At 44.9% G+C, this 72,089-nt stretch overlaps 1 protein-coding gene across 1 annotated transcript; it reads left to right on the top strand.

Annotated features, from left to right (window-relative positions):
- The first annotated feature begins 23,947 nt into the window (after positions 1–23,947).
- On the top strand, positions 23,948–40,714 carry LOC133414940 (alpha-2Db adrenergic receptor-like). Its single transcript, XM_061700683.1, has 2 exons — positions 23,948–24,259; positions 39,566–40,714. The coding sequence occupies exons 1-2, from the start codon at positions 23,948–23,950 to the stop codon at positions 40,712–40,714; spliced, it is 1,461 nt and encodes a 486-aa protein (XP_061556667.1).
- The last annotated feature ends 31,375 nt before the right edge of the window (positions 40,715–72,089 follow it).

Here is a 72,089-nt window from a genome sequence, read left to right as displayed (position 1 = left end):
TGAATGACTAATATTACAATAGTCCGGTGCAATGACCATTGTGCAAAGGACGCCGAGTAGTAGTACGTCCGATAGTCTGGGACAATATTGATTGTGCAAATGTTGCAGATACTCCTCAGTCAGTGTGCAAATGGAGAAGATGCTTCACTGGCACGAGTGGCCAGTATTGGTCGACAACAGATATGCAAATAGTGCAGCGTGGCGAGACTACTACAGTGAGTGCACAAGTAATATATAATTGGCCCCAAATGTGACAACAAACTCAAGACAAAAAGACAAAAAATTGCAACATGCAATCAACTTCTAGGTGTTTAAGAAGTTGATTGCAAGAGGGAAGAAGCTGTTGAAATGTCTGCTAGTTCCAGTTTGCATTGATCGGTAGCGCCTACCTGATGGAAGGAGCTGGAAGAGCCAGTGACCGGGATGTGGAGCGTCTGAGAGGATTTTGCACGCTCTTGTCTTAGTTCTGGCAGCGTGCAAGTCCTCAAGGGTGGGTAGGGGGGTACCGACAATCCTTTCAGCAGTTTTGATTGTCCGTTGCAGTCGGAGTTTGTCCTTTTTTGTAGCAGCACCAAACCAGACTGTGATGGAAGAACACATGACTGATTCGATGACCGCTGTGTAGAACCGCCTCAGCAGCTCCTGTGGCAGGCCGTGGTTGCTCAGAAGGCGCAGGAAGTACATCCTCTGCTGGGCCTTTTTGAGGGTTGAGTTGATGTTGATCGCCCACTTCAGGTCCTGAGAGACTGTAATTCCCAGGAACTTGAAGGTATCGACGGTTGACACAAGGCACCTGTACAGCGTGAGGGGCAACTGTGGCGAAGGATGCCTCCTGAAGTCCACGATCATCTCTACAGTCTTGAGCGTGTTCAGCTCCAGGTTGTGTGCGATGTGAAAGTGTCCTTTTCAAATCTGCAGTAGAAGGTGTTCAAGTCGTTGGCTAGTGTGCTATTGTTCTCAGCTTGTGGGGATCGTTGCTTGTAATTTGTCAGCAATTGGAATGCATGACAGACTGATTTAGAGTCGTTAGCGCTAAACTGTTTTTCAAACTTTGATATGCGTCCTCCTTAGCTTGGTGAAGTTGCTTAAGTTTGGCAGTGAATCACGGCTTGTTGTTGTTGAATGTGCGAAATGATTTTGTTGGTACACACACATCTTCACAGAAACTGATATAAGATGTGACAGTGTCCGTTTATTCATCCAGGCTGCCAGCTGAATTTTCAAAGACACTCCAGTCTGTGCAGTCTAAACAGCTTTGAAGTTCCATCTTTGCTTCATTGGTCCACTTTTTCACTGTTTTCACTGTAGGCTTCGCGCATTTAAGTTCTTGCCTGTACGTCGGTATTAAGTGAATTAAGCAGTGATCAGACGAGCCCAGTGCTGCACGATATGGCACGGTATGCGTTATTTAGCGTAGTATAGCAGTGGTCGAAAATGTTATTTTCCCTGGTAGGACAGTCGAAGTGCTGCTTGTATTAGCTTTGTTAAAGTCCCAGAGAATAATGAGGGGTGAGTCCGGGTGTTTTCTTCAATTTCGTTGACTTGTTCGGCGAGCATTAGCGGTGCGGTGTTCGTGTTAGCTTCAGGCGGAATGTAGGCGCCAGTGAGAATGAATGATGGGAACTCACGCGGCGAGTAGAATGGCTTACAGTTCAAAAACAGCGACTCCAAATGCAGGCTGCAGTTTGTGCTGAGCTCCGTGACGTCCGTACATCATTTTTCGTTGATATAGAAGCATATCCCACCGTCTTTTGTTTCCCCCGATAACTCTGTGATGCGGTCTGACGGTGAAGATGGAAGCCGGGAAGCATGACGGCGCCATCGGGTACAGCCTCACAAAGCCAAGTCTCCATAAAGCACATGGCGGCGGAACGTCCGAAGTCTTTACTGGTCTTCATCAGAAGATGAAGCTCGTCCATTTTGTTGGGTTGGGAGCGTACATTTGCGAGGTGGATCGACGGGAACGTCAATCTGTATCCTCTCTTGCGGAGTTTCACCTGGATGCCGGCTCGCTTCCCTCTGTGGCACCGCCTCCCCCTCCCTCCGAGCCTCTGGCCGAAGCCCCGCCCCTCATCAGTGTGCAGCAGCTCTCTTTCACCAGTACACAAAAAAAAAAAAAAAAATAGATGTCAGACTGAATATAATTGGCAAATTATGTCGTGGCATTATAAAAAGTTATCAGCATGTATGTTACATTTAAATAATTATTTCGCAACAACTAGCTTTGATAAAAGCTATCAATATCAATACTCCACATTGTAGTACATGAAATTTCAGGTGAATTTATGACATCCTTTGTTGTTCAGAGTTCCCAAGAGGAGAACACGGCTGTTGTTGACCCCGGCTGACTGCAATCCCTGTCTGAGTACATCTCTGGGTAGCAGACGAGGAGGTACGCTATGCACTGTATAATAGTCACATGATTTGGACACACACATTTACACACTAACACATTTATAGAAACTGTAAACCACAGCTGAAAGCAAATTGTGTCAACTCCCATGATTCTTGCGAAAAATTGTTCCAAAACGTCCAAACTCCATCCATCCATTCATTTTCCATACGGCTTCTCCTCACCAGGGTCGCGGCCATGCTGGAGCCTATCCCAGCTGACTCTGGGCAAGAGGCAAGGTACACCCTGAACTGGTTCCCAGCCAATCGCAGGTCACACATAGAAAAACAACCATTCACACTCACATTCACACCAACGGGCAATTTAGAGTCTTCAATTAACCTACCATGCGTCTTTTGGGGATGTGGGAGGAGACCGGACAACCCGGATAAAACCCACACAGGCACGGGCAGAAGATGCAAACTCCACACAGAGGAGGCCGGAATTTAACTCAGAACTGTGAGGCAGTCGTCCACCATGCCGCTCAACTTCCAGATTGTCATACAGTATGTAAAAAATGTTGCACTGTCGCAAAAGCTTTTTTTGTTGAGGTGAATTTCCAGATCCGAGAAAGCGTTCACGTCGAGTGGAAGCAAAGAATAGGCAGTTGGGCTAAATCAGGTTTATTGAACAAGCCTTTGTGTCTTAACGGCTGTTTTCATGGTCAGATTTGCAATGAGCCCCTCAATAATCTCAGTCACACGCTTATAAATCTCGCATCTGTGGGCATACTCTTAAGTACTGCCCCCAAGCCTGATTGGTTCACTGAGATTTGAAATAAAAGACTACTTCCTCTTACCTATAGTTTGTGACACTTTCGTCCACCGGATGGCTCTCTTGTCATTGAATCAACTGTCTTCTTTTCCTTTCGGCTTGTCCCGTTAGGGGTCGCCACAGCCCATCATCCTTTTCCATGTAAGCCTATCTCCTTCATCCTCCTCTCGAACACCAAATGCCATCATGTCTTCCCTCACAACATCCATCAACCTTCTCTTTGGTCTTCCTCTCGCTCTCTTATCTGGCAGCTCCATCCTCATCATCCTTCTACCAATATACTCACTATTTCTCCTCTGGACGTGTCCAAACCATTGAAGTCTGCTCTCTCTAACTTTGTCTCCAAAACATCGAACCTTGGCTGTCCCTCTGATGAGCTCATTTCTAATTTTATCCAACCTGGTCACTCCGAGAGCGAACCTCAACATCTTCATTTCCGCCACCTCCAGCTCTGCTTCCTGTTGTCTCTTCAGTGCCACTGACTCTAATCCATACATCATGGCTGGCCTCACCACTGTTTTATAAACTTTGCCCTTCATCCTAGCAGAGACTCTTCTGTCACATAACACACCTGACACCTTCCTCCACCCGTTCCAACCTGCTTGGACCCGTTTCTTCACTTCCTGACCACACTCACCATTGCTCTGGACGGTTGACCCCAAGTATTTAAAGTCCTCCACCCTTGCTATCCCTTCTCCCTGTAGCCTCATTCTTCCCCCACCACCCCTCTCATTCATGCACATATATTCTGTTTTACTTCGCCTAATCTTCATTCCTCTTCTTTCCAGTGCATGCCTCCATCTTGCTAACTGTTCCTCCAGCTGCTCCCTGCTTTCACTGCAGATCACAAAGTCATCTGCAAACATCATGGTCCATGGGGATTCCAGTCTAACCTCATCTGTCAGCCTATCCATCACCACTGCAAAAAGGAAGGGGCTCAGGGCTGATCCCTGATGCAGTCCCACGTCCACCTTAAATTCTTCTGTCACACCTACAGCACACCTCACCGCTGTTCTGCTGCCCTCGTACATGTCCTGTATTATTCTAACATACTTCTCTGCCATTCCAGACTTCCGCATATAGTACCACAGTTCCTCTCTGGGTACTCTGTCAAAGGCTTTCTCTAGATCTACAAAAACACAATGTAGCTCCTTCTGACCTTCTCTGTACTTTTCCATCAAGGCAAATAATGCATCTGTGGTACTCTTTCTAGGCATGAAACCATACTGTTGATCGCAAATACTCACTTCTGTCCTGAGTCTAGCCTCCACTACTCTTTCCTATAACTTAATTGTGTGGCTCATCAACTTTATTCCTCTATAGTTGCCACAGCTCTGCACATCACCTTTGTTCTTAAAAATGGGCACCAGTACACTTTTCCTCCATTCCTCAGGCATCTTCTCACGCACTAGAATTCTATTGAACAAGCTGGTCAAAACCTCCACAGCCACCTCTCCTAGATGCTTCCATACTTCCACAGGAATGTCATCAGGACCAACAGCCTTTCCATTTTTCATTCTCTTTAATCCCTTTCTAACTTCCCCCTTACTAATCATTGCCACTTCCTGGTCCACCACACTTGCCTCTTCTACTCTCCCTTCTCTATCATTTTCCTCATTCATCAACTCCTCGAAGTATACTTTCCATCAAGCTAGCACACTGCTGGCACCAGTCAACATATTTCCATCTCTATCCTTAAAAACCTTAACCTGCTGCAAATCCTTCCCATCTCTATCCCTCTGTCTGGCCAGCTTGTATAGATCCTTTTCTCCTTCTTTAGTGTCCAACCTTCCATACATGTCATCATATGCCTCTTGTTTTGCCTTTGCCACCTCTACCTTTGCCCTGTGTCGCATCTCAATGTATTCCTTTCGCCTCTCCTCGGTTAGCTTCTTAGCTAACCTTTTTCCTTGTATGATTTCCTGTACTGTGAGGTTCCACCACCAAGTCTCCTTCTCTCCTTTCCTGCCAGAAGATACACCAAGTACAATCCTGCCTGCCTCTATGATCACCTTGGCTGTAGTGGTCCAGTCTTCTGGAAGCTCCTCCTGTCCACCGAGAGCCTGTCTCACCTCTTCCCGAAAAGCTGCACAACACTCGTCCTGTCTCAGCTTCCACCACATGGTTCTCTTCTCTGCCTTTGTCTTCCTAATTTTCCTCCCCACCACCAGAGTCATCTTACACACCACCATCCTATGCTGTCTAGCCACACTCACCCCTACCACTACCTTACAGTTGGTAACCTCATTCAGATTACATCGTCTGCACAAGATGTAATCCACCTGTGTGCTTCTACCTCCACTCTTGTAGGTCACCCTATGTTCGTGCCTCTTCTGGAAAAAAGTGTTCACTACAGCCATTTGGATCCTTGTTGCAAAGTCTACCCCCATCTGTCCCTCAATGTTCCTTTCCTGGATGCCGTACTTACCCATCATTTCTTCATCACCCCTATTACCTTCACCAACATGTCCATTACATTCTGCACCAATTACGACTCTCTCTCTGTCTGGGATGCTCAGAACTACTTCATCGAGCTCCTTCCAGAATTTCTCTTTCACCTCTAGGTCACATCCTACCTGTGGGGCATATCCACTAATCACATTACACATAACACCCTCAATTTCAAATTTCAGCCTTATTACTCGATCTGATACTCTTTTCACCTCCAAGACATTCTTAGCCAACTCTTCTTTTAAAATAACCCCGACTCAATTTCTCTTCCTATCCACACCATGGTAAAATAATTTAAACCCTGCCCCTAAACTTCTAGCCTTACTGCCTTTCCACCTGGTCTCCTGGACACACAATATATCAACCTTTCTCCTAATCATCATGTCAACCAACTCCCGAGCTTTTCCTGTCACAGTCCCAACATTCAAAGTCCCCACATTCAGTTCTAGGCTCTGTGTTTTCCTCTTCTCTTTCTGCCGAATAACTCGCTTTCCACCTCTTCTTCTTCTTTGACTTCGGCCCACAGTAGCTGAATTTCCAACGGCGCCCCGCAGGTTGACGGCGCCGGTGGCGGACGTTGTTAACCCGGGCCACGACCGATCCGGTATGGAATTCTTTGGATGAACGCTCATATTTGTTTGGCAAGGTTTTAAGCCGGATGCCCTTCCTGACGCAACCCTCTGCATTTATCCCGGCTTGGGACCGGCCTACAGTTTGCACTGAATTGTGCCCCCCATAGGGCTGCATTTCATTGAATTAACTGTATGCCCTCCGAATTCCATTTGGTGCCACATAGTTGCCTTTCCAGTATTACTGTACATGCTAATTGTTGTCTTTGATAGTACAATGGCAGTCCCCGTTCATGGCTTCACCTTTTAGATTACCCAGAGGACGTATTGCCCTGTAAACCGCAGGGGAGATCTGCTAGATAGAGCGTGTGGCCCCAAGAATGCAATTGCCCTCTTTGAAGTAGATAGTTGAAAGAGAAGTAGTTGAAAGAGAAAATTATTAACATTTTTTTTTAATGATATCACTGATCTATCTATATTAAGTGACTCAAATGAGATCACTGTAAAAGCGTTTTTTGATCTTAAGCATGGAGCAGGTCTAGTTGAAGTTTGCTTGTGCACTTTTGACAAAGTTGACCACTGCAACTGGGCAAGAGGCCTGTTTGGGTTTGCTACGAAGAAAGTTGATTTCCTGTAAAGCCATTCTGAGAATTTAAAGGTGTCTATACATGGTAAAGATCTGCCTTTGTGCGCGTAGAATCAAATCAGTGGTGCCGGATTGCGTCCAAGCTGGGACACTTGCAGGTATGCAAAGCAAAGCAATTTATTTATATAGCGCATTTTATACACAAGGTAACTCAATGTCCTCTATATGATTAAAACATTTAAAAACAAAGAAAAAACAGCTTATAAATGTTTAAAACAAAGATAAAAAAATAAAAATACAATTGAAACAGCGTACAGTGCAAGAAATATCATTTAAAAGTGGAAATGCTCTAAAAAGCATGGGAAAAGAATAGTTTTCAACCTGGACTGAAAAACAGGCACACTTGGGTCTGACTTATTCCATTTGTGTGCAGCATAATAGCTAAATGCTACTTCACCATGTTTGCTTTGGACTCGGTGCGCCACTATTTGACCTGAGTCTGTCGATCTCAGAGCCCTACTGGGTTTAGAAACCATTAGCATTTCATTCATGTATTCAGGACCTAAACCATTTAGTGATATATAGACCAGTAGCAGAACTTTAAAATCCATTCTAAAGCTGACTGGAAGCCAGTGTAAGGACTTTAGAATTGGAGTAATCTTTGTTCTGGTCAGAACCCGAGCTGCAGCATTCTGAATGAGCTGCAGCTGTTTAATACTCTTTTTAGGGCGTCCAGTCAGAAGACCATTAAAATAATCAAGTCTACTTGAGATAAAAGCAAGGATGAGTTTCTCCTGGTTTGCTTGACACATGCAAGTCTTCACTCTGGATATGTTCTTCAGATGGTAGAAGGCAGTTTTAGTAATTGATTTGATATGATTGTTGAAAGTCAGGTCGGAATCTATCAGAACACCAAGGTTTCGGATTTGGTCTTTGGTTTTTAAAGAGAGTGACTCCAGGTATTTACGAACAGCAATACTATTTTCTTTATTGCCAATAACAATTATCTCAGTTTTGTTGTGGTTTTTGAAAATTTTGGCTCATCCAGTTATTTTTCTGTTTTAGACAGTGACACAACGCCTCAATTGAACTGTAGTTATCTGGAGACACTGCTAGATATAACTGTGTGTCATCTGCAGAGCTATGATCGTCAAAATTAAAATTCTGAAGAATTTAACCCAAGGGTAGCATATACAGGCTGAACAGGAGGGCTCCAAGAACAAGAACTTACCCCTGAGGGACCGCACAGGTCATTGCCATTCACTGAGATTGAACAGTTCCAATGGTTACAAAATAACTCCTTCCTTCCTCCAGGTAGGACCTGTACCATTTAAGGACTGTTCCATTTAATCCTACCCATGTTTCCAACATGTTCAGCAGTATATAATGATCTACCGTATCAAAAGCTACACTGAGGTCCAACAAGACCAGAATTGACACCTTTCCCGAGTCAGTATACAACCTTATATCATTTAACACTTTGATAAGAGCAGATTCTGTACTGTGATGAGTTTGGAAACCTGATTGAAATTTGTCAAAAAGTCCATTTAACTTGAATAAATTGCCGAGTTGATTAAAAATAACTTTCTCAACAATCTTGGCTATGAAAGGGAGAATTGAGATGTGTCTATAGCTTGCTAACATGGAAGCATCCAGGGTTCTAATTTTTAGCAGAGGCTTAATGGCAGCTATTTTAAGAGCTTTGGGAAACTCGCCTGACTGAAGTGAGCAATTGATTTATTCATTCATTCATCTTCCGTTCCGCTTATCCTCACGAGGGTCGCGGGCATGTTGGAGCCTATCTCAGCAATCTTCGGGCGAGAGGCGAGGTAAACCCTGAACTGGTCGCCAGCCAATCGCAGGGCACATACAAACAAACAACCATTCACACCTACGGTCAATTTAGAGTATTAAATTAACCTACCCTGCATGTCTTTGGGATGTGGGAGGAAACCAGAGTACCCGGAGAAAACCCACGCAGGCACGGGGAGAAGATGCAAACTCCACACAGGTGGGACCGGGATTTGAAACCCGGTCCTCAAAAGTGTGAGGCAGATGTACTAACTAGTCGGCCACCATACTGCGAGCAATTGATTATTTGCTGAAAATCAGCTAGCACAGACTTCACAATAGCTTTCAAAAAGTCAGATGGTATTGAGTCAAGACAGCTCTTTGATGGTTTCAGCTGCTGAACCGTTTTCTCTACAGTGTTTTGGTCAACTGTATCAAATTCTGACATGGTAATAGAGTTTTTCCTGGGTGGCTTCAGATGTAGTATCATTTTATCATTTTGCTGATTTGTGCTAATATTTAACCTGATGGATTGTATTTTTTTCACAAAAATAAGCAAATTCATTCATTTATCTGCTGTTAGGAGTTCTTGAGCTATCTGATACCGGGGTTTGTGAACTTGTCAACCACAGCAAACAGAGTGTGAGTATTGTTGAAGTTCCTACTGATGATTTCAGAAAAGTGTCACTGTCTAGCCCTGACTAACTCTTGGTTAAAATGACAAAGACTTTGTCTGTAGAGGTCATAGTCAATTAGGAGTTTAGTTTTTCTCCACTTACATACTGCTTTCTTTCACTTTGATTGAGAGGTCTTTACCATCATTGTGCTCCTCCACGGTGTTCTAGGTCGCCTCAAGATTGTCTTTTTAATAGGAGCGACAGCATTCATGACATTTGAGATTTTCCACGTGAAATTATCCAAAGGTTCATCAACTGTCTCAGCATTCACAGTTTGTGGCACAGCAATGGTCTCCATAAACATAGTGGCGGTACTCTCATCTATGTACCTCTTCTTCACTCATTCACTGCCAGCCTTCCCAGTTAACAAGGATATTTGACTTCTAAAGCCATCAATGGCAGTGAATGTGCTAATAGACATAGAGGGTTTCTGAACTTTTGGAAGAATCTGTAATTCAAAGAATACACAAAAATGGTCAGAATTAGCCATATCCTTAATGTCAATTGATAGAATTTCAACATCCTTAGAGATGACCAGTTCTAAGATGTGACCGTGAGTGTGGGTTGGACTCTTAATATGTTGAGAGAGGTCAAATGTGTACTGCAGAGAGTTCTTTAGATTTTTTTCCCCATGTTATTTTCAACATGAATGTTAAAGTCTCCCGTTAAGACAAAATAGTTGTATTCAGCACAAATAACTGACAGCAGTTCTGAAAATTCCTCCATAAATTCTCTAAATTCTCTTGGAGGCCTATAAATTATTAAAACAATAACCTTTGGGTCACCTTTAACTAAAAAACAGAGATATTCAAAAGAGCTAAAATAACCGAGTATAATTTCTTTACACTGAAATAATGACTTAAAAATAACAGCAATACCACTGCCTTTCTTCCCTATTTGACACTTGTTCATAAAAATAACATTTGGTGGTGTTGCCTCATTTTAAATGGTGTTACAGCTACTTTCTGTTAACCATGTTTCATTTAGTAACAAAAAGTCCAGATCATAGGTTGTAATGATGTCATTCATCCACATTGATTTATTACCCAGTGACCTGATATTGAAAAGAGCTCCTCTCGTGGAGATAACTGGAGACAATGGTTTGATAGATTCACATTTTATTCGCACTAAGTTTGTAGTTCAACTTTTTTTGTGCAATATTTCTTTGAACAACTTTCTGTCCCTTGTAATTACAGGGATAAAAAGAAATGCCTGATCTCCACAGGGGTCTGACTTATTCTGGAAAAGACCCTGCAGATATCAGTCAGGTATGGGTTTAAAGTGTACATATTAATTGTTGTAAAATATAAATATTTCCATTGTACCGGTTCTACTCCCAACCAGCCTGGTTCCACGCTGTGTGGTCGCTTTTCCAATACACTTTATCGAGGCTGGGCAGTGACAATAGCACCGTTCCTCAGAACCTCCTCCGACCTGGTTCTAAAACGCAAGCCGAGGATGGCTGTGATGTCTTGAGACTGAGTAGAGCTGATCACAACTACATGTCTGTATATCGTATATGTAATTCTTATATGTAAATTTAAAACTCCCATTTTTGGTGCGGAGAGAGTGAATGAAGTGTGAATGTTTTTTGCAACGAGAAATCAGTATCCTTTTCTATTGTGTTGGCAAAGTTTTTTTATTTATGTTCTTTGTGGATTTTTATAAATAATTGAGATGATTATTGAGTAGTAATTTTATGTCTGCACGGGCGAAAAGTCTCCTTGTCATTGAATCCTTATGCGCAGCTTGCGATACAGGCTGGAGCGCATTTGGATAAAACGTGGCAACAGCGTCTGCTTGGGTAGGGTGTCATGTGGCCGTACACGATCTAGGTAGGTTTTGCTCAAAGAAATTCAAGTAGCTAAAGGAAGAGCGCTTTGTTTATTTGCCTGTGTGGCTGAAGGAAGTCCACAAATGGTATTTTGTTCAGAAGAGGACTCGACTGTGTCGTGCTTAAATTAAAATGACTTAACGAGGATCACTTTGTTTATTTGCCTATGTGACTGAAGGAAGTCCACTAATTGTATTTTTTTGTTCATACGAGGACCTGATTGTGTCCTACTTAAATTAAAGTGACTAAAGGAAGATCACTTTGTTTATTACTAATGTGCCTGAGGGAAGTCCACTAATGGTATTTGGGTCATAGGAAGACATGATTGTGTCCAGCTTAAATTAAAGTGACTGAAGGAAGCACACTAGAAAGTCTAAAAAGGTTGACTGTATTATCTGGGCAAGGGTCCTATTTAGTTTAAATCAGCTTCTGTACACGCAAAATCCTGTCAAGGGTGGCAGCCGCCGTCCAAAGTTGTGACGGTCACAGTTGTGTTTATCAAGGGTACATATTATTGTTAAAACTGTTTCTTCCTGTAGGGTAGTATGTGGTGTTTAAAGAAAATAAAACTGTAACTAGGTGGAACGGTGGACGACTAGTTAGCACATCTGCCTCACAGTTCTGAGGACCGGGGATCAAATCCCGGCCTCGCCTGTGTGGAGTTTGCATGTTCTCCCCGTGCCTGCGTGGGTTTTCTCCGGGCCCTCCGGTATCCTCCCACATCCCAAAAACATGCATGCTAGGTTGATTGAATATTCTAAATTGCCCGTAGGTGTGAATATGTGCCCGAAGATAGCTGGGATAGGCTCCAGCACGCCCACGACCCTTGTGAGGATAAAGCAGTACAAAAAATGGATGGATGGAAAACTGTAACTAGTTACTGTTGTGTGTTGAAGAATTTGTGTTCGGTGTGGCTGAGGAGAGTATAAAGGGCGTGTTTGTGGAGAATATATAACTAAGTTAGAGAATAAGGAGTTTAGTTTCTACAATTAATTTAAAGAATAAGGAATTGTAGTTTATAGAATAATAAGCAAGAAAATAATACAGAATATATTATAGTATAGTATGGCATGGTACAATATAGTACATGTATATACTGTATATAGTAGTGTATACAGTTGTGATATATAGAAGTAAATCTACAGGGGTTCTGCAGTGCAAAATTTAAAACACTGGTCACCTCTGGTGTTGAGATAAAAATTGGAATTAAAAAGAGATCACTATAAGAGACCTGCGTGTATTCTGTACACGGAACAAAGCACATAAAAGCTAAAATCAGAGCTACATTAATAACGTGTGAATTAGGCCCATTAATAAATACCTAGTAGCTGAGACAGAAATTGTATAGGCTTGCTTTCATTCCCTGGGCTAATTAATAATCCATCCATCCATCCATTTTCTGAGCCACTTCTCCTCACGAGGGTCGCGGTCGTGCTGGAGCCTATCCCAGCTATCTTCGGGCAGGAGGCGGGGTACACCCTGAACTGGTTGGCAGCCAATCGGGGAAATTCTGGAAGGAGCTAGACGAAGTAGTTCTGAGCATCCCAGAGAGATCATCCCAGAGAAAGAGACAGTTGTGATTCTTACAGATTGTAATGGACATGTTGGTGAAGGAAATAGGGGTGATGAAGAAGTGATGGGTAAGTACGGCATCCAGGAAATGAACTTGGAGGGACAGATGGTGGTAGACGTTGCAAAGACGTTGCAAAAAGGATGCAAATGAGTGTCGTGAAGACTTTTTTCCAGAAGAGGCAGGAGCATAGGGTGACCTACAAGAGCGAAGGTAGAAGCGCGGAGGTGGATTACGTATTGTGCAGACGATGTAATCAGAAGGAGGTTACTGACTGTAAGGTAGTGGTAGGGGAGAGTGTGGCTAGACAGCATAGGATGGTGGTGTGTAAGATGACTCTGGTGGTGGGGAGGAAAATTAGGGCGACAAAGGCAGAGAAGAGAACCATGTGGTGGAAGCTGAGACAGGACGAGTGTTGTGCAGCTTTTCGGGAAGAGGTAAGACAGGCTCTCGGTGGACGGGAGGAGCTTCCAGAAGACTGGACCACTGCAGCCAAGGTGATCAGAGAGGCAGGCAGAAGAGTACTTGGTGTATTGTAGTGGGCAGAAGTGAGTATTTGTGAGCAACAGTATGGTTTCATGCCTAGAAAGAGTACCACAGATGCATTATTTGCCTTGAGGATGTTGATAGAAAAGTACAGAGAAGGTCAGAAGGAGCTACATTTTGTCTTTGTAGATCTAGAGAAAGCCCATGACAGAGTACCAAGAGAGGAACTGTGGTACTGCATGTGGAAGTCTGGAGTGGCAGATAAGTATGTTAGAATAATACAGGACATGTACGAGGGCAGCAGAACAGTGGTGAGGGATGCTGTAGATGTGACAGATGAATTTAAGGTGGAGGTGGGACTGCATCAGGGATCAGCCCTGACCCCCTTCCTCTTTGCAGTGGTGATGGATAGGCTGACAGATGAGTTTAGACTGGAATCCCCGTGGACCATGATGTTTGCAGATGACATTGTGATCTGTAGCAAAAGCACGGAGCAAGTTGAGGAACAGTTAGAAAGATGGAGACATTCACTGGGAAGCAGAGCAATGAAGATTAGCCGAAGTAAGACAGAATATATGTGCATGAATGAGAGGGGTGGTGGGGGAAGAGTGAGGCTACAGGGAGAAAAGATAGCAAGTGTGGAGGAATTCAAATACTTGGGGTAAACCGTCCAGAACAATGGTGAGTGTGGTCAGGAAGTGAAGAAACAGGTCCAAGCTGGTTGGAACAGGTGGAGGAAGGTGTCAGGTGTATTATGTGACAGAAGAGTCTATGCTAGGATGAGGGGCAAAGTTTATAAAACAGTGGTGAGGCCAGCCATGATGTATGAATTAGAGACAGTGGCACTGAATAGACAACAAGAAGCAGAGCTGGAGGTGAAATGAAGACAAATGAAGATTCACTCTGGGAGTGACCAGGTTGGATAAAATTAGAAAGGAGCTCATCAGAGGGAGAGTCAAGGTTCGATGTTTTGAAGACAAAGTTTGAGAGAGCAGACTTTGATGGTTTGGACACGTCCACAGGAGAAATAGTGAGTCTATTGGTAAAAGGATGATGAGGATGGAGCTGCCAGGCAAGAGAGGTTGGTGTTCGAGAGGAGGATGCAGGAGATAGGCTTACATGGAAAAGGATGACGCGCTGTGGCGACCCCTGAAGGGACAAGCCAAAAGGAAAGGAAGAAGCAAAGTGATAAATAAAATAGCAAACATATTAACAAATATAGCAGGATGGTGGATGACTGGTTAGAGCATCTGCCTCACAGTTCTGAGGACCCGGGTTCAATCCCCGTCCCCTCCTGTGTGGAGTTTGCATGTTCTCCCCGTGCCTAGGTGGGTTTTCTCCGGGCACTCCGGTTACCTCCCAGATCCCAAAAACATGCATGAATTGGAGACTCTAAATTGCCTGTAGGTTTGAATGTGAGTGCGAATGGTTGTTTGTTTGTATGTGCCCTGCGATTGGCTGGCAACCAGTTCAGGGTGTACCCCGCCTCCTCCCCGATGATAGCTGGGATAGGCTCCAGCACGCCCGCGACCCTAGTGAGGCTCAGAAAATGGATGGATGGATGGATGCATCCGATTAACAATCCAATCATATATTGTATTATATCAATTATACATCTTATTAATTACATTGTACATTCTTTCGGTCTATTTGTGTCACCAATCAAATGTAATGATTGCTATCTTGAGTCAGCGCTTGGCACCCCCTCCTCAGATTCAGGTTCAGGGCCTGGAACCCGAGTATGAGGCATTGGCTCAGACAAAAACCTAAACAAACACTCTAAGGCTTCAGCATCAGAATCATACTCAACATCATTCACGTGTGTCACAGGGTCAACCAGGCATTCAGATGAGAGTGTTGACATCAGGTCAAGCATAGGGTCAGGCATAGGGTCAGGCACAGATTCTGGGAAGGGAGCTGTCTCCGGAGTTGCCTCACATTCAAGAGCTGGAGGAGGATTCGCCGTGATTCAGCAATCATTCCGTCATCGTCCCCCTTGGACGCACCGTCGTTGGTTGCTTGAAACTCACCGGGGTCATGGCCGTCAGGTGTGGCACAAAATTAGACACCAAGGCAATAAATCCAAGATTGATAATGCCCCATCCATTCCATCGCGATCGTCTTACCGGACTGAGGGAGACAGAAGTCCCTTGGCTCAGGTGAGAGGTTATGCAGAGGACTCCATCGGGAAAAGCCATGTCGCGTGGGTCAAAGGGTAGAAAGCACCACTTGGTTCACCCTTGTCATCCGTCCAGCTTGTGTGAGCCTGTTTCTGACCCCATGTCTTCCCCCTGGCAGCTTCGGTGAACACCGTTGAGAACTCCACGTGCTCCAGCTCATGCCTGGGAAATGACTCACCCTTTGGCAAATACAGACCATTAGGCAGGCCAGGCTCTCAACGGAAGGAGCACCCACCCCCAGAAGATCTTGCCACTAACCCATGCCCATCTCATTGAGTACATCCCGCAGAGAATACATGCAGGCATGCGGGTAGCCTAAAATTAGAGTCCAACACAGTCTTACACATCAGTATAATAGAACAAGTTACAAAAAGAAACTAAACAATTATAATACAATTCCCATTCATTCACCTTTCATTACCCCCGAGTCATTGTTAAATCTCAAAAGCCTGTGATGATGTAGCCTCGACCTTTGTTGTTGCAAGAACACTTGAGCTCCGGCGAAAGGGTGAGGGTAGCTTCCAGTGAATGGGAGCAGCGGCGCCAAAGAGGTGACTGCCCTAGTGAGCTGCCATCCTTCTGCTGTCCCTGTTGGAATGAGTCGACCGGCAGCTGATGCACCTAAGCAAGTTGGGCACTGCCACACCCAGCTCCCATCCCAGGAAAAGGTATATGCGGTATATAGTTTATCCTCGTCGCCAAGATCCAATTGGGAGTATACCTTTAGTCTGGGGAGAAAATTGTCTTGGCAGTTAGCACACATGTAGGCTCCTAATACTTTCACTGAGTTTGGGCCTCCGCTTAGCATTTCAGTAAGTGCATTTGGTGGGCACATGGGCTTCATGAATCCCAGTCCCATCCATATTGTCTGCAAAGTATTTTCTGATAGCCAAACAACACATTGGGTGTGGGCTGTATGCCAACTAATTACCTCTCGTTGGAGGATAACCATCGACTCTTGCACAATATCTCCAATGCTATACCGGCTTTGATCCCAGTGATGGTTCTCCTGGTGATAACTGCTCCTTTGATCGCGTCCAACCTAACAAAGGGTGGCACGGTGGCTCCTCTGTCTGCCATATCCTCTATTTTATGGTTATTTCTTGGCTTGAGTTGGAGCAATTGGCATTGGTTTCAACTGCTCTACCCCTCGGATGCCCCATTTCTTCAAACGCACTGTATTTAAGTCCAAAATTTCAGTTACAATGTCAGAAACATCCTACTTAACTTTCACTGCTGAGCTGTTGGGTTGGTCACGTGCTCAGATCCACGCCCGTTGTCTAACTCAAAATGGGTTAGCTGCTGATGAGCTGTCCTCCTTTGCCTGGCTCCGTGCCGCCTCCAGCGACACAAAGGGGCATTGGTTCAGCTCTTCTGAAGGGGAGGGTCTCTCCTTTTTACTTCTCCCGTTCAAATCAACAGCCAAGTCAAGTGATTTTGCCCTCCATTCTTTATCATTAGCATTCTTTCCCCACCAATTTTTAATTAGACCAATGGTCCTCTCAGCCACAGTTTGCTTGAGGAGTGTAAGGGGGTGAATAAACTCCGCTTATTCGTCATTTTTTACACCACCTGTCTACTTGGGTATTTCTGAAATGAGTGCCATTGTCTGTTGTCAATTCTTTTGGTATTCCGAGCCACATACAGCATCTTCTAGTGTTTTTATTACACCACGAGCATTAGCTTTTCTCAAAGCTTTTACTCCAAAATGTCCTGAAATTGAGTCTAAATTGAGCACAATAAGCACAATAAATACTTCTCACATTTTGTACCAGTCACACCCATGGGTCCAGCTCCGTCCATACAAACCGATGCCCATAGCCCAGTGCTCTTGATTGTGAGTCCGTCCACTCTGTGTCCTTGGCGTCCTGTATTGTACCTGTTACACAATCCATAGTCCCATATAGTGGCACAAATAGCTCTTTCGGCGACCCTAAGTTCCAATTTTTACAACTTCCTCCGAGTAGGAAGTGGGCCAACATGGCCAAGCGCTTTATGTACGACCTGCACCACCTTCCCCATGTACTCTTTTGGGACTGCCTTTCCATTTGGGGTCTTGTCCCATTTCTCTCTTGGACTTATTGCTCAACTTAATTGTTCCCTTGCCAGTGGGCCCCCTCCTTGGCATGGGCCTTCCTGCTGGATGACTTCAATGCTGAAATTTAGCCTCAACTCGGCTATTTTTTCCACAAGTCACAGTGAGCAATTTCCTTCCATTTTGCCCCCTCATAGCCATTTTCTTCCCATATGGCTAAATCTTCCCTGAGGGCTTGAAAACAATAATAACTGTCAGTTATAATTCTTACCCTTACAATGTTTTGGTTGATAACTTCCAGTAGTCCTTCCAAAACTGCAGTAACTTCTCCAGTCTGTGCATTGCCAGTTGTCCGTCCTTTGCAATGACATCTCTCCTCACCATCCTGCTTAAGAATGAATCCCCAGTGAGCATACCTGTCTCCACCCTTCATGGACGCATCAGAGTAGAGAGTCCACTTGAACGGTCGGTGCTCAGCTGGCTTTGGCTCCACTTGGTTCTTGACGGAGGTTGTCGCTGGTCCAATTTAAAAATCAGGGTCTAGTAGGATTTCTTCCCATCTTCCCCATCTCACATTGGTTGCTTTGGTGTTTTCTATGGTTGTTTTCCGCAGGAATCGATGAACGTGGCTCTATGTGACCACTTTGATGCCCTGCCCTTGTGCAAGGTTTTTTAGGGCACCCCAGTATTTAGCCAAAACAGCCAGCTCCTTCTCTTCCTGTGGAAATTTCTTCTCTACCGACGACAAAGTGTAGCTCCAAAGGACCACCATTCCTTTCCCTTCGTTACTTACCAACACCACAGCATCGTCATCATCCCAGCTCACGTCTGCAACCAATCTGTCTTCCAGGCTCATACCATGGCCTTTTGTGCCTTGAGTTCTTGAACGTCTCCATCACAAGTCATGAGATAGCTTCACTTCACTCGTTGTTCGTGCTGTTCTCGTGATATTACAATTACCAACTCCTTGCCCGCTAAGGGATTAGAGGGTGTAATGGCCCACATCGCTGCTCTTTCTGCTACTTCCCAGGGCAGATTGTGAGAACGCAGCCTGTTAACGTCGACTATCATACGCTGTGCTCTTTTTTCAATGGCCGTGTCCAACCCGACTCCAAGGCTTCTTGTCATCAAATCATGTTGTTCCTGTTCCTTGCTGTACCTTTTTGTGGGAAGCCAATCATGCAAAAGTTACAATTACCTACACTTGTCACCAATGTTTGAAACTTGGACAAGGAATCTCCTCCTCGTTGACTCTTCGCTTCCTTCAATTCTTCTCTGGACTCTGGGCCCGTCTCTATCATGAACCTTGTCCAAAATGTTTTATTGTACGGTTGGAATTTGATATCTGTCAGTATTAGCACAGCGCCTCCATACAAACTCCATGGTTCCCCGTGATAGAAGCAAATCTTCAGTCCTCCATTCGTCTCCACATACTTTGTTGAAGGGGGTAAACTGCGGAGCAGTTCCGTCCTAATAAGGGGACACATTTGAGACATTTCTATGTTTGGTTTTGCTCTTACTTTTTTAATGACGCAGTAGCTCTTCCAGAAGGTCTTCTTCTTCCGACTGGAAGTCCTACTCGCGCTGTACATGTCTACCTTCTGGTGTGAGAACTATTTCGGCCGAGTTGGTCCTCCATGTCGAATCCCTCTGTGGGACAGGGCTCACAGTCTCGATGTTTCTCTCTCTGTGGTGTCGCACAAGCGCCCACAACAAATCTAGTAACTCACCACACTCTTTATAACGACTAGCAGATTTTGCATTCGCGTCGACTAGCTCATATTCTGTCTTTGTTTCCTGTGCAAGTAACTTCACTATAAGATCATAGGCGAACTCAGGACTTATTATCTTACTTACATTGGGACCCATCGGTAACTTCAATCTGTCTATCCACCATTGCATCGATTCTCTGTTCCCCTCTTTTGTAATTGGGACTGTAGGGTGAGGTATAACTGCTGTTAATGGCACATTATCGCTCACTGCGACAGTCTTTGTTGCTTCTGCAAAACAAAACACCATTATCAATCATCAGAGTATCTATTTTACTCGGGAGTTCCTTGGGTGGTGTGGAAGGATTTAACTTTTCAAATCTAACTCTCACTCATTTTACCCACCTATTAATAACCTCTGTGTAGAATATAAATTAAATGGCCAAGTTGTGTCGTCCTTGGGCTCTGGGAGCAGACACCTCCACCGGAGCGTCGCATGCTGTCTTAGCTGGAGTCGCCATCACTCTCAGTCTGTCATTTAGTTGTAGGGTTGAGCTGTGGTCTTCTAAAGCCCCCTGTAGTGGCTAGGGTAGGGATGTACTGCAGCTCCTGATTACTCAGCATTGCCTCTTACAATGCCTCCGCTCTCTCAGGACGTTCAACTGTCAATGCTGTCCTCGTTGCTGTGCTCAACGGCTGGTGCTGTCGTCGACTTCTTGCGTAGGACGTTCTCAGCAAAGCAGTTTTTGACGAAAGCAGTCTTTTACTTTAGAAGATTCACACAAAGCCTGAAATTATTTACAAATATTAAAATGTTGGCGACACGGTGAACGACTGGTTAGAGTGTCTGCCTCACAGTTCTGTGTGGAGTTTGCATGTTCTCCCCGTGCCTGTGTGGGTTTTCTCCGGGCACTCCGGTTTCCTCCCACATCCCAAAAACATGCATGGTAGGTTAATTGACAACTCTAAATTGCCCGTAGGTGTGCATGTGAGTGCAGATGGTTGTTTGTTTGTGTGTGCCCTGCGATTGGCTGGCAACCAGTTCAGGGTGTACCCCGCCTCCTGCCCAATGATAGCTGGGATAGGCTCCAGCACGCCCGCGACCCGTGAGGAGAAGCGGCTCAGAAAATGGATGGATGGATATTAAAATGTTCGCGACGGCACGTCTGCCTCACAGTTCTGGGGACCCGGGTTCAAATCCCGGCCCCGCCTGTATGGGGTTCACATGTTCTCCCTGTGCCTGGGTGGGTTTTCTCCCACATCCCAAAAACATGCGTGGTAGGTTGATTGAAGACTCTAAATTGCCGGTAGGTATGAATGTGAGTGCAACTGTTTTTTTGTTTCTATGTGCCCTGCGATTGGCTGGCGACCGGTTCAGGGTGTACCCCGCCTTCCACCCGAAGATAGCTGGGATAGGCTCCAGTACCCCACGACCCTAGTGATGATAAGCGGTAAATAAGATGGATGGATGGAAAATGTTCACGATGCACCTGGCTGTCGTCTTTCGAGAATGGTGGCTCTGGCCGCCGTCTTCAAAGAAGTGGATGCCCTGCAAAATGGTAGCGTTCCGTTCAGGTTCATATTGGTGAATTCTTCGACTGGGCAGTCGTCGCTCGTCCGGACGGCTTCTCCGGCAACAATGCTTTTCCAAGACAGTTGTCTTCTCCACGCACGCTGCAATCTAGCCTTTTCTGCATTCACCCCAAAAAGAAAACAATCTTATACCAAACCAGTAGAGAGGACCACCAGTAACATTTACATTTTTCATTCTTTGTTATATTGCAGTCATTTGCTAAAAGTTCATTTTTACCCTCATTAATGTACACACATCACCCCATATTGATGGATAGAAACGGAATTATTGAAAATTTTGCAGATTTATTAAAAAAATAAAAACTGAAATATCACACAGCCATAAGTATTCAGACCCTTTGCTGTTACACTCATATATTTAACTCAGGTGCTGTCCATTTCTTCTGATCATCCTTGAGATGGTTCAATACCATCTCATTGGAGTCCAGCTTGTTTGATAATACTGATTGGACTTCATTAGGAAAGCTACACACCTGTCTAGATAAGACCTTACAGCTCACAGTGGATGTCAGAGAAAATAAGAATCACGAGGTTAAAGGAACTGCCTGAAGAGCTCAGAGACAGCATAGTGGAAAGACACAGATCTGGCCATGGTTACAAAAAGATTCTGCTGCACTTAGTGTTCCTAAGAGCACAGTGGCCTCTATAATCCTGAAATGGAAGACGTTTGGGACGACCAGAACCCTTCCTCGAGCTGGCCGTCTGGCCAAACTGAGCAATCGGGGAAGAATAGCCTTGGTGAGCGAGGTAAAGAAAAACCCAAAGATCACTGTGGCTGAGCTCCAGAGATGCAGTCGGGAAATGGGAGAAAGTTCTAGAAAGTCAACCATCACTGCAGCCCTCCACCAGTCGACTCTTTATGGCAGATTGGCCCGACGGAAGCCTCTCCTCTGTGTAAGACACATGAAAGCCCGCATGGAGTTTGCAAGAAAAAAAAACACCTGAAGGACTCCAAGATGAAGAGAAATAAGATTCTCTGGTCTGATGAGACCAAGATAGAACTTTTTGGCCTTAATTCTAAGCGGTATATGTGGGGAAAAAAACCAGGCACTGCTAATCAGCTGTCCAATACAGTCCCAACAGTGAAGCATGGTGGTGGCAGCATCATGCTGTGGGTGTGTTTTTCAGCTGCAGGGACAGGACGACTGTTTGTAAACGAAGGAAAGATGACTGCGGCCAAGTACATGGACATCCTGAACAAAAACCTTCTCTTGAGTGCTCACGACCTCAGACTGGGCAGAAGGTTCACCTTCCAACAAGACAATGACACGAAGCACACAGCTAAAATAACGAAGGAGAGGCTTCAGAACAATTCCGTGATTTTTCTTGAATGACTCAGCCAGAGCCCTGACTTAAACCCAATTGAGCATCTCTGGAGAGACCTAAAAATGGCTGTCCACCAACGTTCACCATCCGACCTGACAGAACTGGAAAGGATCTGCAAAGAGGAATGGCAGAGGATCCCCAAATCCAGCTGTGAAAAACATGGTGCATCATTCCCAAAAATACTCATGGCTGTATTAGCTCAAAAGGATGCTTCTATTAAATACTGAGCAATGGGTCTGAATACTTATGGCTCTGTGATATTTCAGTTTTTCTATTACAATAAATCTGCAAAAATTTCAACAACTAAATTATTTTCTGTCAATATGGGGTGCTGTGTGCACATTAATGAGGAAAAGATGAACTGCAATGATATTAGCAAATGGCTGCAATATAACAAAGAGTGGAAAAATTTAAGGGGGTCTGAATACTTTTCATAGACTGTATATGCTGTGCGATTGGCTGGCGACCAGTTCAGGGTATACTGCTCCTCCCGCCCAAAGACAGCTGGGATAGGCTCCAGCGCGCCCGTGACCCTAGTAAGGATAAGCGGGACAGAAAATGGATGGAAGGATTCGTTCTCACGTTCACCAATGGTCACAAGCTGTGGATCATTACCAAAGGAACATGCCAAAGGAATGGTGGGAAGCACATTGCAGTGTAGGTTGGAAGAGCTATTCCTTTGTCTTTCCCCATAGCCAAAGTCAGCAGCAGTCCAAAGCAGAATCAGAATAAGAATCATCTTTATTTGCCAAGTATGTCCAAAAACACACAAGGAATTTGTCTACGGTCGTTGGAGCCGCTCTAGTACGACAACAGACAGTCAATTGACAGAGAACACTTTTGAGACACAAAGACATTGAGAAAAACAGTCACTGAGCAATAAAGGGTTGCTAGTTATCTCTTATTGCCGGTACAGAACAATGCTGTTCTATTTCTTTTGTAAGCGTACATGTAAATCGCCAATTGAGTATAGGGCGCCATGGGAAATCTCGCCAAAGGCGCCACATTGTGTAGGGCCGCCTCTGCTTCCTGTTCCTCCACGTATTATCTCTCCGCAACCTTCCCCAGTGGTGTAGACTATTTCTCATCATACCTTTTTATCGCTTTATTTGTTCCCCCCCTGTTCCTTACTTGGCCCCCACATTTCCCAACAACTTGTCTTCCCCCTTCTCTGCGTGTCTCCTCTCCTATTTTATTTTCCTCTTTTGTCTACATTGCCGAATGCACTTCCTCTTTCCCCTTTTCATTTCTTCCCTCTCTCCTGTGCCATTCCATACTCTGCTGTCAGATTCCTTTCATCGCTCATTGCACCTCTTCTCCTCTCCTCTCCTCTCCTCTCCTCTCGGTCTTGCTCATTTTCTGGGTGTCGGAATACTCTCCTCAAACATCTCTCACTCTCCTCACTGCGCACCTCTTATTCTGTCGTTCATGTCACCCTCTCTCCTCCTGCTTTTTTCCAGCAGTGGCGCATCGGAGAACGGCGGCACTTTCACTCAGCGCTTCAACCACTTGCATCAAAGCGAGGACCTTTTTTCTTTACTTATTTACATATTACCTCCTCCTCTTCTTCCTCCAATTGTTTGCTTCTTTTTTCCATTTGAACTCTTTCGCTCTCTTCTGAAGAGATTTTGGAAGCCTTCTTCACTCCATATGATGCTGTTGGGACTGCAGCTGTTCTCCAACTTAAGAATGACATTGTTGGAAACAAGTAGAACAGCCTTCCTTGACATCTGGATTTTGTAATGTATTACTTTGAAATCTTAAATAATACAAATCCTTCAATAGTGACTAAAGGGCTGTGAGAATTTTAAACACGTGTGTAATCTTTGTCATTGACATATGAATTATTTGTTAAATTGATAACTGTTCCACCACCATGATAGAAGTCTTCTACTTTCTTCTACTACATTTTCTTACCGAGAGTCTCGTTTGAATGCAATACGGTAAAAAAATAGAGACTGTGATTTGAGAAGAATGGACTCAGATGTGCTCTTACCTGTAATGGCCACTGTCCCCGCAACCTCTTCTTTGGAGAATATTAGCAAGGCGTCCTGTTCCTCGTCAAGGTCTGCTCCTCTCCATCCGCACTCCCAGGCGGCATCCATGCTCATCATGCTGATTGTCACGGTCATCATCCTCATGACGGTTGTGGGGAATGTGCTGGTTGTGGTGGCTGTGTTTACCAGCCGTGCCTTGCGGGCACCTCAAAATCTTTTTCTGGTGTCTCTGGCTTCAGCGGACATACTGGTGGCGACGCTGGTCATCCCCTTCTCCTTGGCCAATGAGGTGAGGATAAAACATAAGATTCATCATTCCATCATTAAATCGCTGAGTGGGGTTTTCTGACTGTTGTAAATCATCATTTTCTCTGAAATTAGATGTGTTGGTGAGATGCATACTGGATGCAAAATAATCAACAAATATTTGGGGGAAAATGATCATTGCACTGAAAATACAACAAAAGTCAGTCTTTGTAACTAATGTGATTTACAGTATTAAACATGAAAACATAAACATACAACACAGCAAAAATCATATGGATTCAGCTGCTTGCAAACCTTGACCTGTGAAAGACTCAATTGTTTTTTGTTTTTTTTTCCCAATTCAGTGTTTTATTATTATCACTGCAATGTTACTTTCAAAACCAACCTAGTTATTCAGTTATTATTTATTATGGTGTCAAATAAGAACACGGTCTGAATAATCACATATCTTGATATAAGAATTTTGATTACCTTTAGTTACATTTTATTTTCATTCATCTATTCCATGTGCCCTCACTAGTCTAAACATGGTATTCTGATTAAAATTGTGTTTGTGGAATAAGAAATATTTACTATTTTCAGCCATCTCAGTGGCCCGCCATTTTGGGTTTGTATTGCCCCCTGCGCTCCACTGAAAATGATGTCAACGGTGCCCACGTGGTCACGTGGCTTGCATTGTGAACGTCACATTGGCCACATCAACAAATGAGGCACCATTGACATCAGGTGGACACCAGCAGGGGTGGACTGCGTGGGAAACGTTGCCCGGGAGTCATGGACAAACTGGCCCAGTTCACGCGCGCCGTGGGGAGCCGGCAGCACAAATTTCACATAACCCAATGATTGAAAATAAATAAATAAATGAATTTGATGCTCTTTTGGACCGTAATTCCTCCATTCATCCATCCATCCATTTTCTGAGCCGCTTCTCCTCACTAGCGTCGCGGGCGTGCTGGAGCCTATCCCAGTTATCATCGGGCAGGGGGCGGGGTACACCCTGAACTGGTTGCCAGCCAATCGCAGGGCACATATAAACAAACAACCATTCATACTCGCATTCACACCTACGGGCAATTTAGAGTCTTCAATCAACCGACCACGCATGATTTTGGGATGTGGTAGGAAACCGGAGTACCCGGAGATAACCCACGCAGGCACGGGGAGAACATGCAAACTCCACACAGGCGTGGCCGGGATTTGAACCCCGGTCCTCAGAAATGTGAGGCAGATGTGCTAACAAGTCATCACTGTGTCGCTGCAGTATGTGTTAACGTTCATCTTAGGACACCATTTATGAAAGCCCTAGCAAACATCTGCACGCTCAGTTGATTCTTATTCTCTTTCTCTCTGGTTACTGGTTGTCTTGCACTGACTGACAGACAAGCGCCCCCCCCCCCCCCCCCCCCGCCCCCCTCCCCCATTTTACTGGTCCTAGAAGAGATGCAAGTTACATGGAACCAGCATGACACTACAGTATATAAAGTAGGCACCATTGTGTTGCTTTTAAATGGAGGAGGACAAGTTACAGTGGTTGTAGATTTGTGCTTCTCAAATGTTTCATACAAAGTACCACTCCCGAAAATACTTGGAACGAGAATATCTAAACCAAATACATATCATTCTGGAAGTACTAATATCTAGCACCACCAGAATGACCAACATTAAAATACAGTAGTGTCAGAGTCAGTGTTCATCAACGTCAAGGCAGGGGTTTCTTTGTTAAAACGTATTTGCCAGTAATATAGTCAAATGTACATAAGTAATGAATTCAACGCAAACATTTTGAACAGTGACTTATGGTGTAGTGGTACACTTGCCTAACTTCGGTGCGAGCAACCTGGGCTCAGTTCCCACTCAGTTCAGGGTGTAGTCTGCCTTTTGCCCGAAGTCGGCTGGGGTAGGCTCCCGCGCCCCACGACCCTAAACAGGATAAGCGGTGTTGAGAATGGATGGATATTTTGAACACAAAAGTGAAATAAAAATTGCACCTAAATAAATATTTGGAAACAAAGAATTATACGATTATGAAATACATCTGTATTCAACTTAAAAATTATATACAACTGAACTGTACTCAACAAATATACTGTAGTGGATAAAAAAAATAAAAAATTCAGCCACTGTTACATTGTTTACATTTTGAACATTTAATTCAGGGATCGTCAAATACCAATAGAGGGAGCCGGCGGATACTTGCCACAGCTTCCAAACCCAGTTGCCACTTACAATCCAGTCTTATACATTCATACTTTTACACATTCACACCATATTAGTAAAGTTTTTACAAACACACGGAAACACAGAAACACGGAATTTAAGTACGTACAGGACTCCGCCGTCCTAGCTTACTTGCCAGTGACTAGTATTACACAAGGTTTATTCTGCCGCAGACTTCTTCGTCGCGCAATTCACTCACTCTTTAATCCTTTTTCCAAAAAAAATTGTTAAAATTTAACTCACCAAAGTCGTCTTCAATCCTGTGGATTGTCGTCAACCTTCAGATCCCAGTTGAGAAGAATGAAGACCAGTCCCGGAAAGGGTCTCAATTGCCGTGGCCACGGTCTCTTAACTGGATGTCGGCTCCACAACTGGAATCCTCGGGTGTATTGACATCCGGCTCGAAGGACCAATTTTAATGTTGGATTTATCTCACCCAACACCAATAAAAATGCACAAAAGGAATGAATACACTGGTTTCTCTTTCTCATGAGGAGGACGTATGGGAGATTGTTCAGTTTACAGCCTCTCAACACGCTCTAAACAATCTCTCCCGTCGCTCCTGCAATTATTGGAAAATAGGAGGGTTTTACAAGACATAACGTTCCAAGCAGCAAGACACAACACAAAACATTGGACCAACATCTGTCACGTCCCCGACCACATCCGATCACGTCCTTGGTCAAGGCGCCCTTCCATCGGATGATGCTGAGTCATCTTCTTGAAGGCGAGGCATCTTCCTTGCTAAAAATCGTCCATAATACTAATGCAAGCTAAGCAAATAAATGATAACTTCTAAAATATATTTAACAACAGGCAATAAACAGCCCCAACAGCCTGGGAAAATGGGTGGGACATAAACACGTGGCCATAATTTGATTAGCTCAGCACTGACAGAAGTAGGCGAAAACATGTACGTACCCAAAATGGCTGCCCACAGAGATGGTTGCAAACGAGTTGATGGTCATGAGCAAACGCGGACAAGCAAACAAGACAGGCCGTGACTGCCGCGGACGCCCAGTGAGATCTTTAAATTATCAAAAAATTATGGGGTGTAACACAACGCCAACAATGAGGCGGGTCGTCCAGTGAACGAAGGGTCAAACGGTTCAAATCCTGGCTCCAACTGTCCACTGTCGAAGTGTCCTTGGGCAACACACTGAACCCTAAATTGCTCCCAGTGGGCCTGGCAGCGCCTTGCAAAACTGCATTGGCTCCCCGTGTGTTTCAGGATCAATTTGAATGGTTTTATTAGTTTTTAATGTCTCAATGGTCTTGGGTCATCATATCAATCCAATATGCTTTGATCTAATCAGTCCTCGCAGGTCCTGAGGTCCTCTGGCAGTGGCCTTTTAATCATTCCAAAAACTAGAACACCTGTGAAACAGCCTACCAGAGGGCATCAGCGTCAGATACCCTCTAAATTGTTGCCCTGCTCAGACGAGACGGCAAAACAAGCATTCACCCCCTCAGTACATACACAATGAATGGAAAAGTCGCGGAGGTCAATCGCATTGCCAAGTGCAGTGTGAAAAGGTCTTAAGCCTGTGCAATCTGATTGGTTAAATTTTAAAAAGGCTTTTTCTAATACTATGTATGGATCATAAGCACTCTTGAGTCTGAAGGTCCTGGATACATTACATTGACATAGCAACATAGAAGCTGAAATCTGATTGGACAAAAAAAGGACAAATGTAAAATACACACTACTGAAAGCTGGGCAGCCAAGTGAATGGCTGTGAAATGAGGATACTAGACTGTTGAAAATAAATTTATAAAATTTCATTTAGGTTGTAAATGTAGGTCAGTGTTTCTCATTGTATTTTTACCAGCAGGGAATTCTTTGTAGGCCCTGACTGTACACCACTGCAACCATAATTTTACAGTAAACTCAAGTGTCAGCTCAACATGAATGAGTACACCTATTAAAGTAATCTTTTTATTCACTTTTAAATGTAAAATGTATTTGTTATACTTTTATAACACTTGAATGAATTTGTTAAAAAAAAATTAACTGCACATTGAAAAATCTCATTTTGAATCCATGGCCCAGATTTGTTTTTTTTGTATAGCCCTTTTTTGTATAGCCCTTAATCACAAAAGTGTCTCAAAGGGCTTCACAAGCCTACAGTTAGCAGTAGCCTACAGCCTACAGTTACCAGCCGATGTTAAAAAACATCCTCTACTCTAAACCCACCAATTGGGCAAGAAAAACTCAAAACCCCATTTGGGGAAAAACGAAACCTTGAAAAGGGACCGCAGATTGGGGGATCCTCCTTCCAGGATGACCAGGCTGCAATGGATGTCGAATGGGCAACATCAAAAGGCGCCACAGGGTAGACGCCTTCGGTAGTTCTGCCTCAGGACCTGGCCCGGTCGGTCAGAGCAGAATCTTCCATGGCAATTACTCAGAGGGAAGTGGTCCACTTTAGATCTTGTCGCACTTAGTCGGTGCAAAACCCAAACAGCAGAAGACTCCTATTCGGTCAACGTCACCTCCCCCCTCTCTCCCAGCAGGAGACAAGGTGGGAGGAGATATGTCAAGTGGCAGTAAAACAGACCTACATGTACATTAACTAAATGCCAAAGAGTAGAAATCAGTCTTAAGTTGGGATTTAAACATTTCTACTGAGGTAGCAGCTCTAATATCTCCGGGTAGGGTATTCCAGAGTACTGGAGCCCGAATAGAAAATGCTCGAGAGCCTGCGCACCTCTTTCTGTCTCTCGGAATCACCAAAAGACCAGCATTTTGCGATCGTAGGTATGGGGACGGAACATACGGTACAACTAAGTCAGTGAGATAGGAGGGCCACATTACCATGCATTACACAGTGCGTCCTACCCGAGAGAAAAGCTCTAAACCAAGAAAGAGCTGGACCTGTAATACTGATACACATTTCGAGGCAATCTAGTAGTATACTGTGATCAACGGTAAAGGCAGCGCTGAGGTTGAGTAATAATAGTATTGATGAGGTGTCACAATCCATCCATCCATCCATTTTCTGAGCCGCTTATCCTCACACGGGTCGCGGGAGTCTATCCCAGCTATCAACGGGCAGGAGGCGGGGTACAGCTTGGTTGCCAGCCAATCGCAGGGCACATATAAACACACAACCATTCACACTCACAATCACACCTCGGGGCAATTTAGAGTCTTCAATTAACATACCATGCATGTTTTTGGGATGTGGGAGGAAATCGGAGTACCCGGAGAAACCCACGCAGGCACGCAGAGAACATGCAAACTCCACACAGGCGGGGCCGGGATTTGAACCCTTGTCCTCAGAACTATGAGGCGGCTATGCTAACCAGTCCCCCACCGTGCCACCTTAAGACAAATCATTTCGGAAAAATAAGAAGGATATATATATATAGTCAGAACCATTTGTTATTTCACTGAGGAACCCAATATTGTCCAACAACATCACTACCATGGTTCCCACACTCTCCCTTCCAAAATAAATGTCGTCTCGACATTTTGACTGTCTCAGAGAAAATTTGTCAACAACCGCTGAGGAATGGAAGTCGTTGGAGTCAGTCTGTGGCCCCACAGTCTTAAGCATGGCATCTATCTCCAATTTCACGCATGTCAGTCGAAGACGTCACTGGCCAGGTGATATCTGTGTTATACTCCGTTCTTTATACAGGCAATGTATCTCAGAGTGAAAGGCTCCCATAACCTCATTAACTAACACATAAAATACTGTATGCCTCACATACACATATTTCTTTATATGGGTCAAGTTCTTGATATCTGGTACAGTGTCTCTAATAATGTGCAACAAATAACTTCCACACTTCACTGTGACATTTAACTCATGCTATCTGCTTAATATTGAAATTGCTTAATATTACAACAAACTCAGTGTCACTTTGACTATCACTTTGAACTGCGAAAACTACTTGTATCTTTGTGTGACTGAGGGTTAACCTAGAGTAAGGTAAGTCGTAAGTGTTTTGGGTGGCCGTCTGTTTCGAAAAAGATGCTTTCTCAGATGTGACGGCTGTGGGTCAGTCTCTCTCGCCTGCTTCATCACCTCCCTCCCTGCGTCCATCTCCATAGATGACAACTGTCTCTCAGGCTCCACCACACCACCATCATCATGATCACCGACGCCTGATTGCTCATCTCTTTCATCGACCTGATCTTCCCTCATTCTTGGATGAAATTCTTCCGCTTCAACTTGCAGCTGATGTCTTGGCTGGCCCAATGTTTCAACTGGATGAGTGGTCATACCTCTCCAACCATCGACATTGTCTGAACTGCTTTCTGAATCGGTCTCTTCCTGTCTTAACTGTCTTTTCTGCCATCCTTTTGGCATTGAGATTTGTTTCTTTTCTTCCTTTGTATCCAACATTTCCTCTTCCACATGCAGAAAGTTGCAGGGCAGTAGAGGTTCGTGTCCTAGTGCCCTTCCAGAACCATTCTCTGGTGGAAACACATAGACTGGACGCTTCTGTTTGAGGCAACTTCACACCTGTGTCACAAAATGAGACAGCTCTCTGCATATGTGGCCAATAAAATTGTTCACGAATGAGGCTCAGTTTCCACTCACACCCCAAGATGTCCTATTTTTTCATACAGTTCCTGGTAGACCAGTTGATGAAATGATGCAGGAAGTACTAACTGAGATCGAGTTGTAGATTTCCTTTACAAGGTACCGCCCTGGTTGACGCATAGCTTATTCCTTTCCCTTAAGAAGACAGATACGTCGTTCTTCTCTCTCTCTCTTTTGAAGAGATTTATGTTAAAATGGGTGTCATTTGTTCTTTTTCAACTCTGGAACACTGCGGAAATGATAACGGGACACATCCATGGTTGTCAACTTCACGCCATGTTTCTGATAGCAGCGCAAGACCTCTCTTAGGTCATGGAGGTGATCTTGAAATGACGGGCTGTGGACAAGATTGTCATCTAGATATGGCTGGGACGTTTCATCTCTCAATCCTTCCAGGCACTCCTCCATACTACGCTGGAACTCTGCTGGAGCCAAGAACAGACCAAAGGGGATCCTTATCCACTCATATAAATTCCAAGGCATTATGAAAGCGATGAGTGGTCTACGACTTTCTTCCAGGAATGCCTGACGGTATATACCTTGCCCTGGTCCAACACGGAGAACCATGCAATTCCACTCAGACTGTTCAGCATATCTTGTACACGAGGGATGGGGTGGCAATCTGGAATAGACTTCTATTTAACTCAGGATACTCCATGCATAGATGTAGACTGTCATCCTTTTTTCGTATACATACAATGGGTGATGAGTATGGGGATCGAGATTTCTGGATCCATCCACGATTCAGTAGGTCCTCTAAATACTCCTTCATCTCCTTGTGAAGTGGAGATGAAGGGGGGGGGGGGGTCCCATAGATCCTCTTTGTTATTGTTCAACTCTTGGTCATTTTCTTCACCTCCACTTGCTCTGTTTTTTTCTGTTGGTGCGAACTGCTGCAGGTGTTGGTCCACCCTCTTTGTTTCCACTTGTTGACTTGTTTTTGCTTACTGGTCTGACATCCACAGGGTAAATGGACTTCCTATCACTGTGCGAGGAGTGAGAGTGATGTCATGGGTACTTTTGTTTGTGACTGGGATGGACACTTAGGACAAGTGCCCCTTTGGTAGGCGAATCACACTTTCTTGAACCTTGACCCCTCCTGGCAACTCTGAGATTCCAAAGAGCTCCAGTTCAAAGACAACTTCCTGGTCTGTAAGGTGGGCCCCTGTTCTCACACTCCACTTGATCTCTTTTGTCTGACCAGTTGGAATTAGTCTTTCGTCTCCCCACTTTGACCAACCCCTCCTTGTCATCTTGGTCACTGCTACGTACAATGTCAATCAGCCCAGTTGCTTTTTTACAGTTAACGGCAAATGCGTCTCTAACAACGGCAAGTGTCACATCTGGTTGCTGTTCGATTCCATAACAAACTCACTGTTTGATCCCATTATAGCCAATAATCGGTGGGTCTGCTACCTCTGGCTCATTCGATACCAGCACAGGCACAAGCATCCCTGGATTTGGGCTATTGTGCAATCCCATCTTGAATTTCAGCTCCACCCATCCAGCAAATGTTATTGGTGTCTGATTCGCTACTCTTCCCACAAGAGTCTCACCTTCACCCAAGATGTCTTCTCAGCTTCTTAGCCTGGTTTTCGGAAGGCACGTTTTTCTCCAGTTCTCATTCATAATGGTGACCTGTGAACCTGTATCCCACAGTGCTTTTGTTGGTACTCCCTCAAAACTACAGTGTCCAATGCATTTTTCCCCGATAAGAGCTTTTAACTTAGCGTACCGACACAATGAAAGATGGCTTGTATACGTAGCTCCTATGGTCTGTTTAGCATTGGCATCTTTGGCTAACTCAGTTTCCAGCTGTCTAATTTTCTCACAAAGAAGCTCATGAGTCTTTGAATTTGGCACGCCCTTTGCTGGGGCTACTGGTTTTGGCGGAGAGACCATCTGAATGGTTACATTCATGCCATCAGATTTTTCCCCATAGAGCTTCTGCCCCCTACAGCCTCTAGAGAAATTTCTTGACTGCCCACACTTAAAACAGTGTTCACATTGGTCATCAATGTCCTGCTCCTGACACACTCTGCACCCTCTCTTAGCCCTTCAAATTGTTTTCATCTGCCCTTGAGGATGAGCTAGATTTCTTCTGATTTCAGCCATTTTCACTTGCAGCAACCTGACAGTTTCATGAAGTCCTGACTCTTTGGAAGTATCCGAGGTTTGTGCATTACGACTCTTAGGCCTTGCAACTTCCGCTGACTGTTCTTGAACCCCGACTCTGGCTGCAGCTGGACTCTGGCTTGATCGACTGACTTGAACTTCTGCATGTACTTCATTGACTTTTGAGATGTTTTTCCTTTGCTTCGACTGCCTCTCTACTTCAACACTAGCAGCCTCGTTCATTTTCTCAATCAAAGTCTCTTCTGTTACTCTCAGGCCATCGAGATAGGGTTTAAACTGAAACTTTACGTGATCACTTAACAGCCCAGTACTAACTGACCTCAAGAATTTTTTTTGAACCAGCTCTTTACTGTGCTGTTCATCTGATCCTCCATCTCTTGAAGCAATTAACAGCCTTTCCTTGAACTCAATGGCTCTAAAGAGAGAGTTTTGAGGGGACTCCCTGTTGTCTTGTGGAATCCTCAGCAGTCTGTGGTAAAGGTCAGTTGAACTGTCTTCCTTAAAATATCCCTTAAGTATGGTCCTCAGTTGCGGAAGGGTAAGGTCCCTCTTTATCTCCAGCAGGACTCAAAGCTGGACTTATTACCTTCACCACTGCTTCAATTATCTCAGTTTCACTGTGTCCCTTGCTGAAGCCTCGGTCAATCTGATGCATTAAGTTGGTGAATGAGAGTCTGTCTTTTTGTCCCTTTTCTCCAATCTGTCCACCAATGTTAAATTATCTCCTGATTGTGACTTTCGGAAACCTGTTCACAGCTGGAGGCATCAAGATTTGGTCGAACGGGGTTGAAATCACCTTTTCACTGAACCTCCTCACTTCCTCTTGAAGCACTTGGCTCTTTAATCGTAGCTGTGAGCATTTCTCTGACAAGCTAACTTCATCACCTGGTTCATGGCTGTGCTGTGCCGTCCTCATTGTATTTTCCTCTTCGTCACTATTTCCCACATTTTGTGTTTGCTCAGTGGGTTTTAATATTTTTCTTAGGTAACACGTTGCAACTTCATATTCTTCTTCATCAATAACACTGTCCATAGATTCCCTAATGTTTCTGATTAACGCTCGCTTTGTTGTGATATTTTCACTTTGGATTTTGGCCTCCATGCACACATGCTTTAGCTGGTCAAGTTGTAAAAGCCAGAATTTGTGAGACACGATCTCTGCCAGCTCCTCTAAATCCATTGTCTATGACATCACCACACCTCCGCTGCTACGTGCTCTTCTACTCCTCTCAACATGCACGCCGCGTGTGCGGGTGCCCCTGAGTTTGCGCTCCATCTTCACCAGGGTGGCATGTGTAAAAATCACCATGAGCTAAGCGTCAGTCATCCCAGCGGTGCCTCCAATATTTGTCGCACACATGGATATAAATAAATACAAGCATGCGGGGGGTTTTGAGAAGTGATCTCCTTTACTGCAACACGCACACATCAGCAACAATTACAGCCATTATAGCTGGATATTGTCTACTGCATTTTACAGGACCCTTTTTCCTGGTTTGAAGGACCCCATAGCTGTCTCAGGTGCCTTTATGAACTTCAACAACTCTTTTTATGATTAGCCACTAGTAAATTACTGTGGTCACTGTACATAAACATATTGTAACAAAATTAAACATACAAAAATTACATGGTAGGAAGCATTTATGTTATTTCACTTAGGAACCCAATATTGTCCAACAACATCACTACCATGGGTCCCACATATGTTTCTCTTTTTAAACTCTGATTGCCTCATCTTTGTATCATTGGAGCTGACATGTACATAGCTGAGTCCCTAGTGTTTTTAGCTCCATGCTGGTGTTTAGGCCTATTGCGAATCAGCTCCCCAAGGCTAGCGTCAATGTTGGTTAGTCTGGGCCCAGGAATAAACATTACATTGGCTGAGTTTTTAAACTTGATGTTACAAGTGATGGAGTCACCTATGACTAACGTGTGGGAGCCAGTAAACTGAGTAGGAATAGGACTACCTCAAGGAGTGAATCTTATGTGCGTCTGAACAGACTCTCCGCGGTTAGCTAGCTGCTTGGGGCTAATGCTCACAGGGCTAGTAGTAAGATTCAAAAGAGCCTTACAAAGTTAAAACAAAGGTAAGAGTAAAACTTAAAAATGTCAGTAGATGGGGAAAAGCGTTAAAACTTAGTCTCTCGGATGCACACAGCATCGAGTGATCGGAGCAGCGTCTGATGTCACTTCCTCCTCTGATGTCACTTCAAGGCTCTCCCCTGAGCACAGAGCCAGAGAAGAGGGTGTCATGTGTGTGTGTTCCGGGTTTTGTCCTCCCCCCTGTTTCACACACACCTGCTCCTGTGAGCATCTTCACCACCTGTGCCTCGTTCACCCTAATTACCCCTTGTATCTAACCTCGTGTCTCATTCCCTCTCGTTGCCAGTTCGTTGTACCTTGTCGTCGCGTTCCAGCATTCCTTGTTTCCACGTCACAGACTCACAGTAAGACTTGACCCTGTTCCGATTATCGACCGTGCCTCTTTGCCTCATGTTTTTGGATACTGTTGCCTTTCTTGGATTGCCTGCCTGTGTACCGACCTATGCCCGTCAATTACAGCTCTCTTTTTGGAAACTGTCCATTTGTTTTGGAGTCGTGCATTTTTGGGTCCTATCCTCTGTTCCGTTCATGACAGAACGAACTGGCCATAACATGGAGCCAGCAGACTCAGACCCGGTGCGCAAAGCCCTTCAAGCACAGGGTCAACACCTCTGTAAGCTGGATGAGCAGATTGCTGCCCTTCACCTTCATCTAGAGGGACTGTCAAGGCATCAGGACAATATGATGAAACAGGTGGCCTCGCAGTTTGAACGTCTTATGAAAATTATTCAAGAAAAGAAACCAGTTGGCACCGTCATTTCCCACCTGACTGGTCGTGCGGAGGCGTGGGCTACTGCTGAATGGAGCCGAAATTCCGCCGCGTGTCATTTATGGGCTTTTTTCGTAAAGACTATGGAGCAAATTTTTCAATTTTCCACTCCAGATCGTGAGGCAGCTCGCTCCCTTGTCACCTTACAACAAGGCAAGTGCAGGGTGTCAGATTACGCGATTGAGTTTCGCATTCTAGCAGCTGAGAGTCATTGGAATAATCGGGCGCTACTCGATGCCTTTTTTCAAGGACTATCCCCCGCCGTCAAGGATGATTTAGTCCCGCTAGACCTGCCGACCGACTTGGACACTCTCATCGCTCTCGCCGTAAAGATCGACAAGAGGCTTTTGGATCGCGAGCTAGATGGAGATCGGCGGAGGGCTGCGTCACCGCGCACTTGGAGGACGAGCCTCGGTGAGCAGCCAAACCAAGGCAGATCCCCTGGTTCCGGTCTCAACCCACTGGCTAGCGTCCCCACGGATGAACCCATGCAACCGTCTCTCCCCTGAGGAACGTCAACCTACTCAAGCCAGCCCGGGAGTCCCCTCTGGTCCCGCCTTCCAGGCCCCCTCCTCCCCCCCGGTTTGTGTATGGGGGCCCTGTCTTCTCTTCTCTCTTCTCAATGTTATGGCATTACATGATTATTTTAAGACATTTTGACCCTGGAGACAAAACAAACGTCTAATTAAGGTCTTAAACTTAAGAACCATGGTCTTAGGTCATCTTCCACATTATTTACTTCAAGCTGTTTTTTTTTCTCATAGTGTGCATATTTTGTAGGACTATTATGATGCAACAGCCGTCTGGTGTGTCTGTTATTGCCTGACACATTTTATCTTGTTTTTGTGTGTGAAATTCCTGGCCTGCCTAGAGCTATTATTCACAGCACCTTGCTTCAACACTCGTTGGATACATCGTCTTGTGGTTATTTGGCTGATCTTTGTCCCTTCTACAGCTACCACAGTTTTGGCTTCAATGATCCACAGTTGTCTTCGATCAGTATCTCAGAACTTTACAGCGTGTGAAAGAATCAGAATCATCTTTATTTGCCAAGTATGTCCAAAAAACACACAAGGAATTTGTCTCCGATGGTTGGAGCCGCTATAGTACGACAACAGACAGTCAATTTACAGAACACTTTGGAGACAGAAAGACATTGACAAAAAAAGAAAAAAACAGTCACTGAGCAGTAAAGGGTTGCTAGTTATCTGGTAATGCCGGTCCATTTTTTTATTTTTTATTTTTTTGACAATTGTGCAAAAAGATGCAGAGTTCTTTAGCACTTAGAGCAGTTTGAATGACTAATATTGCAATAGTCCGGTGCAATGACCAATGTGCAAAGGGCGCTGAGACTTCATGGAGTGTATGCGGTTTAAAGTGACGAGTAGTGCGATAATCTGGGACAGTCTTGGTTGTGCAAATGTTACAGATACTCCTCAAACAGTGTGCAAATGGAGCAGATGCTACTCTGGCATGAGTGGCCAGTATATGCAAATAGTGCAGCATGGCGAGACAACTACAGTGAGTGCACGAGTAATACATAATTGGCCCCACAGAAATGTGACAACGAACTCAAGTAAACAAATTGCCAGCATGTTGTAATGGAATTGTAGGTCAGGGTTTAAGAAGTTGATCGCAAGAGGGAAGAAGCTGTTGGAATGTCTACTAGTTCTAGTTTGCATTGATCGGTAGCGCCTCCCTGAGGGAAGGAGGTGGAAGAGCTGGTGACCGGGGTGCGGAGGGTCCGAGAGGATTTTGCACGCCCTTGTCTTAGTTCTGGCAGCGTGCAAGTCCTCAATGGTGGGTAGGGGGGCTACCGATAATCCTTTCAGCAGTTTTGATTGTCCGTTGCAGTCGGAGTTTGTCCTTTTTTGTAGCAGCACCAAACCAGACTGTGATGGAAGAACACAGGACTGATTTGATGACCGCTGTGTAGAACTGCCTCAGCAGCTCCGGTGGCAGGCCGTGCTTTCTCAGAAGCCGCAGGGAGTACATCCTCTGCTGGGCCTTTTTGAGGACGGAGTTGATGTTGGTGATGTTGAAACTGTCCTTTTCAAGTCTGCAGTAGAAGGTATTCAAGTCATTGGCTAGTGTGCTTTTGTTCTCAGCTTGGGGGGGGATCGTCGCTTGTAATTAGTCAGCGATTGGAATGCATGCCAGACTGATTTAGAGTCATTTGCGCTAAACTGTTTTTCCAACGCATAGTTCCTCTTTGCAATGTTAATTTCTTTAGTCAGCTGGTTTCTAGCTCGATTATACAGGACCCTGTCCCCGCTCTGATATGCATCCTCCTTTGCTTGGCGAAGCTGCTTAAGTTTAGCAGTGAACCACGGCTTGTTGTTGTTGAATGTGCGAAATGATTTTGTTGGTACACACACATCTTCACAGAAACTGATATAGGATGTGACAGTGTTCGTATATTCATCCAGGCTGCCTGCTGGATTTCCAAAGACACTCCAGTCTGTGCAGTCTAAACAGCTTTGATGTTCCATCTTGGCTTCATTGGTCCACTTTTTCACTGTTTTCACTGTAGGCTTCGCGCATTTAAGTTCTTGCCTTTACATCGGTATTAAGTGAATTAAGCCGTGATCAGACGAGCCCAGGGCTGCACGAGGTATAGCACGGTATGCGTTTTTTACCGTAGTGTAGCAGTGGTCTAAAGTATTATTTTCCCTGGTAGGACAGTCGATGTGCTGCTTGTATTTAGGGAGTTCGCGGTTGAGTTTAGCTTTGTTAAAGTACCTGAGAATAATGAGGGGTGAGTCCGGGAGTTTTTTTTTCAATTTCGTTGACTTGTTCGGCGAGCGTGTTAGCTTGAGGCGGAATGTAGACTCCAGCCAGTATGAACGATGCGAACTCATGTGGCGAGTAGAATGGTTTACAGTTCAAGAACAGCGACTCCAAATGCGCGCTGCAGTGTGTGCTGAGCTCCTTGACGTCCGTACACCATTTTTCATTGATATAGCGGCATATCCCGCCACCCTTTGTTTTAGGTGCCTCTTTTACACGCACACACACATATGCGCACATGCACGTACTATACGTTCTCTCTCTCTCTTAAGTAATTTGACTTTGTTTGATCTGCTGTGCTTTATCTAACAATAATATTTCCGAGGTCATATTTCTTTCTCCCCGATGCCAGATATTGGCCGCCGTTTGGTTTTGGTTACCACTTATCTCTTTGCTTAAACATGCTTAACAAATAGTGCCGATGAATTGCTATTCAAGCTGATCTCATGAATATGTTTCTATTGTCTCAATGTCACCTTAGTGACAATTTAAATTGCCTTGTCAAATGAAGACACTTAACTTCCAAAGTACTGTACATGCAGTACAGTTGTGCGTGATGTTTTTCAGTGGCTAAAACCCGGATCCGTAAAGAATTAAATGAGTTCGTTACACCGAAGATTATTGATGGGGGTCATTGTAAGTGTCGTGGTTCGCATATTTGACATTTTCTTTAATTTGGCATGGGATTGATTCTTACTCAGCTTCCTCGTGACTCTGGAGTGTCATCTTGTAATTGTTTTTTTCTTCTTTTCAGGTGATGGGCTACTGGTATTTTGGTTCCACCTGGTGCTCTTTCTATTTGGCTCTGGATGTTTTATTTTGCACTTCATCCATTGTCCATCTTTGCGCGATCAGCCTCGACCGCTACTGGTCTGTCACAAATGCCGTTAGATACAACCGCAAACGGACACCCAAACGGATTAAAGTGATGATCAGTGTTGTGTGGCTGATCTCTATTGTCATCTCTTCACCACCTCTTCTCATGATGCACACAGAGCAGAGTTGCGACTTAATGGATGAGAACAAAGACCCCCAGAAGCAGGAGTGTCTACTCAACAACCAGACGTGGTACATCCTCTCTTCCTGCCTTGTGTCCTTCTTTGCACCAGGGGTCATCATGATACTAGTCTACTGTAAGATATACCGTGTTGCCAAACAACGAGCCACCGTGTTTGTGGCTAAGAATGTGTTGGAGCCGCAGCCATCCCAATCTGAGACCTGTTTCGGTGGTGCCCATAGGACCACCCAAGGCGGTAAAGCTAAGTGCAGAAAATCCCAGCACGAGCTGGATAACCCAACAACTGAGAAAAGACACAGCTCTTCCAACATAGAGAGCAACAGCAGCAGCCACAAGAGAGGAGAGTTGGACAGTATTAACTTAGAGGAGAGGACCCGGGAAGATGACATAAAAACATTGTCCTCGTTTTCTGCTTCACTCCGCTTCTCCAGGAGAGCTGGTGGGAAGGGGAAAACAGGGGCGAGAAAGGGCACTGAGGGACCTGCAAGCAGATTGAAGCCTTCTCCTCCATCTTGTGCTTCCATTTCGTGGGTATCAACCGATCACTGCTCCCATCATTTTCTCCTCCCTTCTCCTGTGACGCTCCGAAGCAGACAGATGTCTTTGTCCAAAAACAAAGTGGCACAAATGAGGGAGAAGCGATTCACGTTTGTTCTGGCAGTGGTGATGGGAGTGTTTGTCCTCTGCTGGTTTCCATTCTTCTTTACTTACAGTCTCCAAGCACTCTGTAGAGAGAAATGCATGATTCCTGATGCTCTCTTCAACCTCTTTTTCTGGATTGGCTACTGCAACAGTTGCCTGAACCCAATCATTTACACTATTTTTAACCGAGACTTCAGGAGGTCCTTTAAGAAGATTATATTCCAGACTCATACACGAACGTAAGATGTGAATGTATTTGCTCAAATACAAATGTGTATACAGTTGTAGCCTAGTTTACCACTGTTTTATAATGTTCTGCATTAAAGGGCTTGCCATGTACACTGAGGATTTCTTTATTATCTACCTACTCAATAGTTCATTCAATTATCATTTTTTGTAGGGACAACATGTCAGAGCAAGATGACTATAAGATATTTGAAGGTTGGGGTTTAAAATTCAGCTATCTTAATGTTTAACAGTTCACATATACAGGTCCAACTACCAGTCTGAATATTAATTGAGGAAAATAGCTGCAGGGCAGTCATTCCCCTTGGATCTGTGAGATGTCTGCATACTATAATCCTAATATTGACACTAAAAAGGGATTTAGGAGGAATATAACACATGGTGAAAGAAAATATTGGTGACAAGATATTGGTGTCTCAAAGTACAGCGAGAACCAAAGTTGAGCACAGTTCGTTCCGTTCGACCTCCAGTTTTTTCAGTTTTCAAAACATTATTTTTTCATAGGAATCAAATATATTACTGAGAGTTTAGTAATATTTGTACACATAAGTGGAGATGTAGCTCAGTAATTGAGTACATGCTCTGCATGTGTGCTGAATCCCGCCTTGGCAACACCATTTTAGGATGGTAGCTCATCAGTAAGGATTTTAGCTCTGGTACTCCAGTGTCACAATTTGTGTCATTATAAATATCATAATTTGTTAGCACATCATGGAGGTTTCCCTGTAATTTAACAACACACCGACAGTACATTCTGAGCTTTAACACAAAGCAAATACATAACTTAAAGTAACAGATCCAAATGAAAAATAGCATTTTTTTTCAAAACACAGCAAGATTCAATTGACACCTTATAGCCTGGGGCTAAATGCATTAAACATTCATGTGCAGCCAGCAGATTTACTGAGCTCCAGACAGAGAGAACAGGAAGCGTATGAGACAGCTTCTCAACATATTTCATCATCCTCATACTCATGGGTATTATAATAATTCCCTGAAGCTCAGCGCAAATTCATGGGGCGTGCTTCTGTGTACCAAGAGAATCTTTTACCTAAAGTAAAAGCAAAATCTCATGGTGAAGCATCCTTTTATTATTGTGCTCCGCACTGAAGGAAAACCCTTCCTAAAGATCTGAGAGCAGCCACTTGCATCGACATTTTTAAAGGCAAACCTAAAACGGGCTTTTGATTAAATCTTGCTTATAATTTCAATATATAAAATTAATAAATATATAAATTATAATATTTCATCATCATAATACCCCTCCTTGAGCTGTCACCTTGTCGTGGTGGAGGGGTTTGTGTGTACCAGTGATCCTAGGAGCTAAGTTGTCTGGGGCTTTATGCCCCTGGCAGGGTCACCCATGACAAACAGGTCCTACGCAAGGGACCAGACAAAGCACGGCTCAAAGACCCCTAATGATGACGACAAACAATGGACTTCGTTTTCCCTTGCCCGGACGTGGGTCACCGGGGTCCCCCATTGGAGCCAGGCCTGGTGTTGGGGCTCGAAGGCGAGCGCCTGGTGGCCGGGCCTGAACCCATGGGGCCCGGCCGGGCACAGCCCGAAAGGGTAACGTGGGTCCCCCTTCCCATGGGCTCACCACCTGTGGGAGGGGCCATAGGGGTCGGGTGCAGTGTGACCTGGGCGGTGGCCGAAGGCGGGGACCTTGGCGATCCGATCCCCGGCTACAGAAGCTGGCTCTAGGGACGTGGACTGTCACCTCTCTGGCAGGGAAGGAGCCCGAGCTGCTGTGTGAAGTCGAGAAGTTCCGACTAGATATAGTCAGACTCGCCTCCACACACAGCTGGGGCTCTGGTACCAGTCCTCTCGAGAGGGGTTGGACTCTCTTCCACTCTGGAGTTGCCACGGTGAGAGGCGCCGAGCAGGTGTGGGTATACTTATTGATCTGTTATTGGACTTCTGTGCGCGTCACGGATTGTCCATAACGAACACCATGTTCAAGCATAAGGGTATCCACACATGCACTTGGCACCAGGACACCAGTTCGATGATCGACTTTGTGGTCGTGTCATCGGACTTGCGGCCGCATGTCTTGGACACTCGGGTGAAGAGAGGGGCGGAGGTGTCAACTGATCACCACCTGGTGGTGAGTTGGCTCCGATGGTGGGGGAAGATGCCGGTCCGACGTGGCAGGCCCAAACGTATTGTGAGGGTCTGCTGGGAACGTCTGGCAGAATCCCCTGTCAGAAGGAGTTTCAACTCCCACCTCCGACAGAACTTTGCTCATGTTCCGGGGGAGGCTGGGGACATCGAGTCCGAGTGGACCGTGTTCCGCGCCTCCATTGCTGAGACGGCCGACCGGAGTTATGGAATGAATTTTAAAATTGTATTATAGTTTGTGTTATGACCTCGGCTCAAAGGCCACAACAAAAAGGGAGAAAACACCGTGTATCAAGATTTTTCAAAAAGATGCTTTATTAAAATACATAGATCAAATCAAACCCAATTAAACAAAATTAGACCAAACTTGAAATAAAGTATATTCATATGTATGTGAATAATCACCAGTGGATAATGGTTCAAAGGGAACACTGCAAACACTCATCACTACAAACAATCATTTATTTACAAAAAAAAGGCATGTTTGATAATCAAGTGGGGCACGCGAGAGCGCATAAGCCACAACATTGTCCTGACCTTTGACATGCCTCATATCAAAACTGTAGCTCAGGAAGGGATGGTTAAGGTCAGTTTGGATGACAACAGGATCACCACCACCACCCACGTAAACCTCAAACGGCTGAAGGGTCCAGATGGGGGCCAATGATTTCTTCTTGATAACTGAATAATTTAGCTGGTAAGAGTTAAATTATCTCGAGAAGTCGAAGACAGGGCTATCAACCCCTTCCCTCTCCTGTAACAAAACCACTCCAGAAACTACTAAGTTGGCATCCACCTCCAGTTTAAACGGCTGGTCTAAACGAGTCACGATTAAAACTGGTGCCACACACAATAGGGACTTCACATTTGCCAAAGCTGTCTGGCACTCCACAGACCACAGAAATGTGGTTTGACCTTTCAGCAAATCAGCAACTTCCGAGGAAAGGTTTTGATAGAAAGCTTAATTGGATCCGACCATACCAAGGACACGCATCAGTTCTTTTTAGGTTACAGGTGTAGCGTAAATCGGTTACCAAATAAATTGAATTAATTTGTCGAGGATTCACGAAGAACTGCCTGCAATTCCTATCATGACCACGAGTGAGATCAGATGATCTATACCGATTAAAAGGGGCACCACGTTGCTTTGTTTTCTATCAGGTCTAAACAATAACAAAACCTCATCAAATTAGTTTTCTGAAGGTTTGCTATAATGATATGAGTAACTACTTCTCTGACTTTAGAGGACCCTACAAATATCTTTAATTTCAGACTGTTATGACAAAATATGGTATATATTCTTTTGTTATATTAGCCCATAGTTTCACCGATCCATCCCTTCTGAACAACGCTTATCCTGGTTAAGGTCACAGGGCGCTGGAGCCTATCCCAGCGGACTTCGGGCGAAATGTGGACTACACCCTGAACTGGTCACCAGTCAGTCGCAGGGCACATATAGACAAAGACAACCATTCGCACTCACATTCACACTATCACTGATTGGGAACTGAACCCACGCTGCCCGCACCAAAGTCAGGCGAGTGTAACACTACAGCAGCCTCCCTTTTCTCTCAAGGACAAAATAAGATACCTGTGTGAAAAGGTTTTTCTTCTTTTCTCATCTCCCTCCCATTTTAGTCTAACCGTGCGTGTTCTTCAGAGATGGGGAAAAGTGCGAAGCAACTACTGATTCCTCTCTTGACTGTCTCTCTCTGCAAAGATTTCATTAAAATGTCAAAAGACAAGATTGTTTCCTGATTTAATTCCAAAACAAACCTGGTGTCAGAAGTGAGATCTCAGCATTGACTGTCGGACCAGGGACCGGACAGAGACCGATCATCCAAGACAAGTAACTGTCTTGCCCCTTACCTGAGGCATTTGGACAGGGGGGCTGCCCGGCCCCTGAAAAACTGACTGTCGCCTCGAAATCCACACAGACCTGTGTTGTCCTCCAGATAAAGGTACGGTAAAATATTTCAACCATTTCTGATTTCACACAGTGGAAAGCAATCTACTGTGTTTGAAACAATCTTGCCTTTGTTCAACTTGCTATTTGCTCTCTCCAGCTTCCATTGAGATCCTGTGCAAGGCCAAGTTTAAAGTCCAAGGGAATACTACCTCTCAGAGTTAAGTTTGGGTGATAGTCTTTCTAAAAGCAGTCTTGTGTCTATTGTCTCCAAAACCACTGCAGGTTTAAAGTACAGAGGGGCTTTCTTTGCCCCCGAAAGCACCACAACAGTTTTGAAGTCCTGAGAGACGACAAATTTGAAGATGCTCGAATATTGTAGAAAGAGAAGCGCTTCCGATAACAGGTGAAATGGGCAGCGGGGAAAGCAAAAAAAGAGTAAGGCCGAATCACCAGTGTACATGTCACCTTTAGAACAACAAATTCGAGGATTTGGAACTTTTACAGAAAAATGTCAAATGTCTGGAAATGTGGTTGACTGGTAGATTTAGAGGTGAACAGGGTCAGAAGTTTTCTAAGAAAAACTAGATGTACAGCAAGTTACTGAAAACTGTGTATCAACTGTGGTTTAATCTGTTCGAGTTGGCCTAGGAAAGCATGTCAGGTTGCAGTCGTGAGCTGGGTTAGACAGTGGGCTCTACAACTCGATCACCCTATAACGAAGATCAAGGAGAGTGCAATCTGGAAGAAGACCAACAACACAACCGCCTCCTGCAACCCACAGCATGGCCCTTGACACACAGCACTGTGGTCCCGTACTCTCCTCACACAGCCTGCTGCCAGCACCCCACAAGAGCACCCACCTCCCTCCCGCCTAGTAGAATGCACTCGACAACAGCCTCATAGATAGCAAAGCATCGCTGAACCAGATTTGAAGAGGTTGAGGCCGGATACTGGACAAGGGAGGGGACGTTGAAGGGTTAGAAGTTGCTTTCATTGTGGAAAGAAGGGACATTGGATAGACGTATCAGAGATTGTCCGAAAAAGAGAAAAAAATAATAAAGGGCCAGACTTTTGCAGTCATGGTGGCGATCGATGGTGGGGGGGCCCAGTTCGTCCGACCTCTGGCTGACTCCCGGTGACCCCAAAGACAGAACTATGCTTAACTGGTGATATACAGACACACACTACATTCAACATTGCTGTTTCTATTCCCCACCTAGATGTTTATTCTGGGACCTCAGGTGTAGCAGTTTGGAACTGGTTGAACAAATCTACAGTGGTCTGGGGATGGTGTATCTTGGCCTGAGGCCTAAGGGACAGTGATCGAGGAATCACCTGCAATGTAGGACGGTTATTTGTCATATTTAAAGGTTTTGAAAAACTATCTCGCTAGTGGACATTTGGTCTGGGAAAAATAATTAAAATGCATTAATTGATAATTGAAAATTTTAAATATACCAAGGGTTTTATTTCAGGTATTAGATAAATCTAAATCCTGGTTAAACTCATGGTTAATTCTATTGATATAAATACATGATGAACACAAATGTGAAAAGCAATATATTAACTAGTTACTGTGAGGGGTGAGAATATCGGTTTTGTGAAAATGTGCAATTCGAAACATTGAGTTCAAAACCACAATTTGTTTGCACTCAGTGTTAACAGTTTTGTTTGAAACAATGTTAGTTTCAAATGTTGTGAGCAGAGCAAATTTATTTCAATAGCACTTTCATACGTTACAAAATGTAACACCAAGTGCTTTACAGAAATTAAAATGACGTAAAATTAAAAAAAGATATTTGAGACTGAAGACACAAGACTATCTGACTGACAAGACGTGTGTTCAACCTATGGATAAAAACGACTCGGTGTGAGTGACTGTGCGGTCTGCTGATTACTGGTGTGTTGATGTACAGTATATGTGTTGTGTTTGAGAGACGAATAGTGGAATCTTGTGTTTGGTGAAAGTGCATAGTTTGATTGATTATAGGAAGATCTGTTGTTCACTGTGGATACTGTATGTATCTGCATGTGTGTTATTACTTATGTAATGCGTTGTGAGCTGTTGCTGTAGGAGAAAAATAAGTTGTGGGAAAATGTTTTTTTGGAGGATTGGTGATTAACTAGTGTGACACTGTGATATTGTAGAGCAAGAGTTTTGCCTTCCTGCATGCCTTCTCGCGGTGGCCGCCTGTGAACAGGCTGTTCTCGTCGCATGTGACTACAGGGTATTCTCCGCTAACTTTGTGCGTTCCTCACTTTGTAAATTATTATTGGAGGGAACGCTCCTCTCACCTGTCTGCTGCGCGTTGGCTCCACTACAACACTGCTGTTGTGACAGTTAATCTTAACCTTGCACATCTGCATATCTCGTGTCGATCTTTCTGATACATTTTTACAAAACTCAAACTTAATGTTTTATTTTGATGGCTCCTCATCACGAGACCCTGACACGGGTTCCTGCCGCAGCGGCTTCGCTGTTGTTGATGACTTACGCGTTGTGACTTCCTCACCGCTCCCTTCTCATTACTCAGCGCTGACTGAAGCCTGCTCCCCAGCAGAAGTGAAATCTGTCACAATCTACACGGACTCTCGGTATGCCGTGATTCAGTGATTCACAACTTTTTTAAATCGGACGGTAAACCTATTCTTCACCATGATAAGGTTGTTGTTTCTCCTTTCTGTTATCACTGTCTGCAAATGTACAGCACACACCAACATGTCTGACCCTGTCTCTCAAGGGAAGGCACGTGCAGATGCTGCAGCTAAAGCTGCATCGCTCCTACCTCCTCCATCTTTCCACCTCTCCTCACTCAACCCCACCCTTGCATGCGCCTTTTCTTCTCACTGAACTTCACTCACTGTCTACTCCCAATGAACACACTTTGTGGCGACAGTGCGGGGCGTCAGTGATTTACGAACGGCTTTTGCACTTTTGCAGCTAATGATGGATTTTGTAGAATTGACACCCTGTAAAGGCAAAAAAACCACTGTGTAGTTATGGTGGACATGTTTTCGAAATGGATTGAAGTATTTCCGGTAATCATCAACCGTGCATCAATGGTGAAAAAACATTCCTGACTGAAATTATTCCGAGATGGGGAATCCCTGAAAAACTTTCCTCTGATGATGGCACACACGTCGTAAACATAGTGATGACCCAGTTTTCAAATAGGGTACAATTTGATCTCAGAACACATTGTAGTTACCACCCTCAATCTGGTGATTCATATACATCCTAGGCACAATTTATCTCCCTTTGAGATCCTTTTTGCAGGGCCTCCAAATGTCGGATTGAATCCCCCAGGCTTGCCGATGGACACACAGGTATTGCATGTCTTTGTCTAATTTGCGCCACAAGTCTTCTCAGTACTGCCCAGAGCAGCTGACAGAACCCCGCACAACATCAAACTTGACGACTTTGTGTTGATCAAGAACTTCCGGCGAAAGTGCTGGCTTGGTCCCTTTCAAGTCCTCTTGGTAACTCACACTGCTGTGAAAGTTGCTGAAAGAGCTACGTGGGTTCACGCGTCACACTGCAAGATGGGTCCAGCGCCTCCTGTGGTCCCGACTCCTCCTCCTTGACCTTCTGCAAGCGATGGTCAAAAAGCCCGGCCTAACATAGTTGTATACTGACCGTGACCGGAAAGGAGCAGCTTGCTCTAAGGATGGTTCACTTTTAGTATACACTTTTAGCTACAATCAGTGCTGGTCACTGATTGCAAGGTGACACTCAGCAAAGGGTTGCATGTTGATAGGTCATAAGATGAGCAGAAGATAGGTCATGACCTTCAAGCCAGGCAACGATCCATCACCTCATCAGTTGCGCGTATACTGCACACACTTTTTTACTGTGTCACAGTGGAGTTTTTAAGCTTCCGCTGTGGTTTCTTAGTATTATAATTGAGGTCTATTGAGAATCAGACTTAATCAGTCAAACAGAACAAAGTTTCTAGAAGGGCCAGAGAAACAAAGACAAAAGATAAAGCACTAATTGTAAAGAGGATGAGAGAAGTAAATCATTACAATGAAACATTAAATATGAGTATTGCATGGGGCTGTAGTGCTACACCCTGTGAGGGAAGGACAGGACAAGATAGAACAGGAGAAGGAGCATGCAAGACAAGTGTCATGAACCCGGCTGAACAACTGAAGTGTGGGATTAATTATGTAAATTATAAAAGTCTACTGGACGAGATTATAAATTGAGGGATACACAAGCGATTTGCATATTCATGAGTTATTTGTCGCAGTAAGTGCGTGACCCCACACCCAGTGAAAGAGTCCTTGGGGTGTGTGCCTGCGGATACATGCAGGTCAATTGACACCGTTTTACATGCACGAAGACTGACAGAAGTGTCCTGTAATTGCTGTGGCCGCACCACAGAGGCTGAGGACCCCACCCAATCAATCGAGGAGTGGAATCAGACCCAGGGGTCCACCGAGAGCAGCCCGGTGGACGGGACAAGTCCCACACCGAGGGACCCAGGGCGGTCCACCGGCCCCACCGAGGCGCCCCGACAACTGGCCACCCAGTGGGGGCCGCAGGGACCCAATGCCACAGCCATACCCCCACCTACCCCGCCAACCACCCCCCTCCACCCTCAGGAGAGCCAGACGCCCCCACCCGCAGGGCCCGCGATGCAGCCAGTCTCCGCCCAGCCCGAGGGCGGGAGTGTGTCCCTTGTTTGTTGGAAAGGAAGGCGGATAGAGGCCTCTGTGGTTTATTAATTGTTGTGATCAATATGTGCATTGATCCTCCCACTTTGACAGTTGACACAATTTTGTATCTTAAAAGTCGTGGCAACTATGACGAGCTTCTTTGGTTACATGCCATCGCCAATACCTATCATTTTATCATCTTGCTGATTTGCGCTGAAATTTAACCTGATGGATTGTATTTTTTTAAACTAAAATAACAAGCAAATTCAATGCATTTATCTGCTGTTAGGAGTTCTGGACCTATCTGATTCGGGAGGTGGGGGGGAGGGGTGTGAGCTTGTCAACCACAGCAAACAGAGTGCGAGTATTGTTGAAGTTCTTACTGATGATTTCAGAAAGGATTTGCTGTCTAACGCTGACTAACTCTTGGTTAAAATGACAAAGACTTTGTCTGAAGAGGTCATAGTCAATTTGGAGTTTACTTTTTCACCGCTTATGTTCTGCTTTCCTAGACTTTGATTTAGAGGCCTTTACCATCATAGTGCGCCTTCACGGTGTTCTAGGTCGCCTCAAGATTGTCTTTTTAATAGGAGCGACAGCATTCATGACATTTGAGATTTTCCAGGAGAAATTATCCAAATGTTCATCAACTGTCTCTGCATTTACAGTTTGTGGCACAGCTATTGTCTCCATAAGCAATGGTGATACTCTCATTTATGTATCTTTTCTTAATAGACATAGAGGTTGTCTTAACTTTTGGAAGAATCTGTAATTCAAAAAATACACAAAAATGGTCAGAAATAGCCATATCCTTAATGTCAGTTGATAGAATTTCAACATCTTTAGAGATGACCAGGCCTAAGATGTGACCTTGAGTGTGGGTTGGACTCTTAATATGTTGAAGTCAAATGTGTCTTGTATAGCAGAGAGCTCTTTAGATTTTTTTTCCCATGTTATTGTCAACATGAATGTTAAAGTCTCCCGTTATGACAAAATAGTAACTGACAGCAGTTCTGAAAAATCCTCCATAAATTTTCGATTGCATCTTGGAGGTCTATAAATTATTAAAACAATAACCTTTGGGTCACCTTTAACTAAAAAACTGAGATATTCAAAAGAGCTAAAATCACCCAGTATAATTTCTTTACACTGAAATAATGACTTTAAAATAACAGCAATACCACTTCCTTTTTTCCCTATTCAACACTTCATAAAATTAAAATTTGCTGGTGTTGCCTCATATAAAATGTTATTACAGCTGCTTTCCGTTAACCACCTTTCATTTAGTAACAAAAAGTCCAGATCATACGTTGTAATGATGTCAGTGACCTGATATTGAAAAAAGCTAGTCTTGCAGCGATAACTGGAGACAATGGTTTGATAGATTCACATTTTTTCCTCACTAAGTTTGTAGTTTTACTTTTTTTATGCCATATTTATTTGACCAGCTTTATGTCCCTTGTAATTACAGGGATTAAAAATGCCTGATCTCCATAGGGGTCTGACTTATTCTGGAAAAGACCCCGCAGATATCAGTCAGATTCGCAGATAAGATTCTTTATGGGTGTAGGAGGGACCCTTTGCATTTTAGTGGATGGTGGTTTCAGGCGAGGGGGGATGGGAGGAAGATCTTGGCGTGGTGTGGGCTGGACTCCAATATTAACAATAGCCTTCACCCTGTCTGTCAGACCTAACATGGCATTTAGGCTAGTAGAAAGTGAGTTTTGCGTTGGGATTTGCTCAAATGGAGCAGGGAGGGGTGTGGGAGATTGAAAGTGCTGCCTCATTTCATTTCGTTCATCCAATTCGTTGAATGATGCTGATAAATCCTTCTGCGCCTCGTGTCGGCTTATCTCTTGTTCCTCCGATTGTTTGGGAACAACTGCATATTTTTGTCCTTCAGCTGTGTCAACAAAGCCCGTGATTTCCTTTTGGGCCACTGAATGACGTACACAGTAAAAAATGTTGGCAGCCAACAACTTAACCCCTGGTCTATTTACACGGAAACCGTCTGCCTTGTAAAGATGTCTGTTCTCCCCCCCAAAAAGCGGAAATTGTCAATGAAATACAGGGATAGTGCAGTATACACTTCTTTGAGCCACTTACCTAATTGGCTGAGCCTACTGAAACGTTAATCTCCAACTCGTACCGTTGACCGTTGAAACCTCAGCCACCAAACATTGCACTTTTGTTAGAAGATCGATTAAATCTCACTTCAGTACCTCTGATTGCTGTTTGACAACATCCAGGGCCCCTGCATTTATAATGACAGATTTCACAGTTGGGTGCTGATTTGTGATGTCCAGGATTTTATTTATTTATTATTTATTTATTTTTAGACATCAGACACCATGTCATTGGTAAAACACAGTACTTTGGTGGTGTTCTCGCTGCAAAAAAATCTCACATCCTTGACAGCTCCATCACCAACTATTAACGTTTGGGGTGCCATTTTTTTCTTGTATGATTTAGTTTCTTACCTTTCAGCGGTGGTGGCGGATGAGCATTCTTGGCCGGGGTCTCCTAAAAGTGGCTCAAATCTATCTGTAAGTCTGATGTCAATGTTTTGCATTGACGTGCATCCTTTTTTCTTGCTCTTCGCTGTAGCGACTGTCCACAGCTGCTCACTCAGGGTGGAAACAGCACGTGATGCAGGCCAGCCAGATTCGTCTATAATCTGCTGGTGTTGTCTCCTCCCTTTTAGATGTTGTCCCATATCTTTGGGGTTTGCTCCCAGTAAATTCCAGGGAGAATCAGAATCAGAATCAGAATCAGAATCATCTTTATTTGCCAAGTATGTCCAAAACACACAAGGAATTTGTCTCCGGTAGTTGGAGCCGCTCTAGTACAACAAACAGTCAATTTACAGAACACTTTGGGGACATAAAGACATTGACAAAAAACAATTGTGCAAAAAGATGCAGAGTCCTCTAGCACTTAGAGCAGTTCGAACGACTAATATTGCAATAGTCCGGTGCAATGACCATTGTGCAAAGGGCGCTGAGACTTCAAGGAGTGTATGCGGTTTAAAGTGACGAGTAGTGCGATCATCTGGGACAATGTCGGTTGTGCAAATGTTACAGATACTCCTCAATCAGTGTGCAAATGGAGCAGATGCTACTCTGGCATGAGTGGCCAGTATATGCAAATAGTGCAGCATGGCGAGACAACTACAGTGAGTGCACAAGTAATAAATAATTGGCCCCACAGAAATGTGACAACGAACTCAAGTCAAAAAATTGCCAGCTTGTTGTAATGGAATTATAGGTTAGGTGTTTAAGAAGTTGATCGCAAGAGGGAAGAAGCTGTTGGAATGTCTACTAGTTCTAGTTTGCGTTGATCGGTAGCGCCTACCTGAGGGAAGGAGCTGGAAGAGCTGGTGACCGGGGTGCAGACGGTCCGAGAGGATTTTGCACGCCCTTGTCTTAGTTCTGGCAGCGTGCAAGTCCTCAATGGTGGGTAGGGGGGTACCGACAATCCTTTCAGCAGTTTTGATTGTCCGTTGCAGTCGGAGTTTGTCCTTTTTTGTAGCAGCACCAAACCAGACTGTGATGGAAGAACACAGGACCGATTCGATGACCGCTGTGTAGAACTGTCTCAGCAGCTCCGGTGGCAGGCCGTGCTTTCTCAGAAGCCGCAGGAAGTACATCCTCTGCTGGGCCTTTTTGAGGACGGAGTTGATGTTGTTCGCCCACTTCAGGTCCTGAGAGATTGTAATTCCCAGGAACTTGAAGGTCTCGATGGTTGACACAAGGCAGCTGGACAACGTGAGGGGCAGCTGTGGCGAAGGATGCCTCCTGAAGTCCACGATCATCTCTACCGTCTTGAGCGTGTTCAGCTCCAGGTTGTGTCGCCCGCACCACAGCTCCAGCCGCTCCGCTTCCTGTCGATATGCAGACTCGTCACCGTCCTTGATGAGGCCGATGACAGTGGTGTCATCTGCAAACTTCAGGAGCTTGACAGTCGGGTTCGCTGAGGTGCAGTCGTTCGTGTAGAGAGAGAAGAGCAGCGGAGAGAGGACACAACCTTGGGGCGCCCCAGTGCTGATGCTGCGTGTGGATGAGGTGGCCTCCCCCAGCCTGACCTGCTGTGTCCTGCCCGTCAGAAAGCTGTAAATCCACTGGCAGATGGCAGGTGAGACGCTGAGCTGGAGAAGCTTGGTTGAAAGGAGTTCAGGGATGATGGTGTTGAACGCTGAGCTGAAGTCCACGAACAGGATCCTCGCGTAGGTCCCTGCACTGTCGAGGTGTTCTAGGATGAAGTGCAGTCCCATGTTGACTGCATCATCCGCAGACCTGTTCGCTTGGTAGGCAAACTGCAGGGGGTCCAGCAGGGGACCTGTGACACTCTTGAGGTGGTCCAGCACGAGACGTTCAAAGGACTTCATGACCACAGATGTCAAAGCGACAGGCCTGTAGTCATTCAGACTAGAGATTGCAGGTTTCTTGGGGACTGGAATGATGGTGGAGCGTTTGAAGCAGGATGGAACTTCGCACATTTCCAAAGATCTGTTAAAGATCTGAGTGATGACTGGAGCGAGCTGGTCCGCGCAGACTTTGAGGCAGGATGGGGACACATGGTCCGGTCCTGTTGCTTTGTTAATCTTCTGTTGTTTGAAGATGCGTCTCACATCCTGTTCATGGATGGTTAACGCAGAAGTCAGAGGTGTGGTTGTGGTCGCGGGTGCGGCCGGGTGGGTGTGTGGAGTGAAACTGTCCTTTTCAAATCTGCAATAGAAGGTATTCAAGTCGTTGGCTAGTGTGCTATTGTTCTCAGCTTGGGGGATCGTCGCTTGTAATTAGTCAGCGATTGGAATGCACGCCAGACTGATTTCGAGTCGTTCGCGCTAAACTGTTTTTCCAACTTTGCTGGATGATCAACTTCTGGATGATCCATTACCGTTTCCACAGTCCACATCCGTCCTCTTTGTTGAGTGGCTGTCTGTCAACACACTTCTGCTAACCATTTTGAGACATGGGTCGAATGGTTTCATTCCCCGACTGTCCATTTACATCCACATACACTTCAAGACAGTGTATTTTCGTTTCCGGGATTGACATCCTCTGCAGCAGTCCGTGATAGTCTTAAGTGGAAAAGGGAGACATCTTGATTGCTGGTCTTGTTGCTAATAGCAGGCTTGTGCTAATTAGTAATGGTGAGAGGGTATCAGAAAAAATTGGAATATGGCAACAACTGACTGTATCTACAAAATAGTACAGTGCCATAGGTTTAAAAATATCCAGGAGACGCCGCTTCTAATGTTTCTAGAAGAAAAACAAGCTTATTGGCAAGGAAAAATGTAAACAGGGGCGAAGCAAGCAGAGTGAGCAAAAAAGCATCTGCACTGTACGTTCCAATGTTTTAAATATCACAGTTTTTTTTCCGGAAGAGGTACAGGATCTAAATTATTTAACTCTGGAAGTTTTGCTGAGATATTAATGCTTAGATATTTGATATTCCCTTATTTTTGTTCTTCTTTTTTTCTTGTGGGAGCAGTATGAAATCATTTTGCTTCTCATTACAACCTTCCCTGTTTTCCAAAGTAAGGATGCAGCAGTGACGTGCGGTGAGGTTCATGATTGGTGAGGCACTGACTACGTCACGTGACGTCTGGAGCTCCACTGTGCACTTTTAGTGGCTTTTCTGGTCGATAAGAAAAACTAAATGTCACACACTAAATTAAATATATTAGTCTGTTAAACATCAGTAAGTGCAGTACATGTGTGATAAAACGTATATTATTGCCGATGTAATGAGGAAACACCAATGTCTCTTGTTTGAAGCCACAGACCAATCACAGCCTGCCTGAATGGATGTGTGGGTGGTCTCTTGAAGCATCATGGTAGCGGTGACTCAAAATGACTTGTTGACTTGTGATTCAACTATGAAATAATTGACATTATTGGATTGAAAAAGAAAATCAATGTAAAGCACGGACCATAGAACTAAAATGGAACAATTTAATGAAATTATAAGGTTTTATTTACTATTCACATGCAGTGGAAAGGAAAGACCACCAGGGGCCAGTGAGGCTCTGGCTCACTTGCCTACCCTGACCCCACGTCACTGGGATGGAGATATAGTAGTGTAATCTTTCATATCTAGATAATCTTTCCATTCCTTCCGTACAAATATATCAAACTCTGGATCTTTCAGGATAAATTTTAAAGTGCCAGGTTGGAGAAGATATCATGTTTTATTGAAGTTTGAGGCAGAGAGAAATTGGAGCGTGATCGCTGATTATTATTGGATGTATTTTGGACGTACTGTTTTATTATTTGTAAGTAGTCAATTCTGGAGAAGGAGAGGTGTACTAAAGACACTTTTTTTTTTTTTATTTGCCAGATGACAGTGTGTCCAAAATCTTGCATATATTCATCTGATATTTGGGAAGACTGTTATTGTTTTTTTGTTTTTTTTTAAATTTGAGTGGTCGATGGTTGGATTAAGTGCTATATTAAACTCGCCACCTGTAATAATTGTTGAATTAGCTGACAAATTGGTCAGATGTGAAAAACGTGTGTGAATAAAAGATGGATTATCAATATTAGGGGTGTATACATTAACTAATGTGTCTGATTTGTTAAATATAGTAGTATGAACAATTATGTATCGGCCTTCTGGGTTAATTATTGTGCTATTTAGTGTAAAATGTAGGCTACAGTATATCAATCCAGCCATCCATCCATCCATCCATCCATTTTCTTCCACTTATCAGAGGTCGGTTCGCAGGGGCAGTAGCTTTAGCAGGGAAGCCCAGACTTCCCTCTCTCCAGCCACTTCATCCAGCTCTTCCAGGGGGATCCCCAGGCGTTCCCAGGCCAGCCGGGAGACATAGTCGCTCCAGCGTGTCCTGGGTCAAACCCAGGGTCACTTTCTGGTGGGACATGCCCAGAACACCTCACCAGGGATGCGTCCAGGAGACATTAGTCAGATGCCCGAGCCACCTCATCTGGCTCCTCTCAATGCAGAGGAGCTGTGGCTCTACTCTGAGCCCCTCCCGGATGACCGAGCTTCTCACCTTATCTCTATGCGGGGGAAATTAATTTTGACCGCTTGTATCTGGGTAATTGTTCTTTTGGTCACAACCCATAGCTCGTGACCATAAGTGAGGGTAGGAACGTAGATCGATCGGTAAATTGAGAAGTTCGCCTTTCAGCTTAGCTCCTTCTTCACCACAACAGACCGATACATAGTCCACATCACTGCAGATGCTGCACCGATCTGCCTGTCAATCTCCTGTTTCATTCTTTCCTCATTCGTGAACAAGACCCCAAAATACTTGAACTCCTTGACTTTGGGCAGGATCTCATCCCCGACCTGGAGAGAGCACTCAACCCTTTTCCGACTGAGGACCATGGTCTCAGATTTTGAGGTACAGGTTTTTATCTCAACTGCTTCAGTGGAGATCACAGCTTGATGAAGACAAAAGAAGCACATCATGTGGAAAAAGTAAAGATGCAAGACTGAGGCCACCAAACTGGACCCGCTACAGCTTGGCTACACCTAGAAATTCTGTTGGCAGAGTCCAACCTTCACCGGAAACGAATCCGACTTACTGCCGGTAATACGGACAAAACTCTGACACTGGTCGTACAGGGACAAAACGGCCCGTATCACTGAGTTTGGTCCCCTACCAAAATTTCTTCAAAGCTGTCCGGAGGTCTTTCTCCATGCCCACACCGAACTCCTCCCACGGCCGACTTTTTGCAGGTTCAGGAGTTGCCGCCATGACAGGCACCGACCACCTTATGGCCACAGCTCCGGTGGGCCACCTCAGCAATGGAGGTGCAGAACATTGTCCCCTCGGTCTCAATGTCCTCCGCCTTCTCTGGAACGTGCGTGAAGTTCTGCCGGAGATGGGAGTTGAAAACTCCTTCTGACAGGGGATTCTGCCAGACTTTCCCAGTCGACCCTCACAATAGGTTTGGGTCTGCCAGGTCAGACCGGCATTTTCCCCCACCATCGGAGGTAACACACCACCAGGTGGTAATCAGTTGACAGCGCCGCCCCTCTCTTGAGTGTCCAAGACATGTGGTCACAAGTCCAATGACACAACCACAAAGTCAATCATCGAATTGTGGGCTAGGGTGTCCTGGTGCCAAGTGCACGTATGGATACCCTTAAGCTTGACCATGGTGTTTGTTATGGACAAGGGGTGATGGGCACAGAAGTCCAATAACAGAACACCGCTACAGTTCTGTTCGGGAGTTAAAAATTTAAGGGGTTCTGAATACTTTCCGTATCCACTGTATGTCTGAACACGTCCAGCAGTTACGCCTAAGGGGTTATCCTCATCACATAACTTATCATATGACATCTCCTCCCCTCCATTATCACGTGTACCTCTGACTCTGAGATCCTGTCCACTTCAGGCATTGACATGGTCAGGAAAGCTTTGTTTTCTGCTTTCAACAATAGTAATGAATAGTTTTAATATGATGTATAAAAAAATATTTTAAGGATCAGAAATAGGCTTAACTCCTGTTTAATCATCAACTCCATCGTTTAGTCCCAAAGAGGGGTATTAAATTCAGATGAATTCATAATTGCAGTCCCGTCAGAAGACCGTTATGACGGTGAAACCTTATAATTGTTTAATTAACTTATCATATTACTGCATATACACAACTAAATTCTGCCTAACTAGTTTTAAAACCAAGAAGTTTGGGACAGTAGTCTGTTCAACTATTGCAATAGCACACCAATTTATTACGTCTCAGTACAAATTTTAGCAGAGATTGTGGATGTTGACACACAATTTGCTTTCACTGGTCATATTTAAACAACAAAAAAGATTTGTTGGCTTCCCCTTGATTTTGTCTGACTTTAGACTCATTATTTACATTTTGTAGTGTTGTATGTGTTCTAGCTTTACAGTTGTGTTGCTGGTAAAACATAATCATTAATCCATATTATAGTAATTTTGGTTAAAATGTTTAGATTTGTTAATAAAAAGTCCTGGCTAATAGTCTGTTCAGTTATTAGTTATTAGTTCACTTATTGCAATCACACAACAATTTATTACACTTCTAAGTAGACACCCCTTTTTATGGTAAAGGCGGTTTTTAGTGTTTTAAACGCTATCTCTATGTATGTTAGTCTTAATGCAAACTTGTTTGACTTCTTAATCTTAATGCACACTGTAATATTAGCCTTCCAAACCTCTCCTTCACCATGCTGATATGGTGAGATCTCAGTTTTCTACCTTCATCAATACTATTGAACCATTTCAATGTTGAAAAGATACAATGTAAAAACTATTGTTTTATTGGTAGATGTGATGTCTAAAATGCTATTTTAAAGACCTCGAATGAGATTTTACAACATATACTTTTTGCTAAAAGCTGACTCCTCCTATTGACCCCTTGTCAACTCTTGTTTCTTGTTCTCACTTGCCCTAACATATTCGGGGGTGACCTCGCATGACCTTACTCTAACATTTTATTGTTTTACAAGAATGCATTAAATATACCACGATACAATATGTCACGGTCTGACCTCATGATGGAGCCATGCTTTCTGCATGAAGTTAATAGACTCCTCCTACTGACCCAATGTCAACCCCATCTGTCTTTCCTGACCAGACATGTCACAACATATTTGTGTGACCCCCAACCCCTCCTCCCTCCCTGCCCTCTCCCAGACATGTGCCTGGATATGTTCTAGGGGTGACCTTGCATGACACTTGCCCTAATAATACCACATCACCTTGCGTAACCCTGTCTGAGCCTTCAAAGAATATTTATTTTGCCAAGTATGTCCAAAAAACACAAAAGGAATTTGTCTCCAGTAGTTGGAGCCGCTCAAGTATGACAACAGACCGTCAATTGACAGAGAATACTTTTGAGACATAAAGACATTGAGAAAAACAGTTGCTGAGCAATAAAAATTTGCTACTAATCTGGTAATGCCGGTACAATTGTTTCTTTTTTTTGTGGGACAATTGTGCAAAAAGATGTAGAGTCCTTTAGCAATTAGAGCAGTTTGAATGACTAATATAGCAATAGTCCAGTGCAATGACATTGTGCAAAGAGTGCCGAGACTTCAAGGAATTTATGCCATTTAAAGTGACTAGTAGTGCTATAATCTGGGACAATGTCAATTGTGCAAATGTTGCTGATACTCCTCAATCAGTGGTGCAGATGCTACTCTGGCATGAGTGGCAGTATTGGTCAACAACAGATATGCAAATAGTGCAGCATGGCAAGACTACTACAGTGAGTGCACGAGTAATGTATAATTGGCCTGACAGAAATGTGACAACAAATTCAAGACAAAAAAATTAAAATAATTTGGCAGCATGTTGCAATGGAATAAGTTAGCTGTTTAAGAAGTTGATGGCAAGATGGAAGAAACTTGGAATGTCTGATGGTTTTAGTTTGCATTGTTCGGTAGCGCTTCACTGATGGTGTAGTGGTACACTCGCCTGACTTTGGTGCAGGCGGCATGGGTTCAGTTCCCACTCAGTGACGGTGTGAATGGTTGTCCGTATCTATATGTGCCCTGCGACTGACTGGCGACCAGTACAGGGTGTAGTCCGCCTTTCGCCCGAAGTCAGCTGGGATAGGCTCCGACCCTAACCAGGATAAGCGGTGTTGAAAATGGATGGAATGGAAATGGTTGTTTGGTTGTGTCTACCTGAGGGAAGGAGCTGGTGACCAGGATGTGGAGGGTCCGAGAGGATTTTGCACTCTCTTCTCTTAGTTCTGGCAGTGTGCAAGTCCACAAAGGTCGGTAGGGGGGTACCGACAATCTTTTCAACAGTTTTGATTGTCCGTTGCAGTCGGAGTTTATACTTTTTTGTAGCAGCACCAAACCAGACTGTGATCGGCCTGACTGACAAGACTGAGTCGATGACCGCTGTGTAGAACTGCCTCTGCTGGGCCATTTTGAGGACGGAGTTGATGTTGATCGCCCACTTCAGGCCCTGAGACACTGTAATTCCCAGGAACTTGAAGGTCTTGACGGTTGACACAAGGCAGCTGGACAGCGTGAGGGGCAGCTGTGGCGAAGGATGCCTCCTGAAGTCCTCGATCATCTCGAGAGTCTTGAGCGTGTTCAGCTCCAGGTTGTGTCGGCCGCACCACAGCTCCAGCCGCTCCATTTCCTGTCAATATGCAGACTCGTCACCGTCCTTGATGAGGCCTATGACAGTGGTGTCATCTGCAAACTTCAGGAGCTTGACAGTCGGGTGCGTTGAGGTGCAGTCGTTCGTATAGAGAAAGAAGAGCAGAGGCGAGAGGACACAACCTTGGAGCGCCCCAGTGCTGATGCTGCGTGTGGATGTTTTGCTTACTGGTGAAAGAGAGCTGCTGTACACTGATGAGGGGCGTGGCTTCGGCCAGAGGCTCGGAGGTAGGGGGAGGCGGAGGCGGCGCCACAGAGGGAAGCGAGCCAGCATCCAGGTGAAGTTCCGTGAGAGGATACAGATTAGCGTTTCCGTCCATCCACCTCGCGAATCTACGCTCCCTTCCCAACAAAATGGACAAGTTTCATCTCCTGATAAAGGCCAGTAAAGACTTTGGACGTTCTGCCGCCATGTGCTTTACGGAGACTTGGCTTTGTGAGGCTTACCGGCTTCCATCTTCACCTGGCAGAATGCCACATGGAATCATCGGGGAGAACAAAAGGCCGCGGGATATGCTTCTATATCAACGAAAAATTGTGTACGGAAGTCACGGAGCTCAGCACACACTGCAGCCCACATTTGGAGTCACTGTTTTTGAACTGTAAGCCATTCTACTCGCCTCATGAGTTTGCATCATTCATTTTCGCTGGTGTCCACATATTGCCTCAAGATAACACGAATGTCGCACTGCTAATGTTCGCCGAACAAGTACACGAAATTGAAAAAAAACCACCCGGACTCACCCCTCATTATTCTCAGGGACTTCAACAAAGCTAAACTCAACCACAAACTGCCAAAATACAAGCAGCACATCGACTGCCCTACCAGCCTCACCTGGTCTCCCCCAGCCTCACCTGCTGTGTCCTGGCCGTCAGGAAGCTGTAAATCCACTGGAAGATGGCAGGTGAGATGCTGAGCTGGAGAAGCTTGGAGGATGAGTTCAGGGATGATGGTGTTGAACGCTGAGCTGAAGTCCATGAACAGGATCCTCGCATAGGGCCCTGCACTGTCGAGGTGTTTTAGGACTGCAGTCCAATGTTGACTGCATCAACTGCAGACCTGTTCGCTCGGTCGGCAAACAAAGTGTCCTTTTCAAATCTGCAGTAGAAGGTATTCAAGTCGTTGGCTAGTGTGCTATTGTTCTCAGCCTGGGGGGATCGTCTCTTGTAATTGTTCAGCGATTGGAATGCATGCAAGACTGCTTTAGAGTCGTTAGTGCTAAACTGTTTTTCCAGCTTTGCTGCATAGTTCCTCTTTGCAATGTTAATTTCTTTCGTCAGCTGGTTTCTAGGTCGATTATAACAGACCTGTCCGCGCTTTGATATGCGTCCTCCTTAGCTTGGCAAATTTGCTTAAGTTTGGCAGTGAACCACGGCTTGTTGTTGTTGAATGTGCGAAATGACTTTGTTGGTACACACACATCTTCACAGAAACTGATATAGAATGTGACAGTGTCCGTTTATTTATCCAGGCTGCCAGCTGAATTTTCAAAGACACGCCAGTATGTGCAGTCTAAACAGCTTTGAAGTTCCATCTTTGCTTCTTTGGTCCACTTTTTCACTGTTTTTAACTGCAGGCTTCGCACATTTAAGTTCTTGCCTGTATGTCGATATTAAGTGAATTAAGCAGTGATCAGACGAGCCCAGTGCTGCACGAGGTATTGCACGGTATGCATTATTTAGCGTGCTATAGCAGTGGTCCTAAAATTCTATTTTCCCTGGTAGGACAGTAGTAGGACAGTCGATGTGCTGCTAGTACACTATAACACTATTATATATAACACTATAGGACACTATTTTCCCTGGTAGGACAGTCGATGTGCTGCTAGTATAGTATAAATGTATCCCCCATCGCTTGATGCTGTATCACATCTGTAAAAACGTATAAATTATATTGACTGGCCTTTATAAATCCATTGTATGGAGCGGGTACCCAATAAAGTCTGTCGTAGAACCACTTCCCCTCCTTCATACCTCGTATGTAGGCTAGTCGGCCTCTGAAGCATAACCTGTGGTTTTCGTTGCCCTGCCAAAAGAATCTGTTTTCCAGCATCATATACACTAAGTATTTCTGTACCTCATACTTTTCTTAATCGAACAATGACTTCTTCTCCGAGTTTTTCAATATTATTATACTGACCTCCTTCAATCTTTAGGGTATGGATTTTAAGTATGTTTGCATCTGAACACGCTGTTTCATAGGATTTAACGAGGATGCACTCCCTCATAAGTGCACAATGGAAAGATGTTTGATATTCAGGAATATTCAGCAATGTTTTGGGATATAAAATTTCACTTGCCAACTTCCTTTGAGATCGAAATGCTGAGCTAAATTCACGCTATCGTCAGAGATTGTATTGTTTGTAAACACATCCTTACTTTAATTGAAGGTGAAGTCACATAAAACCCTCCTTCTAGGGTTGGCTCCATGACTGTGTCTGATGAACACTGTACTTGCAATACGTATTAAACATCCACTACTTTTGTAGACGACACCCAGCAATCAAATTTCTCGTCCCACCCCTTCCAACGAATAAGGAATTGTTTCTGTCCCCCATTTCATTCGTCTTTTAAGGATTTTCTTGATGTGGACGGCACGGTCTTTTGATATTTTAAATCTCTGTAGTTCCGCTTCGTAGAATGACCCCTGCATGACGTCACCGTCGTAATTCTTGAGTTTGTCGACGGCCGGGGAAAGTGGCTTCGCATTTGGTTATTGGAAATAACTCATCCATGAAGCTCTGCCTATATTTCTTATCAAACGCACCTCTCAATTTTGATATTCTTACAATATCGCCTTTTTAAAATTCTCTTTTAATTTTCCATTATTTCTCGTGGGAAAGTTACTGTACAGATTCTGTACTGGCTTTCATTTTTATACTACTATGAGAGCTGTGGTTGAAGCCACTTACTATTAGGACTTCTTCAATATTGATATAGCTGCGTGTGTTTTTTCGCCGGGAAATAACTCCACATTCTAGTTTTTAAAGTTCTGTTTAACCTTTCAACAACCAAGGCTTTCATGTCACTGGCTATTGCAAAATGAACAATGTTGTGTTTTTTCATCATCAAGCGCTTGTTGAAAAATTGTTTAGTTTGTATTTTCCGAGGCGTTCCACTCTCAAATATAACTGATTCAAAACCTCTAGCCATCTCAGGTGCAGTCTTGTCCTTTCGGACAGGCACAGTGCGTTTTGAAAAAACATCGACGACGGTCAATAAGTATTTAAACCCGTCGTAGAAATCGACCAGAGCTTGCATGATCTGCTTGAAATTGATTCATCGCTCTTGATAAAAAAAACAAAAAAAACTCTTTCTGGGGAAATTAATTCTAGCCAGTTTATGCAGAGTGTAAGCGTCTTGTCCTGCTAGAAAATTCTTAACCTTTTCAACGTTTACTTTTTCCCTCATTGCATTCTGCGTGGCTAGATGCAGACGTATACCACCGAAGCTAGTGAGTTGTACGGCGTCATAATATAGCTTCTTCATGTATCTCTTCTCAGTCATTGTAAAATCTGATTTACAACCCCAATTCCAATGGAGTTGGGACGTTGTGTTAAACATAAATAAAAACAATACAATAATTTGCAAATCATGTTCAACCTATATTTAATTGAATACACTACAAAGACAAGATATTTAATGTTCAAACTGATAAACTTTGTTGTTTTTAGCAAATTATCATTAATTTTGAATTTATGGCTGCAACAGGTTCCAAAAAAGCTGGGACAGGTGGCAAAAAAGACTGAGAAAGTTCCTCATCAAACACCTGTTTGGAACATCCCACAGGTAAACAGGCTAACTGGGAACTGGTGGGTGCCATGATTGGGTATAAAAGGAGCTTCCCTGAATTGCTCAGTCACAAGCAAAGATGGGGCGAGGTTCACTTCTTTGTGAACAAGTGTGTAAGAAAATAGTCGAACAGTTTAAGGACAATGTTCCTCAACGTACAATCGCAAGAAATTTAGGGATTTCATCAGCTACGGTCCATAATATCATCAAAAGGTTCAGAGAATCCGGAGAAATCGTGGCATGTAAGCGGCAAGGCCGAAAAACAACATTGAATGCCATTGACCTTCGATCCCTCAGGTGGCACTGCATCAAAAACCGACAGCTATGTGTAAAGGATATCACCGCATGGGCTCAGGAACACTTCAGAAAAACCAATGTCAGTAAATACAGTTCAGCGCTACATCCGTAAGTGCAACTTAAAACTCTACTATGCTAAGCAAAAGCCATTTATCAACAACATCCAGAAACACCACCGGCTTCTCTGGGCCCGAGCTCATCTAAGATGGACTGATGCAAAGTGGAAAAGTGTTCTGTGGTCTGACGAGTCCACATTTTCAAATTGTTTTTGGAAATTGTGGACGTCGTGTCCTCCGGGCCAAAGAGGAAAAGAACCATCCAGACTGTTATGGACGCAAACTTTAAAAGCCAGCATCTGTGACGGTATGGGCTGTGTTAGTGCCAATGTCATGGGTAACTTACACATCTGTGAAGGCACCATTAATGCTGAAAGGGACATACAGGTTTTGGAGAAACATATGCTGCCATCCAAGCAACGTCTTTTTCATGGACGCCCCTGCTTATTTCAGCAAGACAATGCCAAATTACATTCTGCACGTGTTACAACAGTGTGGCTTCGCAGTAAAAGAGTGAGAGTACTCGATTGGCCTGCCGGCAGTCGAGACCTGTCTCACATTGAAAATGTGTGGCGCATTATAAAACGTAAAATATGACAACGGAGACCCCAAACTGTTTAACAGCTGAAGCTGTACATCAAGCAAGAATGGGAAATAATTCCACCTACAAAGCTTCAACAATTAGTGTCCTCAGTTTCCATTTATTGAATGTTGTTAAAAGAAAGGCGATGTAAGACAGTGTTAAGCATGACCCTGTCCCAGCTTTTTTTGGAATGTGTTGCAGCCATAAAATTTTAAGTTCATGATAATTTGCTAAAACAATCAAGTTTATCGGTTTTGAACATTAAATATCTTTGTTGTGTATTCAATTAAATATAAGTCAAGCATGATTTGCAAATCATTGTATTCTGCTTTTATTGATATTTAACACAACGTACCAACTTCATTGCAATTGGGGTTGTACTCTGAGATCCTCCCGGATGACCGAGCTTCTCACCCTATCTCTAAGGGAGAGCCCGGACACCCTGCGGAGGAAACTCATTTTGGCCGCTTGTATCCGGGATCTTGTTCTTTTGGTCACGACCCACAGCTCATGACCATAGGTGAGGGTAGGAACGAAGATCGACCGGTAAATTGAGAGCTTCGCCTTTCGGCTTAGCTCCTTCTTTACCACAACGGACCGATACAAAGTCCGCATCCACTGCAGACGCTGCACCGATTCGCCTGTCGATCTCCCGTTCCATTCTTCCCTCACTCGTGAACAAGACCCCAAGATACTTGAACTCCTCCACTTGGGGCAGGATCTCATTCCCGACCTAGAGAGGGCATGTCACCCTTTTCCGACTGAGTACCATGGTCTCAGATTTGGAGGTGCTGATTCTCATCCCAGCCGCTTCACACTCGGCTGCGAACTGCTCCAGTGAGAGTTGGAGGTCACGGCTTGATGAAGCCAACAGAACCACATCATCAGCAAAAAGCAGAGAAGCAATACTGAGGCCACCAAACCGGACCCCCTCTAGAAATTCTGTCCATAAAAGTTATGAACAGAATCGGCGACAAAGGGCAGCCTTGGCGGAGTCCAACCCTCACCGGGAACGAGTCCGACTTACTGCCGGATATGCGGACCAAACTCTGACTCCGGTCGTACAGGGACCGAACAGCCCGTATCAGGGGGTTCGGTACCCCATACTCCTGAAGCACCCTCCACAGGACTCCCCGAGGGACACGGTCGAACGCCTTCTCCAAGTCCACAAAACACATGTAGACTGGTTGGGCGAACTCCCATGCACCCTCGAGGACCCTGCCGAGGGTGTAGAGCTGGTCCACTGTTCCACGGCCAGGACGAAAACCACACTGCTCCTCCTGAATCTGAGATTCGACTTCCCGACGGACCCTCCTCTCCAGCACCCCTGAATAGACCTTACCAGGGAGGCTGAGCAGTGTGATCCCCCTGTAGTTGGAACACACCCTCCGGTCTCCCTTCTTAAAAAGGGGGACCACCACCCCAGTCTGCCAATCCAGAGGCACTGTCCCCGATGTCCATGGGATGTTGCAGAGGCGTGTCAACCAGGACAGCCCCACAACATCCAGAGCCTTTAGGAACTCCGGGCGAATCTCATCCACCCCCGGGACCCTGCCACCGAGGAGCTTTTTAACTACCTCCGTGACCTCAAACCAGAGATAGGAGAGCCCGCCTCAGAGAACCCACACTCTGCTCCCTCATGGGAAGGCGTGTCGGTGGAATTGAGGAGGTCTTCGAAGTATTCTCCCCACCGACTCACAACGTACCCATCAGCTGCCTCAGGAGTCCCACAGGCCAAAAAAGCCCAATAGGGGGCCTTTTTGGCGGCATCCCTCACCATTGGTGTCCACCAACGGGTTCGGGGATTGCCGCCATGACAGGCACCGACCACCTTACGGCCACAGCGCCGGTCGGGCCGCCTCAGCAATGGAGGTGTGGAACATGGTCCATTCGGACTCGATGTCTCCCGCCTCCCCCGGAACATGAGCAAAATTCTGTCGGAGGTGGGAGTTGAAACTCCTTCTGACAGGGGATTCTGCCAGACGTTCCCAGCAGACCCTCACAATACGTTTGGGCCTGACCGGCATCTTCCCCCACCATCGGAGCCAACTCACCACCAGGTGGTGATCAGTTGACAGCTCCGCCCCTCTCTTCACCCGAGTGTCCAAGACATGCGGCCGCAAGTCCGATGACACGACCACAAAGTCGATCATTGAACTGCGACCTAGGGTGTCCTGGTGCCAAGTGCACATGTGGACACCCTTATGCTTGAACATGGCGTTCGTTATGGACAATCCGTGACGAGCACAGAAGTCCAATAACAGAACACCGCTCGGGTTCTGATCGGGGGGGGGGGGGGGGGGGGGGGGGCGTTCCTCCCAATCACGCCCTTACAGGTCTTACTGTCATTGCCCACGTGAGCATTGAAGTCCCCCAACAGAACAATGGAGTCCCCAGTGGGAACGCTCTCCAGCACCCCCTCCAAAGACTCCAAAAGGGTGGGTACTCTGAACTGCTGTTTGGTGCATAGGCACAAACAACAGTCAGGACCCGTCCCCCCACCCGAAGGCAGAGGGAGGCTACCCTCTCGTCCACCGGGGTGAACCCCAACGTACAGGCGCCGAGCCGGGGGGCAATAAGTATACCCACACCTGCTCGGCGCCTCTCACCGTGGGCAACTCCAGAGTGAAGAGAGTCCAACCCCTCTTGAGAGGACTGGTACCAGAGCCCTAGCTGTGTGTGGAGGCGAGTCTGACTATATCTAGTCGGAACTTCTCGACAGCAGCTCAGGCTCCTTCCCTGCCAGAGAGGTGACAGTCCACGTCCCTAGAGCCAGCTTCTGTAGCCGGGGATCGGATCGCCAAGGTCCACGCCTTTGGCCACCGCCCAGCTCACAACTGCACCCGACCCCTATGGCCCCTCCCACAGGTGGTGAGCCCATGGGAAGGGGGGACCCACGTTACCCTTTCGGGCTGTGCCCGGCCACCAGGCGCTCGCCTTCGAGCCCCACCACCAGGCCTGGCTCCAGTGGGGGGCCCCGGTGACCCGCGTCCAGGCAAGGGAAAACGAAGTCCATTGTTTGTCGTCATCATTAGGGGTCTTTGAGCGGTGCTTTGTCTGGTCCCCCACCTAGGACCTGTTTGTCATGGGTGACCCTGCCGGCGGCATAAAGCCCCAGACAACTTAGCTCCTAGGATCACTGGGACACACAAACCCCTCCACCACGACAAGGTGACGGCTCAATGAGGGGATGATAATACATATTGAATTATATCTAAAGGAAGAAGACTATCTAAGAATGATTAAGATACAAAAAAAGTAATGAAAAAAAAACATGATCTAAGCATGAATATAGACCAGTGTCTCAGTCAAGAACATTGGAGGGGCTTTTGACTCATATTAATAATAACAGCTTGGAACGCCAACAATTCAGACATTAAGTCCAGAGGCTGATTGTATTGTTGTTGTTGAATCAATATACATGCAAAAATAGTAATTAAGTGATCTATACCTAGATCAATACCCCATTTAAAGCAATTTTCCACAATTGCTTTAAATGCCTCAGACAAACATGAATTACTCACACATACAAAGTACCTCACAAAAGAATCCATGGCATGTGAAAGTAGTATTCATCCAGCAGCTTCTCGATTTCGTTCGATGGCGACCACGACTTGTTGCTCGTCCAACTGTTCGAGCTTGTAGAATATTTTCCTCTCCTGTTCGAGTTTCCAGTAATAACACTTTTGAGGCGTATTGAACCTTCTTCTTATCAGCGGAAAGGTGTCACAAGTTCAGCATGTAATGAATGCTGGGTAGAAATTGGGCGTACACAGATGGGACATCACATGAGCAAAATGCTTGCTGAAATAATAATCAGCCCCTAAATAAAGACAGAGATTATATCTTTGACTAGAGTGGTTAACTTGACACCCAAGGCACTCATTTTTGACATACCTTGTCAGCACTTTCCTCAGCAGATTCCGATTGTATGTTTAATACAATTGTAGGCGTCTGCCATCAACAACCCATCGGACGGATACCTAGGATATCTTCGTCCGCCACTGAAGGTGCTGGACATTGATGTTGATGAGGGCGGCGGCGGAGGACACTCATCAAGCTGTGGTTATGCTGGGGTAGGTTGAAGAAAATTCCTGCTGACCCACGTGATCGCCGGGCTGCCTCACGCTGCTCAGTGTTGTAGTTGGGGACCTCCAGTTGAGGGAGGTAAGTCTCATCCACCGCATCCTCATAGTCTGAGTTCTCAGGGATGGACTTTATGACAATGGACTCATAACTAGTGTGCATACTTTGACCAGCGGTCCTTCTGTCGCATCACTTGCCAAATGGCCACCCACTCCTAGCACAGAGTGGTGTCCACACCATTGACACACGTGTCGGTGTGATTTGGATTACAGAAGTCGATTTTGTCCTTATCTTTGCTCTGATGCTAGTCTGTCTGAGGCTGAGGGTCTTATATCTTCGAGATACACTCAAGAGGGCCGTTGTATAGGAGGGGCTTGTATTTAAGAAAAGGGCAGATTTTTTTTTAGAACCTATGAAATAACGGAGGGACGGGCCGTAGGTGTCGTTAGACAAATGACAACGCCTTCTTCATGCCCGCAATGTTGTGCCATAGGCGGAACTTTTTGGGAACAGAGGCATCCTCTCAGTCCATTCTTTTCAGAGGCAATGCTAAGATTTGTACAAATACACCGCATTCACTATTGAATGACTCCAACACAAAGTCCAGATCGCTCTAGAACAAATTAACTCGGAAATGAAGTTGTTGTGTAATAATGTGAAATGAACACAGGGAAAATGTATCAAACACGCCAACTGGTACTTATTAGTGATGTGTGACTGAAGCCTCATGGAGCTTTGAGGCTTTCCTTCAATTTGTGCCAGAACAGATTCGGAGCTTTGGTGATTCAGTGAGAACATGAGGGACATCTTGTGATGAAAGAGGTCACAGCAACCTATGCCACTAAACTCTGTGAAACAAGACTGCCTCTCGTAATCTTTCAGCAATAAAAGATAAAATACGATGTTGGTCGATGTTTATTTACATAAGTCTGTCTGTGTGTCAAGGGCCGTGCTATGGGTCGCAGGAGGCGGTTGTGTTGTTGATCTTCTTCCAGATTGCACTCTCCTTGATCTTCGTCATAGGGTGATCGAGTTGTATAGCTCACTGTGGAAACCAGCTCGCGACCAGAACCTGACATCCTCCCCTCGGCCCAACTCGGACAGATTAAACCACAGATGATACACAGTTTATCAGTAAATTGCTCTACATGTAGTTCTTCTCATAAAACTTCTGACACTGTGGCATCTAAATTTAACAGTCAACCACATTTCCAGACATTTGCCATTTTTCTGTAAAAGTTAAAAATCCTTGAATTTTTGTTCTCAAGGTGATGTGTACACTGGTGATTTGGGCTTACTCTTTTTTGCTTTCCCCACTTCTCTTTCGACAATATTCGAAGGTCTTCAAAATTTGTAGTCTCTCAGGACTTCAAACCTGTTGTGGTACTTTCGGGGGCAAAGAAAGCCCCTCTGGACTTTAAACCTGAAGTGCTTTTGGAGAAAATAGGTGAAACAAGGCGTGTTGCTTTTCAAGAGACTATCACCCAAACTTAACTTTGAGAGGTAGTATTTCCTTGGACATTAAACCTGGCCTTGCACAGGATCCCAATGGAAGCTGGAGAGAGTAAATAGTGAGTTGAACAAAGACAAGATTGTTTTCAACACAGCACATTGCTTTCCACTGTGTGAAATCAGAAATGGTCAAATTATTTTACCATAGCTGGAGGACGACGCAGGTCTGTGTTGATTTCGAGGCGACAGTCAGTTTTCTCTGGATAGTTCTTTGTCAGTCCTGGTCTGACAGTCAATCCTGAGATCCCACTTCTGACACCAAGTTTGTTTTGGAATTAAATCAGGAAACAATTTTGTCTTTTGTGCTTTTAATGAAATCTTTGCAGAGAGAGACCGTCAAGAGAGGAATCAGTAGTTGCTTCGCGCTTCGCCCCGTCTCTGAAGCCCACGGAAGTGCAATGGACAGTTAAACTAAAATGGGAGGGAGATGACAAAAGAAGAAAGGAAGACCTATTCACACAGTTATCTTGTCCTTGAGAGAAAAGGGAGGTTGGTAGAGCTACTAGGTACATTTGAAAAGAAAAAGAACAAAGAACTATTGAAGTAATGAAGATCACACAGGGTCACTGATGGTGTAGTGGTATACTCGCCTGACTTTGGTGCGGGCAGCGTGGGTTCAGTTCCCACTCAGTGATAGTGTGAATGTGAGTGCAAGTTGTTGTCCATGTCTATATGTGCCCTGCGACTGACTGGTGATCAGTTTAGGGTGTAGTGTCACGTATGGGGAGTAGCTGGATCCAAGAGCAGGCGGATGCAGATGTAAAATGATGAACAGTTTATTGAGGAAAGCTAATGGCGGTAGTCCTGGGTGGGTTGGCAGTGCAGTGGCGTGGACAGGTGGTATGCAGTGGTGAGGACAGGCGGCTGGCTTGGGGGCAGGAATAACGTGGATCAGGAACACGGGGGAAAACACTGAGAACAAGGAGACACAGGAGTCAAAAAAGGGAACGATTAATAGAGCGACTTACATGAGGTAAATGGGCCGTGGTACCGCTGGAAGTAACTGCAATACTTTGACGAGGATTTCCTGGAACAGGCAGGCTTATATACCGGTAGTGATGAGGTTGATTGGAGACAGGTGCTGAAAACAGAGAGGGGAGCGGGGAGAGAGAGAGGACGCAAACCGCCCTCCCGGCTTCAATAATGGAACTGCAGGGCAGTATATGACATGTAGTCCGCCTTTCACCCAAAGTCCGCTGGGATAGGCTCCAGTGCCCCGCG

The sequence above is a fragment of the Phycodurus eques genome, chromosome 2, assembly GCF_024500275.1.
Source record: "Phycodurus eques isolate BA_2022a chromosome 2, UOR_Pequ_1.1, whole genome shotgun sequence".
Classification (NCBI taxonomy): Eukaryota; Metazoa; Chordata; class Actinopteri; order Syngnathiformes; family Syngnathidae; genus Phycodurus; species Phycodurus eques.
This window is presented reverse-complemented; position numbering and strand designations above follow the sequence as displayed.

Bases quoted from the DNA above. Each gene is read 5' to 3' on its own strand.
- LOC133414940 (XM_061700683.1), top strand. From the start codon at position 23,948: ATGGACTCAGATGTGCTCTTACCTGTAATGGCCACTGTCCCCGCAACC. The intron at 24,260-39,565 runs GTGAGGATAAAA...TCTTCTTTTCAG, and splicing joins CCTTCTCCTTGGCCAATGAG to GTGATGGGCTACTGGTATTT.